Source organism: Podarcis liolepis, assembly GCF_965112155.1.
Source record: "Podarcis liolepis genome assembly, chromosome: 9".
NCBI lineage: Eukaryota > Metazoa > Chordata > Lepidosauria > Squamata > Lacertidae > Podarcis > Podarcis liolepis.
Genome location: NC_139564.1, coordinates 66,713,384 through 66,785,472, shown reverse-complemented (window position 1 = coordinate 66,785,472; position 72,089 = coordinate 66,713,384). Strand labels below are relative to the sequence as shown.

At 44.2% G+C, this 72,089-nt stretch overlaps 1 protein-coding gene across 1 annotated transcript; it reads right to left on the bottom strand.

Moving 5' to 3' along the window:
* Positions 1-21,393: 21,393 nt before the first annotated feature.
* On the bottom strand, positions 21,394-48,712 carry CCKAR (cholecystokinin A receptor). The gene is made up of 5 exons (XM_083460055.1): positions 48,361-48,712; positions 44,917-45,162; positions 30,658-30,919; positions 26,389-26,516; positions 21,394-22,038 (listed from the first exon to the last, which is right to left on the bottom strand). The coding sequence occupies exons 1-5, from the start codon at positions 48,467-48,469 to the stop codon at positions 21,512-21,514; spliced, it is 1,272 nt and encodes a 423-aa protein (XP_083316181.1). The 5' UTR covers positions 48,470-48,712; the 3' UTR covers positions 21,394-21,511.
* Positions 48,713-72,089: the final 23,377 nt, after the last annotated feature.

The window sequence follows — 72,089 nt, the reverse complement described above, 5'->3', positions numbered from 1 at the left end:
GATTTTCTGTGACCATTGGGCCACTCTGCTGTTTTTTTTAAAAAAATCTGGATTTGAATTTCTGTGTGGTGGGTGGCTGGGGGAACAGTTGAGGAGGGGTTTGCAAGAATCTGGGAGCTTGTGTGTTTTTCCCCCCCTTCATTTTTATGATTTTCTGTGACCATTGGGCCACTCTGCTGTTTTTTTAAAAAAAATCTGGATTTGAATTTCTATGTGGTGGGTGGTTGGGGGAACAGTTGAGGAGGGGTTTGCAAGAATCTGGGAGCTTGTGTGGTTTTTTTCTGCATTTTTATGATTTTCTGTGACCATTGGGCCACTCTGCTGTTTTTTAAAAAAAATTCTGGATTTGAATTTCTGTGTGGTGGGTGGCTGGGGGAACAGTTGTGGAGGGGGTTCTTCAGCAAGAAGCAAAGAGTGGAAGAGGAACCTTCTTCAAGTTGTCCCCCAGAGTCTTAGAAAATGTACTGTACACTTTGTTGATTTTTAAATGTTTTTCTGTCATGTTTAGAAACTTAATTTATTGTTCCTTCAATTTTTGAAATGCTCTTCACAGTATGTGTGACTTTAATAAACTCTTGTTGTACCAAATTTGGCTTTGTTTGGACTTTTTTTGACCATAGGAACGCATTAATTGAATTTCAATGCATTCCTATGGGATTTCGTGCTTCGCAAGACGAAAAATTCGCTAGACGAAAAAACTCGCAGAACGAATTAATTTCGTCTTGCGAGGCACCACTGTAAAAGCTTACTGGGAAATGATGTATAATGAAATGAAAAGTATGTTTAAAATAACCTTTGTAGAAAAAGAAAACCCAGAAGCGTTTCTTTTGGAAATTACAGGACAGAACTACCTAAACTGTATAGAAACTTATTCATGTATGCGACTACAGAGGCAAGAATGTTACTCGCCCCAAAATGGAAAGAAGCAGAAGTCCCAGCAAAGGAAGAATGGATACAAAAACTTACAGAATATCCAGAAATAGCGAAACGTACTGGAAGAATAAGAGATCAAGATAACAATTTTTTTAAAAAAATAAAAGAATGCAAATGGTTTATTGAATATTTACAGGTAAATTAATTATAAACAAATAAGAACAGTGGCAGGATTATTGTAATAACCTGCAGTTTTATAAGAGTATATATTTAAAGAAGATGAATAAACGAGCAAATTAAATTAATTTGGACATGTAGAAGATATTAAAAACAAATTTAAGGAATCACAGAAAGAGGGAGAAGGAAATCAAGTTTTGGGTTATCCAAATGATTGTAAAATTAGTGAAATGTTTAAAATTAGTAAAATGTACAAACTTGAAAAGTATAAATCAATAAATGGAATGAATGAATGAATAAATAAATAAATAAATAAATGCATATAAGTCACAGTGGAGCACCCTGCCTGCCATCTTTCATACAGCAGCTGTTGTGAATAATTTGAAATATTAATAATATATATGAAAATCGTGTGCGTGTTTTAATATAGTTCGTCATATAATCAAAATAGTACCATTTTTTCTTTTAAGTTGGTACCGGACTGGTGCTGCTGTTGTTGCTGTCAGAGCTTTTTTCCAGCCAGAACTTGCTGGAACCTCAGGTGGGCGCCATTGCCATTCTGACTGAACAAGAGAGGTATTCATGGTGAGTCCTGGCACCTCTTTTTCTGCAAAAACAGCACTGGTTGTTGTTGTTATATATTTCTTTATACCCTGGATTATTATTTTTCCCTGACAGGGAATCACAGTTGGAAGGTATGTTAGAATTAAGTAAATGCTTATATTCCTAGCCGGTGACTTAAGAAAGAACAGGATGGAGATGATAATTAGTGTGAATGATGGGATGATAGCTCCTCTGAGGAAAACATGCTCTAGAAATGTAATAAATAATAATGTATGAGTTTGAGCCTAATAATAATAATAATAATAAATTTTATTTATACCCCGCCCTCCCCAGCCAAGACCGGGCTCAGGGCGGCTAACACCAAATATAAAAACAATTGATTGAAATACAGCTTTAAAACAGCTTAATGGGGGGTGATCCAGGGTAAAGTTGGAAACATCCGGAAGCTTTGATCTGTTTGCAAGGCATGGTAAAGCGCTTGGAGAGAAAGAGTAGAAATGGGGTTCACCACGTGACTTGAAAACAAATGTTACCACAGAGAAGATGAAGAAAGGCATCGTCTCGACCAACCTGCTACCTCCTTCAAAGTATTCGCCGCTATCAAAGATAAAAGGTGCACACAGGTGTGGAGGATCTCACAGCTACTGGAGGGGCTTTGAAAAAGTACCGAAATGCATATGCTGTTGTGCCAGATGCCAAGGTCGGAAAAAAGCAAACAGGGCGGATTTCTGGCTCGAAATCAGATGCTGAAAGGAAACCGACAGAAGCCTTTGGCCAAAGAAGCTGTGGAAATGCAACATTTTATCCATGGTGTGTATTAATACCGCTTTTCCTTTATGGAAAGAGCTTAGACAAAACGAATGCAAGCATGCGGAGTATGGGTTCTGGTGGTGATTATTATTATTATTATTATTATTATTATTATTATTATTATTATTACAGTGATACCTCGGGTCACATACGATTCAGGTTACAGATGCTTGAGGTTACAGACTCCACTAACCCAGAAATATTACCTCAGGTTAAGAACTTTGCTTCAGGATGAGAACAGAAATCGGGCTCCGGTGGCGCAGCGGCAGTGGGAGGCCCCATTAGCTAAAGTGGTGCTTCAGGTTAAGAACAGTTTCAGGTTAGGAACAGACCTCCAGAACGAATTAAGTTCTTAATCTGAGGTACCACTGTATTATTAATTGAATTTATATACTGCCCTACACCCGAAGGTCTCAGGGCGGTTCACAGAACAAAATCAAAATATAAAACCACAATATATACAGTGGAACCTTGGTTTTCGAACGCCTTGGTACTTGAATATTTCGGCTCCCAAATGCTGAAAAAGTAAGTGTTCCAGTTTTTGAATTGTGCTTTTCAGAAGCTGAACATCCGATACGGTTGTTGACTATTGTTTCCAGGGCACCTGCGCCAATTGGAAGCCACGCCTTGGTTTTTGAACGTTTCGGAAGTCAAATGGATTACGTTTGAGAACCAAGGTACCACTGTATGATCAAAATAAAAACAAAAACCCAATAACACCCCTCCCTCCCAAAAGAACCACATTTTAAAAGGGCATAGGATGTCAATCAAATCAACCAAAAGTCTGGTTAAAAAGGAACACTGGGGGGGGGTCGCATAACTAGTTAGCATGCCAGAGTCTCGTTCGTTATCGGAATTAACCAGACAAGTCGCTCCACCTGCTAAGAACGGCCACCCACAGAATCAAGAAAGCTCTGTCAATCTGTCAATCCTTTCTGTGCCGGGCCCGGCTGGGTGAGCTTTCCAGTGTTATTCCAAGAGCAGAGTTAATTTGCCACTACCATTAGGCTAAAACTGTATTGGTTAGGAAAAATGGTGAGATTGCAACGCAGTCCTGACAGCTGCATGCATGTGAAATGATTATCGATAGGATCTGGAGGGTGTTAGTACCAGGTGAAATGAAACTCTGTAGTAAATGTCAATAAAACTGCTAGGCACCTTGTTCACTTATCTTGTTGAACTTGCAGGGTATATCAGTGTTATAAAGTTATCACCTATATATATATATATCAGTTCAGCTATTGCAACTTCCCCCAACTTTATCCTGGGAACTGGTAGCTCAGTGAATGTTCCGGGGCTTCTTTTAAAACTCTAGCTGCTCCCACGAAACAGGTGGGGTGTCTTTGAGGAAAGTGACCCCCTGTTCAGGGGCACATTCAATTACACAGTTAGGGACTTGTTTATTTCAGGTAAACCTGATATACGGAACCCACATCCTTTAAAATATAGCAAGGTGGTGTCTTTGAATTGTGCTTTCTGCTCCCAATGTGTTTTGGAAGCAGAAGGAAATTGTTGACGAAGTAAATGAACTCTGGAGACAAAAGATCGAGAAAAAGAGCTCATCCCAGCAGGAATTTGCTTTACCAACAGGTCAGCCTCATTCAGCGGTTATCTTTGCTAGACCAGAAAAAAAACCCCTCTTCTGTTCTGTTTTTCTGCTGGAAGCCCAGTGTGCAGCAGCAAACAATCAAATGTGAAACATAACAAGCGTCATCTCAGAGGCGTTTTTGTCCGATTTCCAAACCTTTTGCGGGATTGCACAAGCTAAGAATGGAATTAGCAAATCATTGTCTTGGAATACAAGCTCTTGCATGGATTCCATCCTGCTGCTAAGGCATGCCTGATGCCCGCACCATTTTTCATTCAGCTTTTAAAAGAACAATCCTGAGCTGCAATTTTTCTTGGTTAGAATCAGCAAATGAGTTTCTTTTATTTGGGATGTAGGATTATCTGTCTCCTGGAGCAGGCAGTTTTCTTTTCTTTTTTTCTGAAAAATTTATTGGTTTTTTTACCATTTCCTTTTAAATCCATACAAAAAAATATAATCAAAGCATAAAGAATTCTCCAAATTCTCAGAGTTCCTTCCCTCCCTCCATTGACAGTCCTTTTTCACTGCGTATCATAACGTTCTCTGTTTGTCCATAAAACTCTAATTATCTACATAGTTCATTTCACATTGCGAGTGTTATTGTATTCCTGCCAATGTGCTTATCTACTTACAGTCTTCTCCCAAGTAAGTTACAAATTTTCTCCATCCTTTTTGAAGATGTCCTCATCCGGGTTCCTGATTTTCCCAGTCAATTTGGCCATCTCAGCATAGTCAATCAATTTTATTGTCCACTCTTCTCTTGTAGGAATCTTGTCTTCCTTCCATCTCAGGCTGCCGTTGTCGCATACATGAAAAGTCTTTTCTGTTCCCTTGGTATCACTGCACCTATAAAGGTAAAGGTAAAGGGACCCCTGACCATTAGGTCCAGTCGTGGCCGACTTTGGGGTTGCGGTGATCATCTCGCTTTATTGGCCGAGGGAGCTGGCGTACAGCTTCCGGGTCATGTGGCCAGCATGACTAAGCCGCTTCTGGCAAACCAGAGCAGCACACCAAGACGCTGTTTACCTTCCTGCCAGAGCAGTACCTGTTTATCTACTTGCACTTTTGACGTGCTTTCGAACTGCTAGGTTGGCAGGAGCAGGGACCAAGTAATGGGAACTCACCCTGTCGCGGGGATTCGAACTGCTGACCTTCTGATCGGCAAATCATAGGCTCTGTGGTTTAACCCACAGCACCACCCGCGTCCCTCTCTGCACCTATAATTCCTAATAAAAAGGCTTCTGGTTTTTTAACAAAAGTTATTTTAAACATTTTTTAAAAACTCATTATAAATCATTTCTCAGTAAGGTTTTTTCCTGAAGCAGGCAGTTCTCAGTGGTCCCGTCACAGGTATAATCATCAGGCCATCTCGGGGCAGGCCCAACCATAAGGCAAGGGGAGATGCTTGCCTCAGGCAGCAGGATCCACGAGCAGCAGATCCCAATGTCAGTCTTTATCGCCCCCTTGTTCCTGATGTACATCTCCACTCACCCTTTATTCCCTGATAGGGAGGCTCTGGGCAATCTTGATGCCTTATGAGGAACGGCTAAGGGAGCTGGGCATGTTTAGCCTGGAGAAGAGGAGGTTAAGGGGTGATATGATAGCCATGTTCAAATATATAAAAGGATGTCACATAGAGGAGGGAGAAAGGTTGTTTTCTGCTGCTCCAGAGAAGCGGACACAGAGCAATGGATCCAAACTACAAGAAAGACGATTCCACCTAAACATTAGGAAGAACTTCCTGACAGTAAGAGCTGTTTGACAGTGGAATTTGCTGCCAAGGAGTGTGGTGGAGTCTCCTACTTTGGGGGTCTTTAAGCAGAGGCTTGACAACCATATGTCAGGAGTGCTCTGATGGTGTTTCCTGCTTGGCAGGGGGTTGGACTCGATGGCCCTTGTGGTCTCTTCCAACTCTATGATTCTATGATTCTATGAATCTCTTGCTATCCTACAGGGCAGCACTGCAAGTAAAATCTCTTACACAAACAAGACTACCTCCTCTTTCATGCAATGTGTTGTTTCATGTTTTGCAGGGCCCGTGGACCCATTTGCAAACTGAGATAAGCTGTGGTAGGCACCATGCATGCACCACAACCACACATGCATGCTTATAAACACTTACTTTCTTCCTCTGCTAGCAATAAGGCTTGGGGGGGGGTGGAAATATTTGCTTCCCTCCAGTTTGGGGAAGGGGTTGATTTTCTGGTAAACACAGCTGGGAAGGCAGGAGTTAACTTTCTTTCCCCTGCTGCAGTCTCCAGAATAGGTTAAAAAGAAGAAGAGTAAAGGTAAAGGAATCCTGGAAGGTGAAGTCCAGTCAAAGACAACTATGGGGTTGTGGCACTCATCTCGCTTTCGGGCCAAGGGAGCCGACGTTTGTCCACAGACAGCTTTCCAGGTCATGTGGCCAGCATGACTAAACCGCTTCAGGCGCAAGGGAACATCGTGATGGAAACCACAGCCAGTGCCGGATTTACGTATAAGCTGAACAAGCTATAGCTTGGGGCCTCACTCTCTTGGGGGGCCCCCAAAAAATTTAAAGGGAAAAAACCTGGATGTACATTTCCAAAATATAAGATAAAAAACAAATAAAACCTGCATACAGTTAGAGCTTAATAATTATTTCACTAGTAATATGCTTCTTAATTGTATTTCAGTTCAACAATTACTTTGATAAAATACATATTTTGTTAAGCGCAAATGGCTTTAGATACCTATTAGGTCCATAAATCACCATATAGCATACAAAAAGGTAAAGGTAAAGGGACCCCTGACCATTAGGTCCAGTCGTGGCCGACTCTGGGGTTGCGGCGCTCATCTCGCTTTATTGGCCGAGGGAGCCGGCGTACAACTTCTGGGTCATGTGGCCAGCATGACTAAGCCGCTTCTGGCGAACCAGAGCAGCACATGGAAACGCCGTTTACCTTCCCGCCGGAGCGGTCCCTATTTATCTACTTGCACTTTGGCGTGCTTTCGAACTGCTAGGTGGCCAGGAGCAGGGACCGAACAACAGGAGCTCACCCCGTCACGGGGATTCGAACCGCGGACCTTCTGATTGGCAACAGCAACAATTTGTTGTTGACAAAGGACAGCTGGACCTATAAAGGGTCCCATTACCTCCAGGAGCTTAGGGCCTCATCAAACCTAAATCCGGCCCTGACCAGAGCACATAGAAACGCTGTTTACTTTTCCGCTGCTGAGGTAACTATTTATCTACTTGCGCTGGCATGCTTTCGAACTGCCAGGCTGGCAGGAGCTGGGACAGAGCTTGGGAAAAGTCTCCTGTTGGAGGCAATAGGTTTTTTATTTTCCAAGTCTCTGAGCATTTTGCGAATAGCCACAACTACGTACTCTGCACCTCACATTAAAGGGACAGATTATCCCCAAGACAGAGATGGATGCAGTGTATAAATTTAATAAATTTAATAAATCTATCTTCATCATTATCATTCTTGGCAGGAGCAGGTGAATCCAATTTTCAGGATAATTACGTGGTGTTTGTCAGTGCAACCCTCTGCTGCTTCCCTTTCTCATCCTTCTGCAGTAACTTCCTCTTCTCCTTTTTTAATATTTAAAAAGCATGTTTGTTGCTGATACAGTTTAAGGTGAACATGAACTTCTCTTTTGTCTGTGAAATGGAAGCTTATTTTGTTTTCCTTCCCTCCATTCTGCTGCTACAGACCCCAAAGCGTGTTCTCACTAAAAGAGAGCACGTGTTGCGGATGGGGCCGAACAAAACTCCTCTTGGTTGCCAGGCAGTATTAGATTCAAGGGGCCTGGAGCAGATTGGAGGATGGTGTTACTGGGGTAAATTTGATGTTGCCAATTTAGGGGTGGGATCAGTGGTTATTTAAGCAAGGTCCACAGCTTTCTCTTTCTCTTTCGCTGTGGACATCGGATCACATGGAGCACTTGGACTGTCTGGAGGACAGTGATGCAAACTTCTCATTGTCTGGTTACATTTCTTTATTTCCCCCTTCTTTTAATCCTCTTTAGTCCCTTAAATAATTTAATTCCCCTTTTTCCTGTTCAATTTCCCACCCCACCCCTTACCCTGCCCTGTGGGAAGATTCTCCCTGTATCTGTGGCTTGCCTTTCTTTCGCAAAAAGGTTTCCCCCATTTCTCCTGTTGTAAATTGTAGGGCTAGTCAGGGCTGTTCCCAGCTTAGCTGGAATCACTTTCGTTTATAGCACCCCGAAGGTTGGCTTTATTTGAGTGTGTGCAGCGCTGTTGGCCAATTTTAATCTAGCCTTGGGCGGGAGCACTATTTTGAGTTCCTTTAATATTGCTATGAGACTAAGATTCTCAAGAGCAGAGGCATGGTGCCCTATTCGGCCTGGGCATAACTTCCGAGCCTAAGTAAGCTACAGGTAGCAGTTAATTGTTAAGTCTCTGACCTCTCTATAAGAATGTACCTGCTTGCAGGCTCAGTTGCTGCTAATGTATATCTGAGGCAGACAGAGGGTGGCAGAGGCTCTCTGTGCCTCCAATGACTATGAGCACTCTGTATATGCTCTTGAACTATGCTGTTTCTGAACAAGTTTATTTTCTTTAAGTTTGTTTTGCCCTGATAGTGGCGACTGCCATTTTAGAGGCGAGCCATTGTGGTTTAGTGGCTAAAGTGTAGGACTAGGACCTGGGAGACAGGGTTCATATCCCCCTCTTAGCCATTGTTATAACAAAACAAAACAAACTGCTCCTTTTGGGCTATTCTGTTGCTGGGTAGTTCGGCCCATTTGTGATAAAAGAACTTTGGGTTTCTTGAAGGGGTGCTTCCCTCTAAAAGGGCAAGCAGGGGTGCCTGGACAAGCTGTGGGCTGCCTCAACTCTGCTATTTCACTGGAAACATTTATGCCTGGCCTGGCAGGTGATCCTAGGGCTTTGCCCTAGAATTCGATGGCCTGGAAGCGTTTCCGGCCCGTATAGTGTCCCCATGTGGTCCATGAAACATTGGTTTCACCAGTTCCTTACATTGTTTAGTTTTTGCGGACTATGACTGGGCTTTTGCAAATGCCTCAAGAGCTTGCCTCTCCTGCAGGGGATGACTTGTGGACGCCCCAGGTGTCTTCTTCCAGAAGGAAGCATCTTCGAAGGCTGCAATCCAGGAGGAGGGCAAAGAGGAGCAGGGATCATGATTCAGACATCACCTTGGACCTCTACAGGGGTCAGGGTGAGGCTGTCCCGGGTCTTTAGGGATCATCCTGGATAGCTCAGCTGGTCAGCGCATAGTGCCGGTAATGCCTAGGTTGCAGGATTGGTCCCTATATGGGACAGCTGCATGCTCCCCCATTGCTCTACCTGGACACTTAGGTCCAGTGTCGAGGGCCTTTTGGTGGTTCCCTCACTGCGAGGGATGTAACAGGCGCCACGTTTGCAATATGCAAGCGGGAGAAAGCACCTTTGTGTGCCCGCACTGCAGTTTGCTCTGTGCGTTGCAGGGCACAGTGCTGCACGGGCTGCATTTGCATTGCATTGCGTGAGAGATTTGCATTTGCATTGCACAGAGGTTGTGCGCATTGCACAGAGGGTGTGAGTGCATTGCACAGAGGGTGTGTGTGCATTGCACAGAGGGTGTGTGCATTGCACGGAGGGTGTAGTGGCATTTGCACAGAGTGTGTGTGGTTTGGTTTTTGTTTTTTGTTTTGCATTGCACAGAGAGTGCATTGCACGGAGTGTGTAGTTGCATTGAACAGAGGGTGTGTGCAGTGCACGGAGTGTGTAGTTGCATTGCATGGAGGGTAGTTGCATTGCACGGAGTGCGTTTTTGCATTGCACGGAGTGTGTAGTTGCATTGAACGGAGTGTGTAGTTGCATTGCATGAAGTGTGTAGTTGCATTGCATGGAGTGTGTAGTTGCATTGCACAGAGTGGGTAGTTGCATTGCATGAAGGGTAGTTGCATTGCATGGAGTGCGTTTTTGCATTGCACGGAGTGCGTTTTTGCACTGAGTGTGTAGTTGCATTGAACGGAGTGTGTAGCTGCATCGCACGGAGTATAGTTGCATTGCATGGATTGTGTGAGCACTGCACGGAGTGTGTTTTTGCATTGCACAGTGTGTGTCTGAAAAGGAAGCTGGCTCGGCGGCAGTTTTGTCGGGACTTTTTTAGCGGTTCTGGCCAGCGTCGGCCCTGTAAATTTACGTATTATGATGGCAGCACAAGATGCCCCCTGCCCAAGCGGGGCTGGAAGCTGGCAAGCAATACCTCAATACTTTTTGCCCATATTCCCATTTTATTTAGGGATCCAGTTGGATATCGTTGCTAAAACATACCACTTGCCTATGGAGAAGCTGTCTGCCTTGAAGGAAGTTATTTTGTAATACTTCCTCTGTAGCAAGTGATGCTTCATCAGATCCGATCTTGCTGGGTCACTTAATTAATCTTGCATGCAGAGTGGTTGCCCCAGGCCGCCCCTTCCCTTCCCACTAGGCCAGGCTGCCTGCGGCCTGAGGTCCCCTTACCTTTCTCATGCAATGGGATCTCATGCAATGGTTGCAATTCCTATATGTATGCAATAGTAGTTGGCCATGGCAGGATACTTGCACAGGGATTTTTCAGGTTCATGCTGATGCTGCTGGATCTTTGCCCTTTGGTTTTTTATTTCAGGGGCTGCTGGTGTGCAAAGCCATGGCCTCAAGCCCGGTATGGTGAGGCAATCATGTGACCTAACTTTTGAGTTTTCCCCATTGTAGTAGCAGTTCACATGTGGCCCGAGGAGTTCAGTGACCATCGGATCTGCTTTGGTCTGATAACCAGGTAGTGGTGAGCGTCTTGGCTAAACAGTTCTCACGCTCCAGCAGAGTCTCCGCCCCTCCGCTCATGCTTTTGAGCTGCACCGCTTAAGGTTTAATATTGTGCTTTCTGCTCTCCTGATTACGGGATCCTCTAATGATGTCTCTGACAATCTATCCCATTTTCAGATGGAGCGCTTCAGATCCTGGGCTCCAGACTCAGCTATTGCCAGACTTTTCCAGACCACCTGTGGCATTTTGACAACAATTAGTAATTACAGAGAGCAGCAGCTTCCATTTCCCCTTCTGCTTTTAGCTCTTATGGGAAGGCCTGGATGGATTTCTTAGCCTTAAGCTGGCAGTCCTCGGCCATTCAGATGAACTGGCCCCCATCCTCTGAGCAGATCCTGCAGTATTTGGTCCACCTGCCACAGATTGGGCGTCCTGTTATAACTATAAGAATTCAGTCCGCTGCAATGTCTGTTATACTGAAGCTTTATTTTTCAGAGACCCTTGCATAAAGTTTGTAATGTGCAGGGCCTTGGAAGGTTGGAATAGGCTCCAACCTCATAGGACAGTGGGCAGGAAGTCGGTCAATTTTACCTATGCAGGATCTGCAACAAGTTAAAACTTGTCTGCTGGTAAAAGATCAAGGCGAGACTCCTTTCAGTATTCCATTGCATTTTGGGCACTGAGGGTTGGGAAAATGGTTGTTGGAGCCAGCACAGGGCTGAGAGTCTGGAGGCTTATTGCTTCAGGACTTTTCCTTATCTGCTTTGGAGCTTGTCATTAGAGTTGGGAACTCTAAAACAGACTTAGTGGGCAGGAGTGCCACAATCAGGCTTCCCATTACGGATGAGGAGGGCCCTTGCACGGTTATGGATACCAGAAAAAATTGGCTTTTCATTCCCCTGGGGGCTGGCCCACTCCTAGTGCATGAAAATGGGTTCCCGTTAGCCAGGCATTAATGTGCTTACGCCGTGCACCAGTTATTACAGCCTGCGGCTTGCCTACCACTGAACACGCCTCATTCCTTCCGAATAGGGCTGCTGCAACGGCTGCACACTGGGGGCCTGTCTGTAGACAGGATTGTGAATACGGGTCATTGGAAGTCTGATGCTGACAAGGGTTATATCAGGAAGTGTCACAATGATGTCTGTGCTGATGCTTGTCTGTTATTTCCTTTTCTCATAGGAGCAGCGGTGCACATTTGGGCCACAGCATTGTACACTGGGCTGGCAAGCACGCTGACAAGTCTGGACTGGGGCGCCATCTCAGTCTTCCGTTAAAGGAATTCTGGGGCTTACCATCCCTTCGTCCAAACCCTTGGAGCAGGGTGCGGGCCGTGTAAGTTCCCAAGGAACAAGCAGGGAATAGCTGAGGGTCTGTGTCGCAGTCCCAGCTGTCCCTGGTCTTGTTCCTCCACACGCTGACTCACGGGAGTCAGCGCTGTCCCCAAGGCGGGGGGGACAGATAGTCATAACCAATGCCTAAGCAACCACTCTCAATTTGTATGAAAATAAAGTTGTGGCCAAAAGTATGCCAAAAACCTTAAACAAAAATTATGTGTGATGTGTGAGTTATTGGGGTAGGGGTTTTGGGGGACCTCAGCACGCAAAGCGTGTTCTCACTAAAAGAGAGCACGTGTTGCGGATGGGGCCGAACAAAACTCCTCTTGGTTGCCAGGCAGTATTAGATTCAAGGGGCCTGGAGCAGATTGGAGGATGGTGTTACTGGGGTAAATTTGATGTTGCCAATTTAGGGGTGGGATCAGTGGTTATTTAAGCAAGGTCCACAGCTTTCTCTTTCTCTTTCGCTGTGGACATCGGATCTCCCGCCCGCCCTCCCTTGCTTGGGCTTGCGCCTTGACCTTGCTCTGCCTGTCATGGGGTCGTTCGCCTTGGTGCGGGGGCCCAGTAGGAATTTTTCCAATTGGCTGATTAGTGTGTGCCTTTTGGGTTTTGCCTACTGCTTAGCAAATCGTCACAACTTGTAAGGTTGGCGGTTAGGCATTGGTTAAATTGGTTGGTGGAGGGGTATGGATTGGCTGTGCCTGCCCCTCCAATGCTGCTGCTGATGGGTATTCCGTTAAAGGAATTCTGGGGCTTACCATCCCTTCGTCCAAACCCTTGGAGCAGGGTGCGGGCCGTGTAAGTTCCCAAGGAACAAGCAGGGAATAGCTGAGGGTCTGTGTCGCAGTCCCAGCTGTCCCTGGTCTTGTTCCTCCACACGCTGACTCACGGGAGTCAGCGCTGTCCCCAAGGCGGGGGGGACAGATAGTCATAACCAATGCCTAAGCAACCACTCTCAATTTGTATGAAAATAAAGTTGTGGCCAAAAGTATGCCAAAAACCTTAAACAAAAATTATGTGTGATGTGTGAGTTATTGGGGTAGGGGTTTTGGGGGACCTCAGCACGCAAGTGTACTAGCAGAACAATATTTTTCTTAGTATGTCTAGCATTGAATCTGGTGTTTTTCATATGTGCCCCTCCTACAACAAATACCATGGCAAATACACAGTATCACATCGACCACACGAGTGCACAGGCGACTATATTGATTATTATGTTCCATGTTGTTGTTGTTTAGTTGTTTAGTCGTGTCTGACTCTTCGTGACCCCATGGACCAGAGCACGCCAGGCACTCCTGTCTTCCTCTGCCTCCCGCAGTTTGGTCAAACTCATGCTGGTAGCTTCGAGAACACTGTCCAACCATCTCATCCTCAGTTGTCCCCTTCTCCTTGTGCCCTCCATCTTTCCCAACATCAGGGTCTTTTCCAGGGAGTCTTCTCTTCTCATGAGGTGGCCAAAGTATTGGAGCCTCAGCTTCGTGATCTGTCCTTCCAGTGAGCACTCAGGGCTGATTTCCTTCAGAATGGATAGGTTTGATCTTGTTGCAGTCCATGGGACTCTCAAGAGTCTCCTCCAGCACCATAATTCAAAAGCATCAATTCTTCGACGATCAGCCTTCTTTATGTTCCATAGATGTTTACAAATGACCATATATTTTGCTGCTAAAATTATGCAGGTCCCAAAATATTTATCAACGTTAACGGATTTTAGGAAAACAAAGTGCTTTAAAAAGGCTCCCATCATGATGTTGTATGGCGTGTGCACACATCTATTTTGTTGCCTTGCCACCTTTGGTCAAGCAGGTTTTGCAGGTTTTTAAACAATACAGAAACCTGGAAAATCTGTTTACTTGAGGGCAAGTGTGATGAACAAACTGCTTCCATCAAAAAGCCTAGTTTTAAAGGTGATACCAATATTCCACCTGCGGTAATATTACTTTTTCATTTTGTCATGTGGGGTGCCTAAGTACAAATGTATAATAATAATAATAATAATAATAATAATAATAATAATAATAATAATAGATTATTTATATGCCTCCCATCTGGCTGGGTTTCCCCAGCCACTTCTGGGCGGCTTCCAACAGAGTATTAAAAACAAGATAAAACATCAAACATTAAAAACTTCCCTAAACAGTGCTGCCGTCAGATGTCTTCTAAAAGTCAGGTAGTTGTTTATTTCTTGACATCTGATGGGAGGGTGTTCCACAGGGCGGGTGCCATTACCGAGAAGGTCCTCTGCCTGGTTCCCTGTAAACTCACTTGTCGCAGTGAGGGAACCACCAGAAGGCCCTCGTAGCTGGACCTCAGTGTCTGGGCAGAACGATGGGGGTGGAGATGCTCCTTCAGGTATACTGGGCCGAGGCCATTTAGGGCTTTAAAGGTCAGCACCAACACTTCGAATTGTGCTTGGAAACGTACTGGGAGTGAATGCAGGTCTTTCAGGACTGTTGTTATATGGTCTTGGCAGCCACTCTCAGTCACCAGTTTGGCTGCCGCATTCTGGATTAGTTGCAGTTTCTGGGTCACCTTCAAAGGTAGCCCCACGTAGAGCGCATTGCAGTAGTCCAAGCAGGAGATAACCAGAGCATGCACCACTCTGGCAAGACAGTCTGCGGGCAGGTAGGGTCTCAGCCTGTGTACCAGATGGAGCTGGTAGACAGTTGCCCTGGACACAGAATTGACCTGCGCCTCCATGGACAGCTGTGAGTCCAAAATGACTCCCAGGCTGCGCACCTGGTCCTTCAGGGGCACAGTTACCCCATTCAGGACCAGGGAGTCTCCCTCACTTGCCACTCTCCTTCCCCCAGAAACAGTACTTCTGTCTTGTCCGGATCCAGCCTCAATCCATTAGCCGCCATCCATCCTCCAACCGCCTCCTAAACTGCATTTAGGCAACGCTTTGCAGACATATTGAAAAATTCTTAAGCATCTTACCAACACTTCTTTTTTAAACAGATGCATAGTGTGAAAGCCAGCGTGTTAAAATTACTATGTGGATGTTCAGAATGAGCTTTCACAAAAGAAAATTTATACTGCGTATAAATCGTGTAATGCCCGTTTTTGTCTCTTGTTCTGGAGAGTGAAGAATTTGGCCTGTAGCTAACCAGCACATCCAAACAGTATAATCAAGACAGATTAAAATAAGCACTTAGGAAAACACAAAGAGAAGTTACATGATTTGGCTGTAAAATTACTTACACAGATATACAAACATCAATCATCTACGCAGTAAAATAGAACAGGAAACATTTTTATAGCCTGTATGTATATTCAGGGCATTCCAAACCTCTCATAGAAATGGCTTATGACTTCTATTGCATTTTGCCTTTCCGTGTAGTTGAAGTTCTGTGTACTCCAAACTTTAAAAAAAAAAACAAATTCTAAATGTAGTCAACTTTGTAACAAAATGATGAATTTTGGAGCATATATATATAAATTAAGGTCACTGGCATATTGCATTTTTGCATGATTTTCCATTCTGAGTGCTGTACCTGGGATTTCTGCTGGGCTGCAGGCAAGGAACTCAACAGGCCACCAAAACCCTTCAGTTACTTTAAAACTCTTATTCATCCAATTTCCTACTACCTCGCCCCCCCCCCCCACCGCTAAAATCTCAGCAGACATTGCCCATAAATTAGGGTTGCCATATTTTGAAGAATGAAAAAGAGGACACATTTGCTGACATCTCCTTTTAACTATGGATCACTGTGACGACCCATGAAAAAAGAGGACATGTTCTGGAAAAAGAGGACGTATGGCAATCCTACCATAAAACAATTTCAAGTGTACCTTTGCATCTAAATGAAGCCCGGGCTACATGTGTTATCCAGGAAGTTATGCTGCACAGAAATCACCCTGAAAGTAATGGACAAATCTATAGTAAATCAAGTATCACACAAATGAAATTGGTGGGATGTAGAGGCACACTGGATTGGCATGCCTGGATGGAATTATTCTATCCTGAATATTTCCTTTACGGAAGCGAATCCAACCAAATTACTTTAATTTAATACAATATCTTAAAATCAGGTTTCCTGCTCTTGTTGCAACCATATGCTGATCATTTCCTCCCATAGCTGCATCAATTCTTATGTAGTGTTCAGTTGTCATCCGTAAATCTTTGTTACATCATTCTTGCAAACAGCGCCTCCTTACAACCAGAGCCTCTGTTACATCTTATAAGTATACAGTGGTACCTCAGGTTAAGTACTGAATTAGTTCCGGAGGTCTGTTCTTAACCTGAAACTGTTCTTAACCTGAAGCACCACTTTAGCTAATGGGGCCTCCCGCTGTTGCCACGCCGCCGGAGCACAATTTCTGTACTTATCCTGAAGCAAAGTTCTTAACATGAAGCACTATTTCTGGGTTGGCGGAGTATGTAACCTGAAGCGTATGTAACCTGAAGCATATGTAACCTGAAGCGTATGTAACCTGAAGCATATGTAACCTGAAGCGTATGTAACCCGAGGTACCACTGTAAAATCCATTACACATGTGTAGTCCTTCATAAGCATTGTTGCTTCAGACCTGGTGTGCTGGGAGAATTAATTACTGTCTTCCATTGTTCAGTGGAAGGCAGTGGAAGTTGGAAGGGGCCCAAGGGTCATCTAGTCCAACCCCTTATAACGCAGGAATCTTTCACCCAATGTAGGGCTCGAACTCACAACCCTGGGATTAAGAGTCTCATGCTCTACCTGTCTTCCACTGCGTGGCGTGCTCTGGTCCAGGGGGTCACAAAGAGTCGGACACGACTAAACGACTGAACAACAAAACAACACACCCTCCACACCCGCCTGCCTCCTGTCCCCCAAAAACAGTACTTCTGTCTTGTCAGGATTCAACCTCAATCTGTTAGCTGCCATCCATCCTCCAACCGCCTCCAGACACTCACACAGGACCTTCACCGCCTTCACTGGTTCTGATTTAAAAGAGAGGTAGAGCTGGGTATCATCCGCATACTGATGAACACCCAGCCCAAACCCCCTGATGATCTGTCCCAGCGGCTGCATGTAAATGTTGAAAAGCATGGGGGAGAGGACAGAACCCTGAGGCACCCCAGGTTCAGTTCTTTGAAGTGTTTATCTGGATGGGACTAGGTCACATTCCATTCCTTCTGCTGTTTACTGATGAGCGTATGGACTGCAGCCATAAATAACTCACAGAGTACATGTCCAGTCTGTGCCATTAAAATTCCTCTCTGGAGTTCTTCCTTGGCACACAGTTAAAAACAAAATCTTTTCTCAAGTTCGGCTTCTTACCAGATCTATTTGGCAGCTGTTCAATCTTCTTGCTCTGCATTGCTCCATCACACACCTGGTCCGATCCAAAAATAATTTTAAATAAAATCTATTTAACCTTGGTCAGGTCAGGGGAGGGAATAATAAAGAAGAAGAAGAAGAGTTTGGACTTGATACCCTGCCTTTCACTCCCTTTAAGGTGTCTCAAAGCAGCTAACAATCTCCTTTCCCTTCCTCCCCCACAACAAACACTCTGTAAGGTGAGTGAGGCTGAGAGACTTCAGAAAAGTGTGACTGGCCCAAGGTCACCCAGCAGCTGCATGTGGAGGAGCGGGGAAGCGAACCCGGTTCACCAGATTACGAGTCCACTGCTCTTAACCACTACACCACGCTGGCTGTTAAATTCCTTGTTAAATTCCTTGTTGAGCATAAATCAAAAGCTGGACAGCTCAGTATGCAGAGCATGAGAGACTGAATCCCAGGGTTGTGAGTTTGAGCACTACATTGGGTGAAAGATTTCTGCATTGCAAGGGGTTGGACTAGATGCCCCTTGGGTGCCTTCCAACTCTATGATTCTATTATGTACATCACCTCTACACTTGCATACATTTGCTTGCATAGTTCTTATTCCTCAGACCACAAAGCATTGGTATGTATACTTGGGGTGTGTGTTACCTGATACTATGGCTTGCAGGGGTTGAAGAAATGAATGTCAGCATCAAAGATACCTGAGTTCTGGTGAGTTCTGACTGAAAAAAGCCCTGAGTGTAAGCTACTCTGTCCGTTTCAGCCCAACGCCTTACCTGCAAGAGGAGTAAAACACTCAGAGCCTAATTGGCAGTATACAGAATGAACTACACTCCTACCTGGACAGTTATCTTTCCACAAGGGCCGACATTGATGCCAAAATCCAGCATTGCCTGAGCTCTGTGAGTGCGGCCTTCTCCCGATTGAAGTGCAGAGTGTTTGAGGACTGGGACATTCACAGAGAAACCAAAATGCTTCTTTACAAAGCTATTGTACTACCAACCTTACTATATGCTTGTGAAACATGGACCACTTATAAACACCTTCTCCAACTCCTAGAAAGATTCCATCAACAGTATCTCTGAAAATTTTTACACATCACTTGGAAAGACACTTGGAAAGAATTAATGCCAGTGTACTGAAAAGATCACCTGTGTCGAAGCAATGATTCTTCAACATCAGCTTCATTGGACTGGTCATGTTGTGTGGATGCCTGATTATCGTCTTCCAAAGTAACTGCTCTATTCCGAACTTAAAAATGGAAAGCGTAATGTTGGTGGTCAACAAAAGAGGTTCAAAGACTCTCTCAAAGCAAATCTTTAAAAAATGTAGTATAAACACCGACAATTGGGAAACCAGTGGCCTGCGAGCGCTCCAATTGGAGAATAGCCTTTACCAAAGGTGTCATGACCTTTGAAGACACTCAGGACAAAAGGGAGGAACCCGCTAAGCGGAAGGCATGCTTGGCAAATCCACACCATGATCAACTCCTGCCCAGAAATCCATGTCCCCACTGTGGAAGGACATGCGGATCCAGAACTGGCCCCCACAATCACTTATGCACTCACTGATAAGACCGTGTTCATGGTAGACAATCTTACTCGGCTGAAGAAGAAGGCACCTCATAGAGCTCTGCTGTTCCAGCCACAGCTCCTTTCAAGAGCAATGAACTGAATTTTGCTCTGGAACTTTAATTAGCAAATTAAATTAATTAATTAGCAAATTAAATTAAAATTTAACTTTAAAAACAAAGTAGGAAACAGCATGGAGCTGTCCTCTTTGCTGCTATTTTTTTGAATCAAGCAAGGATTGGAGTATCACCGATGGCTAATTCCAGCTCCCATACCTTGGATTTCTCTACTGATTTTTATGGGCAGCCCACAGTTGCATCCCAGGGATATTAAAAGAAAAAAAGATTATCAGTGTGACCAGGAAATGACCTATCTAAACAGTGAGTTCTTAGTACCATTTTTATATTTTACTTTATTTATTTATAACATTTGTATACCATTTAATATAACAAAAATCTCTAAGCACTCTACGTAAGAACAGTGAAAACACAACGTTCAATCATTTTGCCATAAAAGCTAGATTAAAATTAGATAAAAACGAAACACAACTGTATCATCACAAGTAAAACTGAGCAATGTACAAAGCAAAAAACATGAAGAGTTGGAGTCCAGGAAAGGTAAGCATATACATGATTTAAAGAGGTGTTTGAAGGTTATTTCTCTCTCTGCCTCACAAATCACCTGAGGAATGGCATGGCTGCTATCGCCGAAAAGGCCTCCACCCACCTTGTCAGCAAATGACAATCCTCTGGTTGTGGAAGGACCAACAGGGTATCCTTGGAAGATCTTAAAAATCAGGGTTTTAAAGCAGGGTTCTCCAATCACAATATTTTGGGAAAGCAATGTTGCAGGAACATAATGCCTTGTTCTTAGCTGTCCTCTGCTCCTTGCTAGATCTGCTAGTGGTACTTGCTTGGAAAAAATGCTGGACATTTAAGTCCTTCTCCCTCTGTGCCATTGTTGAACGAGCTTTGCACTTAGCTTATGTGATTTGCAATCGTTGGTGCCAGTTGGGAAGAAATCTGAAGCCCTCCCCCCCCCCATTCATCATAACTCCCTCTCCTGGTGTAGGGAACTTCTGACCTGTCTATTTGGCCCACCAGGCCATTTCTCACCCCAATCCATGCTACCTGCCTCACACCTGATGCCACACCTGATGTCAGGTGTGAGGCAAGTAGAGACTTGGCTGGGTCAAAGTGCTCATTACTGGATTAGCCTAGCTACAACACTCTGAAATGATACAAGTCAGAGGAACTTTACAGTGTATGCCATTTTAATAATGAAACAATTCCTCACAAAACTTCTGGTGGTTCCCTCACTGCGAGAAGCCAAGTTATAGGGAACCAGGCAGAGGGCCTTCTCGGTAGTGGTGCCCGCCCTGTGGAATGCCCTCCCACCAGATGTCAAAAAGAAGAACAAATACCAGATTTTTAGAAGACATCTGAAGGCAGCCCTCTTTAGGGAAGCTTTTAATGTTTAACAGACTACTGTATTTTAATGCTTTGTTGGAAGCTGCCCAGAGTGGCTGGGGAAACCCAGCCAGATGGGTGGAGTATAAATAATAAATAATAAATTCTATTCTATTCTATTCTATTCTATTCTATTCTATTCTATTCTATTCTATTCTATTCTATCCATTTCTATCAAAAGAAAAAATGGCTAGCAACCCTCCCCCCCTCCATTTCCCTATAATCTAAACGGGGAATGACCATAGCTTTATTTTTCTAAATTGGGATTCAATCCAAATCAAGTTGTTTTCTGAAGTAATGGATTGGCGTCTGAACCAAACCTTGAGGTCAGGGCAACCCTCTAATAGCTGCAGTTCAAAACATTGACAGATCAAGTGATTGCTGATTGCTTTTATGGTTATTCCCACTAATTAGGAACATAATAAGCACTCTGCTAGATCAGATCAAGGCTTCATTTAGTTGGTTTGGGATTCTTCCAGATCTGATGCGTACCTCTAGCTATTGTGTGAAATTGTCACAGATAAAATAACGGTGATTCTTTGTGGAAGTGCCTGGAGTAAAAATGTGATGTCAAAGCCTATTGGCAAAGTGTGTTGCTTTTGTGGATGGGTGACAATTGCTACCCTTCCCCCCCCCCTTGTGGGTGGACATTTCACTGCACAGCACCCATTTTCCATCTCTGAAATGGAATCTCTTCTTGTCCTTGATGGGGGCAAATAGGTGGTTTAGTGTTTGGCCTCAAACCCAACTTCTGTCTTGTCCTCTGTTGCTTGGGAATATTATTAATCATTTCTGACAAGGCAGATCCCCACTGACAGCCATTCTTTTTGGCCTGAGAGTTGTTTTATGGCGGTGCCCATGACAGTTTCTCAGCCTCTCCAATGTGCCCCATGGGCTATCGTCACTGACCTTTTCTACCTGAGGTAACTTCTATCTATTTTTGAGACCCAAAGCTGAAAAGTGTTGCCGACTGATGGGAGACTTTTCGCAAATTATTTTTCTCCTACACTTTACTGAAGCATGTTCGTACAAAGGCATGGCAGATGGTTTAAACACAAGTCAAGACCACAGAAGGAGATAAAGTAACCGATTTCCCCGCCTTGGGCATGTTCAGGGAGGAGCAGATGCATTCATGTGGGTGTAAGAATACCTGGAAAGCGTTGCTCCTGTGGTTCTGCCTTCCTCCTCCTCTGCCATCTCTGCTCTGGCCACTGGAAGCTTTTGCTTTGCACAGCAGGTAAACGTCGCAAGAAAACCCATGCGGAAGCGTTTGTTCATGAAGCAGTAGATAATGGGATTCACACAAGCGGAGGTGTAAGAGAGCAAGTGTATGAAGGAGATGGGGGCTCCCGTGAGAAGCAGTTGCGCCGACACCCTGTCGAACGCACGCCAGGTGTTGACGCTGAACACCGGCGTCCAGCAAACGAAAAACAAGATCACTATCACTATCAGCATTCGGATGACCAGCTTCTTGGCCATCAAGTTAGCAGTGGAGCAATTGCTTCGAGGCCGCTCAATTTTGGAGATGCTCCTATTGGATGGAAACTGTTGAAGGGGCATCTTTTTCTTCTTCTTGCTTTTCTGCAGATAGCACCCATCGCTATCTTCAAATTTGCTGCTGGTGCTGGTTTTCCTTTCTGTACGGGAAGAGCAAATGCGATCCCGTTATCAAGAGCACACAACGTGCGAGGGCACAAAACCCGCCGCACGGCTGGCGAAAGATACACATCAAAATGTGCAAATAAATATCTTTTGAAGGCCAGTGTGTGAGATCAGGTGTGTGTGAGTGTAGGGGGGGGGGATGTTTTTCAACTTCTGAAAGCCAAGGCACACACTTTGGGCCACTGAAATTAGAGGCATGCTTCAGTCTTTGCATCTAGAAAGGGTTCTGTAAGAATGAGAATTACCCACCTTCATATGACAGGCCCCCGCCTTCTGGTGTACTGCTTGAGCCCTATCTGGACTGAGGTAATTTCCTCTGTGACTTGATATGGACCAGTGCTATATGGATGGTGCTATATTTATTTATACCCCACTTTTTCCCCTGAGAGGGACTCAGGGTGATTCAGAAACAGTGTGGCAGCTGAAATATCTGAGGACGGGGTGTGTGTGGTGCACAACTTAATCTACAGGGGGCAACCATTTTGCACACGTCCAATTGACACGTAACCATTGAAAAGGTTGGACTCAGAAGAAGGCAGAATAGAGGATGGAATGGAAGTGGAATAGGGGGCAGAATGATGGCAGGGTGGAACAGGGTGTAACAGGCTTATGCACACTTTGTTGGGGCCAGGAACAGAGCCCCCACATATAATGGTCACCACCTGTATACCTTTTCTCCTTCCTGGTAATTATTACCTATTGATCATATCTTACACAACCTGAAGGAGCACCTCCACCCCCATTGTTCAACCTGGACACTGAGATCCAGCTCCGAGGGCCTTCTGGCAGTTCCCTCACTGCAAGAAGTGAGGTTACAGGGAACCAGGCAGAGGGCCTTCTTGGTAGTGGTTCCCGCCCTATGGAATGCCCTCCCATCAGATGTCAAGGAAATAAACAACTATCCGAATTTTAGAAGCCATCTGTCTTCTAAAGTCAACCCCGTATCAGAAAAATTTTAATGTCCAATGTTTTGCAATTTTTAATGTGCTGTAAGCTGTAAGCCACCCAGAGTGGCGGGGTATAAAATTATTATTATTATTATTATTATTATTATTATTATTATTATTAAAAGGTAAAGGGACCCCTGACCATTAGGTCCAGTCGTGGCCGACTCTGGGGTTGCGGCGCTCATCTTGCTTTATTGGCCGAGGGAGCCGGCGTACAGCTTCCGGGTCATGTGGCCAGCATGACTAAGCCGCTTCTGGTGAACCAGAGCAGCGCACGCAAATGCCGTTTACCTTCCTGCCGGAGCAGTACCTATTTAGCTACTTGCACTTTGACGTGCTTTCGAACTGCTAGGTTGGCAGGAGCAGGGACTGAGCAATGGGAGCTCACCCCGTTGCAGGGATTTGAACCGCTGACCTTCTGATCGGCAAGTCCTAGGCTCTGTGGTTTAACCCACAGCACCACCCATGTCCCTGCCTCAATAGCTTAATGTTTAATTGGTTAGTTGTTAGGGTAGAAATATTCAAAACCAAATAATCAATCAATCAATCAGTCAGTCAGTCAAAGTGAGCTGAAAAGTCTTCAAAGTACATACAATATTGTTACAGGTCGCCTCAATCTCTGCCCGAGCGGTGCATGAGTTTCCAGGGGTCTTGTGTTTCCTTCAGAAAATTAAGGCACAATGGAGGCTAATGGTGTCTCCATGAAATATGATTTATTTGCACATATTTACAACCTGAATCTTTCAGTGGAGGGCATGCGTAACACCTCAAGAGTGTCTCTTGCCGTTTCCCTTCAGCAAGCTTGGGTCTGGAGCAACAGCTGCCTGGTCTCTGGGTACAGCCTCTTCTCCTTCTCCCCCTAAATCCTTTCCAAACACAACTCCCCTTTCCTGTTAACATTGCCCACTGTAACCCTGGCAACCCTCTCTGTCCTGCAGAGTCTTCAGTCTTGCCATGGCTCCCATTGTTGGGCTAACGACTGGCCATTTCAAGCCTTTGTCCGCTAATGGCTTCTCCCTAGCAAGCCATGTCAAGCTGGCACAGTTTGTTATCCTAAACTCAATCCAGCAATGTTTGGCCCAATTTTAGCCTATAACCTTTATTAATTCTAACTTTCGCTAATTTCAGGAATTATGGGTGCCTGGAGACATATTTATTTTGATCCCAGGGTATTGCCTGGTAGGCTCGTGCTATTTTGGTGCAATTAATGGCATAATAGCAGTTGATCATTCTCTGAAAGTGACTTTTTTTGTACAAAATGTTCTGTTAACAGAGGCCTCCATTTCCATCAGGATTAATTGCATAATAACACCATCTAGCCTCAGAAAAAACACACTCAATGATTATAGTACACTACTAGGCTTATTGACCAGCTGGCACCGTTGGACCCGATGTCAGTGCAATTTTGAGTTACCTAGACATATGTAGCTTACTAGTAAATATTTCGTCTCCAAAAGGCCTGTTTTGTAATAGACTACGTTAAAAACAAGGCACTTTCCCCTCTGCGCAATCGAAAATCTTTTTTGCCAGAGCCTCTGGGATTCTGGTGAGATTAATTAGTCAGGAGACAATTTCACCTGAAGCTGGAGAGATGTGGTTCTTGTGAAGCTTTGATATCACAAGTTATCAAATAGCTCTGTACCCCCCAACCAACCCCCCCCCCAGATTTGTGGTTGTAGCCAGGGGGTGCTCTTTCTATTTAATCCTTGCTACTGATAGTTAATGTCTGATTAGAGTGGAACTGAGTCCCAACACGGCACTTTTTATTTTTATTTTTTAGTAGAAGCAGTGGCAAATAATCATTTTAGTTTTCAAAACTGGAAATGTCAATCTCTTGGAGATACACAGATTCAACTGAGTGGTCTCAATCTCTTTGGGTGGGACCAGATGCTATGAACGAACAACAACAACAACAACAACAACAACAACAACAACAACAACAACAACAACAACAACAACATAATAATAATAATAATAATAATAATAATAATAATAAATACAGGTGTCAGTCCTGTATTTCCATGGTTGTAGCCAGGATTGATGTTAGGGGGCAGGCTTTATGTCAGTGCAGGGCAGAACTTCAGCTAGTTACATATTTTTGCTTATTTTTATTGATTTTTATTGATGGGGGGCAACTGTCCCTCTCTGCCCCCCCGGCTACGCCCATGTGTGTATTTCTCTTATTTATTACATTAATGTGTGGGTGCTATTGATTCTAAAGGTGGGGAAATCAGTAGACAGACAGAATTTCTTAACCCTCCCCCCCCCCCCCCGTATGAGCTCTGCAGATGTTTCTCAGTGACTTCCCGCATTGCCCGATCCAGCTAGAACAAGGCAAACTTGGCCTTCCAGATGTTTTGGGACTACAACTCCCATCATCCCTGACCACTGGTCCTGTTAGCTCAGGATGATGGGATTTGTAGTCCCAAAACATCTGGAGAGCCTAGTTTGCCTATGCCTGAACTAGAGGGATCCTAAAACTGGAAGAAGCCTTGGCTGAGGGGGAAATACGCTGAAGAGGACAGGAGGGCATGGGAGATTTAGGCACCTCCCCAGAAATAGATCCTTTATTGTAAGTGCCCCCCTGGGTGCATTCTCATTATTCCTGAAGTAAACTAGGATAACTCTGGTCTCTGTTATTAGGATGTTTTGAAACATAATACCTTACAACAATTACTTATAATTGTTGCCTCTGGTTTTCCAGATGGGAATACTATTTGTGTATGGATTGTAGATTTATTGTAAAGAGGCAGGAGAGTGTTGTTGCCGGGAGATCCCTGCCTGAAGTCTGGAAAGCTGCTGTCAATCAATGTCAGCAATATCAGGCTTTCGGAATGCAGAGTTAAACTAAATTATCAAATCATCAATTCTAGCACACAAGGGGAGGGGGCAACAAAATAATATAATTTGGCATCTGAACAATTGGCATTATTAATTGTATTATAATTTGGAATTGTGACAATTGGGTTATTGTAATTGAAAACTAATAAAAATTATTACACAAACAATACTAGGCTAGATGGAGCAATGGGCTAACTTGGTACAAGGCAGTTTTCTATGTAACTTTTTTATGGTTAGTTCTATATTGCTTGTCTTGGAATACCGTTGTATCTATTCTTGTTAAAAGTGAATGAAAATACCAGAGGGGAAGGAACGCAATTGCACACATACACAAATACACACATTCACACACACACACACACACACACACGGAATAATTAATGCTTTTTAAAAAATCCTGGCTATGATTCGTAACTCAGAGACATTTGCAAGACTGCTCTGTTGCAGTTTTTTTTTACCAGGAAAAAAAATATGTCTGCTCATCACATTTTCACATCTGAGTGAAAGAAGGCGAATGGGACTGGTCATGAAGATTACCTCGTGAATACTTCCTCTGACTGACATCAAATTTGATCCCTTGGTAGAGCTCCAAGGAGATTAAGCCATACGCAATGATCATTATGATCCCTGGGATAAGGAAAAGGATGAGGAGCTGGAAGATGTACCTGCAGAAACAAGAAGAGAGGCTTAGACCAGCAGAGAAAAAGTTAAAATATTCTTACCATCTTCTTTCTCATCTCTGAAATGGGCTAAAGCTGATTCTGGGTGCCCTGCCTCCTCTTGTTTTAAAACCGAGTGTAATTATTATAGCTCACAATTGAAAAGGATGTAATGTTAGTAGTATGACTTGTCAGAGTTGACAAAAGATATCCCACAGTATTTGTTCTGAAACATGGAAAGGTTTATGGGGGGGGGGTTGCACCCCTTTTAGTTGCTCAGCTCACTTTGCAGATCAGTAATTCCTAATAATATTGTTAAGTTGTGGGTGAACATATCAGACAACACAGCGATTCTTCAAACAGCTCTTGTTTATTCACAGGCCAGAACAGAACTGAACTGAAGGGTTCAGCCAGCCTGCTTATAGAGAGTTCCAGTACAACGTAACTGTAACAACTTTCTGTAACTATCCAATCACTGAACGTCACTTTCGATCCCTTATTTGCATATGTGGACCTGAACTATCTACAGTATCCCCCTGCTGGCCCAGGGTGAGAACTTTGGTACATAACAAATATAATAATAATTTTTTACTTATACCCCGCCCAACTGGCTGGGTTTCCCCAGCCACTCTGGGCGGCTCCCAACAGAATATTAAAAATATGATAAAACATCAAACATTAAAAACTTCCCCAAACTCAGTGACGCGGGAGACAAGTGATAGTTTTGTAAAAAAAAAGTAGAATGGTCCTACATTCGCTCCCTCTCCCCCGCAGACAGTTTGCATCTTGGATGTGCCACTGAAAATGTAATATGTCACATGCCCTGAGTACTACTTTGTGTTTGAAAATAAAAAGGTAAAGGGACCCCTGACCATTAGGTCCAGTGGTGACTGACTCTGGGGTTGCGGCGCTCATCTCACTTTATTGGCCGAGGGAGTCAGCATACAGCTTCCGGGTCATGTGGCCAGCATGACTAAGCCACTTCTGGCAAACCAGAGCAGCGCACGGAAACGCCGTTTACCTTCCCACTGGGGTGGTACCTATTTATCTACTTGCACTTTGACGTGCTTTCGAACTGCTAGGTTGGCAGGAGCAGGGACCGAGCAATGGGAGCTCACCCCGTAGCAGGGATTCGAACCGCTGACCTTCTGATCTAATCAGCAAGTCCTAGGCTCTGTGGTTTAACCCACAGCACCACCCGCGTCCCTTATGTTCGAAAATAGGTGTAGGCATAATCGCCGATCATGCTTGGCAATTTGGCTAGAAACGGCTGCGGTGCCTGGCTTCAGACAAGGTGTGACAGCATTTAAGGAAGCAAAGCCTACTCAAATGAGTCCTGGATCCCACTCCAAGGTTCCATGATCCTAGGAAGTCCAGGTACATAGGGGTTGACATATGTAGGCTTCCCTACATGAGACATCTCTGAAACTTTGTGGATGTTTGGGGTAAGGGATAAAGGGTGTAGAAGTACAGCCCACAGCCCCTTTCTGCTTATATTCCCCCTTTTAAGTGAGTTGAAAAAATACGTGCTCCACTCCTTGAATGCTCAAGCCACAATGTTATTCCTTGAAGGACCACTACCTGAAAATGATTTACAGATTGTATCTAACTCCAAGTAGACTTGCTAAGATATATAATACTGAATCAGATAAGTGTTAGAAGATGCAATGAGACTGAGGGGACGTTCTTTCATATGTGGTGGACCTGTAAAAGGGTATTGGGAAATAATCCATAATGAATTGAAAAAAATGTTTAAAAGTACTTTTAAACCCAGAGTCCTTTTTGTTGAGGATAATTCAGACAGAAATTCCCAGGTGTCAAAAGAGGTTATTTATGTATGCTAGTCCTGCGGCCCGTGGTTTTTTAGCCCAAAAATGGAAAACGAGTGAGGTCCCAACTAAAGAAGAATGGCAACTCAAGTTGATAGAATATGCACAACTCACAGACTTAACATATAGAGTAAGAGAACAAGAAGAACATGCGTTTAAAGAAGATTGGAAAATGTTTGTTGAATATATGGAGGAAAATGGTGTTTATTTGAAAACGTGGGCAGCATGAAGATAAATTCAACAGTGTGAATAAGTTTTGATGGATGTAATGATGGAATACTGAATGGTTTAGTTTATATGCAGGGATTTATGTTTTGCAAAATGAACCATGGACAGAGAAGAAGGGAAGTCATTGATATTTTAAGGTTGTTTGAATTAATGTAAAACAGAAAATCTAATAAAAAATGTAAAACAGATACTCTAATCAAAAATTATGGTGGTGGGGGGGGGGGAGAGAATGCTCAAGCCACAATGCCTTTGCCTTTGCCTTTGAGTTGTCACTTTCCTCTGTCTTTCCTGAAACAAATGAGCACAGCTGCCTCTGTGGAATTTATTATCACTCTGATTGTCTGAATTCTGCAGAACCCGAAGTGAACAGAGAAGGGCTGTAGCAGCAATTACACATGACTGGCTTGTTTTTCAGCACTGCGTCTCATAACCAGGACATGGTTTGGAGAGGCTGTGCGATGAAACTCCTGCCCCCTCCTGGCCTTTGAAACGTGCTCTGAATTTTGCATCGCTCCATGGGAACTTGAGGCGGCACCCCTGTTAATAGGTGCAAAACAACTATGGGCATGAGATCCACACCCCCAATTAACTCCTTTAAGAGGTGATGTGGAAGGGGACTGCCATGCAATTTACCATCTACCTCCATCCTCACCCACAGCCCTTGCACAGCCACTTATCTGCCACAGAAGGTCTGTGCACATCTCCTATACGTGCTTCTGGGGGCCTGCTCCTTCACAGAGCTGCGCATGGAGGCAACATGCAGCTAGACCATTAGTCTGCTCACTTGGTCCTGGGGAGGAAAGGATCAATTGGGAGGGATGTAATGGCTGGTGTGTTGCAGTGTGCATGCGCCAGTCCAGTGGGAAGAGGCAGGGAGGGAGAAGAGCTCAGTTGACCCCTGTATGGATTCTCTCCTACATGTGCAACTTTTGAGACCTGGACTGGATGGTGTTTATAGTAAACTGCCTAGAATCCACTGGAGGAAGGTTTGAAAATATTTCAACTAATAAAATGCCCCAGATAGTGGAATTAATTGAACATGGCCAATGGTTGGTGGAAGTTGGTTGCTGGCCTCCATCTATCTCACAAGACAATGGAGTGTGCCTCTGGGGGGAAGCAAACCACTGGAGCTCATAACTGCTGCCTCCCACGTTGTTTCTGCTGCATTAGCAGCACTGAAGTGACCTCTCCAGTGTGGTGTAGTGGTTAAGAGCGGTGGACTCGTAATCTGGTGAACCGGGTTCGCTTCCCCGCTCCTCCACATGCAGCTGCTGAGTGACCTTGGGCTAGTCACACTTCTCTGAAGTCTCTCAGCCTCACTCACCTCACAGAGTGTTTGTTGTGGGGGAGGAAGGGAAAAAGGAGATTGCTAGCTGCTTTGAGACTCCTTAGGGTAGCGATAAAGTGGGATATCAAATCCAAACTCTTCTCTCTGGAGAGCGAGCCTGGGCAGTGCATAGGGAGGTCTTGGGCTGTCCAGATGGCAAGACCCCCCCCCCACTAGGCCTCGCTGATGAAATATAGAAAGCAGAGCAATACATTTGGCACCAGCTTGGCTGTTGGAGTTGCCGGAGGGAGGCGTACAAGATGCTATCTTGGGGACTCCACTCTGGATTTGTGTGGGGTTTAATCTCGAGCCTTTTCTTCTCCTGAAGCAAGGCAGCGGGCAAACTGAATGATGCAATCACCATGTTTATAATACGATGAAGCAAACCCTTCAACATTGCACTTATTTTACCCCACTGACAGGCTGAAGGACTGGCTGTCCATAATCTGGCATATTAAATTGTACCAACAATAATGCCATCTAATACCATCTCCCAAGAAATGCCACATCTATATCTATCATCTATCTATCTATCTACCGTATTTTTCGCTCTATAACACGCACCAGACCATAACACGCACGTAGTTTTTAGAGGAGGAAAATCCGTAGGCATGCCACCCATAGGCATTTCCTCCATAACACGCACAGACATATCCCCTTACTTTCTAAGAGGAAAAAAGTGAGTGTTATGGTGCAAAAAATACGGTATCTATCTATCTATCTATCTATCTATCTATGGATATATATTTAAATCTGTTCTTACCAAGATTGCTCTACTACTGGGCTTGGCCAGCCCAGGCGACACATGTTCGCTGTGCTGTTGTCGATTCTTTCAAACGGATTCAGCTTGCTGTAAATCGGATACGGCGTCATGATGGCAAAGGACAGGCCCCAGGTTGCAGCGATCACCTTCAAAGCGTGAGATTTTGTCTGCCAAACCCGAGACTGCAACGGCTTGCAAATAGCGCCATATCTCTCCAAGGATATTGCAACCAGGCTGAAGGTCGAAACGCTGACTGAGACACCTAAGCGCATGAGGGGAAGGGGGAGGAAAAGGAGAGTAGAGAGAGTAAATGGTTGTCTCTTGTTTCGTTTGGCAAGCGGTGGGAATCAGACCAGTAATAACCAGAAGCATAGCAATAACCTATTTGCCAGCAGCCAGCAGAACCATTCAATCTCCAGGCCTCTGTGGCTGGACTCAGCGGTTCCCAAAAGACCTGGCTTCTGTGGATAATGTTCCATTTGGATCAATAAAACCAACCTGCTCTATTATGGGGCATTTCAGATATATGAGGATTTTTAAAAACAATAAAAAAGTATTGATTGATCAGTTATTTGAAATATTGCTACCGTTTGTTAACTGTAATCATTTACAAGTTATACTGAAACAGCATGTCGGGGCATTTCCCAGTCAATTGAGTTTTCATTTCCTTCTGCAACAGAGTTCTTTTTACAGAAATTTTTCCTGCATCTTTTACTTCCTTACAGCAGCAGCAGCATTCCAGCTATCTCTTAGTGAAATTCCAATTACAGGAATAAAGAGTCTTTATTATTAACAAAACTTTACACCTGGTCATTAATAAAGAAAAACAACAACAAAGAAACATAATCATTTTCTCTTTTTAGCCATCCTGCCAGTGACGTAATGTTTACTCATTCACATACTCATTTAGACTGACCCCAACTTAGTTGATCACATGCCCTGATAAGGACACCTGTTGCTGGGGAAGTTTTCCGTTGCCTAGCAACTTGCTCAAGGCCATTTACAAGTTTCTTCTAGAATATTCCAACGTCTTCTATTTACAAAAGAGGTCTAAAACAATTATGTGTGGTGCAGAGAAAATGGAGAGACGCTTTTCACCATCTCTCTTAATACCAGAGGTCACCCAGTGAAATTCAAGACAGACAAAAGAAATCAGGCAAAAGAAAACATTCTTTCACAAAATGCATCTCCTCTGAACTTTTTAAATAATACCACCTCAGAGGATTAACTGTGGCCAACATTACAGAGCACAAAAGCAGATAGATGACTGTTTGCCTTGATTAGAAAACTCCATACGGACCCAATAATTAAATGCGGAACTGAAGGCCACTTCTTTCTATTTAACAACTCGGTTCCAGAATTACAAAACGCTACTTATCTTCCCATATGAGTTTGGCCTTACAAAGCAAATACACCATTTTTTTTTCTGTGCAAAGTAAACACGCAATTCTACGCTGACGATACTGTTCTGCTACCCTCTAATAGTTTTCCAACGGCTACAGAGAAGTTATGGGACGGTACTGCAAATCAGAGAACTTCTACAAGTCAACTTTGCTGAAACTAAACTGGGGAACTGCTCCATTTACAATGAGAAGTGGCCATTTGGTGAGCAGGTTACTGAACAAGTTGTGTGGCAAGCGAATTGTGGTTTCCCCTGCCCCCCTTTCTAGATAGAGGATAAATAACGCTCAAGACCCAGCTGTGGGTGAAAACAGAGAAGTTTTTATTGCCTATATGCTGAAGATCATGGCCACTGGTCCCATCACCTCCTGGCAAATAGAAGGGAAAGAAATGGAGTGAGAGGCAGTGAGAGATTTTACTTTCTTGGGCTCCATGATCACTGCAGATGGTGACAGCAGCCACAAAATTAAAAGACGCCTGCTTCTTGGGAGAAAAGCAATGACAAACCTAGACAGCATCTTAAAAAGCAGAGACATCACCTTGCCAACAAAGGTCCATATAGTTAAAGCTATGGTTTTCCCAGTACAGTGGTGCCTCGCAAGACGAAATTAATTCATTCTGCGAGTTTTTTCGTCTAGCAAATTTTTCATCTTGCGAAGCACGGTGTCGGGAAAGTTTTGGAAAAGCTTCAAAAATCACCAAAGTCTTCAAAAACCTCAAAAAAGGCTACCACACCACATTCTATGAGTTGCTCCTCGAAGTCAAGTCGCAACTGTATTAACGGTGTAAAGAAAAAGGAAACAAACTTGCAAGATGTTTTCGTCTTGCGAAGCAAGCCCATAGGGAAATTCGTCTTGCGAAGCAGCTCAAAAAACGCAAAACCCTTTCATCTAGCGAGTTTTTCATCTTGCGAGGCATTCGTCTTGCGGGGCACCACTGCAGTGATGTATGGAAGTGAGAGCTGGACCATAAAGAAGGCTGATCGCCAAAGACTTGATGCTTTTGAACTATGGTGCTGGAGGAGACTCTTGAGAGTCCCGTGGACTGCAAGAAGATCAAACCTATCCATTCTTACGGAAATCAGCCCTGAGTGCTCACTGGAAGGACAGATCCTGAAGCTGAGATTCCAATACTTTGGCCACCTCATGAGAAGAGAAGACTCCCTGGAAAAGACCCTGATGCTTGGAAAGATTGAGGGCACAAGGAGAAGGGGACGACAGAGGACGAGATGGTTGGACAGTGTTCTCGAAGCTACCAGCATGAATTTGAATAAACTGCGGGAGGCAGTGGAAGACAGGAGTGCCTGGCGTGCTCTGGTCCATGGGGTCACGAAGAGTCGGACACGACTAAACGACTAAGCAACAACAACAAATGCTGAAGTAAGCAGGGTTGGCATGGTATTGGGTCAGGAGCCATAAACACATAAGACTTCTGATCTGAAGCCTGATACAGCAACCTGGCATGCCTGTCGCAGAATCCCAGTGTATAAAATCTCCGTGTGGTGAACACTGAGATTGGCATCCTTCCAGTAACCTGAGGTGAGAGGTGTCCATCTCAGCACATCCTGAGCTGGGGTGCCTCCTCAGCACCCCTTAGGAGGGTCCCCCTTATTTTTATTTTTTTTAAAAAAAATTAATTATTTTATAACACAAATAAAAAACACAGACAGAAAAGACAAACAATACGAGCAAATTCTTGTCATATTCTAAGTTTTCTAAACATTGTTAAGTGGGCTTCCCCAAGTCCCACCTATCTGATTTTCATTTTCCTTCATGTTTAGCAGTTTACATATATCATAATTTCTAACCATCTTTTTAAAAAAATCATACTAAAATAACTGCACATTTTATCGCTTACAAATAATACTATTTTAAAATACCCTATCTTCTAATCCTACAGTCTATATCTACTTCCAAAGCTATTCTAAGGTTTAAATATTAACATATTTTTTCAAATATTCCTTAAACTTCTTCCAGTCTTCTTCCACCGTCTCTTCTCTCTGGTCTCGGAGTCTCTCGGTCAGTTTGGCAAGTTCCATATAGTCCATCATCTTCGTCTGCCATTCTTCGATAGCTGGTAAATCTTGTTTCTTCCAATTCTTCGCTAACAATGTTCTCGCAGCTGTTGTGGCATACAGAAAAAAAGTAACATCCTTTTGGGGGATTTCACCCCTCACTATACCAAGTAAAAAGGCTTCTGTTTTTTTAGTAGGTCCCCCTTATTTTTAAATCCTACGGGTTTCAGCGAAGAGTCCTTCCCAGTCTTACCTGAATATGGCAGGTACTGTTTGCCTCGGACCCTTTACATGCAGTGCTCGGGATGCGGGTGGCCCTGTGGTCTAAACCACTGAGCCTCTTGGGCTTGCCGATCGGAAGGTCAGCAGTTTGAATCCCCTCGACGGAGTGAGCTCCTGTCGCTCTGTCCCAGCTTCTGCCAATTTGAAAGCACACCAGTGCAAGTAGATAAATAGGTACCACTGTGGCGGGAAGGTAAACAGCGTTTCCGTGTGCTCTGGTTTCCATCATGGTGTCCTGTTGCGCCAGAAGCAGTTGAGTCATGCTGACCACATGACCCACAAAACTGTCTGTGGACAAACGCCGGCTCCCTCAGCCTGAAAATGAGATGAGTGCCGCAACCCCATAGTCAGTGGCGTAGCGTGGGGGGTGCAGGGGGGGCCGGCCGCACCGGGCGCAACATCTGGGGGTTAGGGTTAGGGGGCGCAAATCCACGGGTTAGGGGGCGCAAATCCACGGGTTAGGGGGCGCAAATTACTTGCCTTGCCCCGTGTGCTGACAAACCACGCTACGCCACTGCCCATAGTCGCCCTTTGACTGGACATCACTGCCCAGGCATCCTTTACCTTTTTACAATTGCAGTGCTCTACCACTGAGCTATGCCCCTTCCCGAACAATATAATATTCATTTTATCAAAGCCACCAATGCAGGATTGGGGAGCAGGATTGGGGAACCGGATCAAGCAAGAGAAGCAGATCCAGAAGTAGCCAACCCTTCATGGGCCATCTTGACTCATGGATGCTTAGACCAGATTCAGTTCTATTTACCTGAAAAGCTATAGGATGGTTATAGATCTGCCTCAAAAGGAGGAGGGCAGAACCCTACTGCATCCAAGACCCCCTTCAAGTACTGTGTGACACGACGTACTTCAATGTATAATATAAGCTGAATTAAAGAAATAAACATATAGAGAAACTGTGGGTCTAGCCAATGCAGACAGCTGGACCGTTATTTATCTGCAGCCCAATTGGGAGAAATATATTATGGACAGACTGGCAAAATTTGCGGTGGCTGCTCAGAAACCGAGAACCAATGTTTGTTGAAACCAATGTAGCAAATAGCAAAGATGCCCATCTGTATAGCATTTGCCATTTAGACCTTTTTAATATTACATTTGGAACTAGTAACTCGTTCCTGTAGTTTTATGAGTATCTAATTAATTAAGGAAGGATAATTTCTTGTTCCTGATTCTCGGAACGGATAACCCTTTGACACTCTGCACATTAACACTCAGGAAATGGCCTTCAACATGAAACAAAGTTTTCCATTTCATTTATAGGAAAGGAGTCAATATAGTTCTGACAGCTGGCCTGATTTAAAACCGTAACTCTTGACGCGTGGCTGTATAATTCAGCTACAATCTGTATCTAACAGAGCAGAAAATTAGATTATCGGTCAAAGATGCAACCTTGCACTCTTCCCTGTTGCTCCAGGTCTGCAGTGAGGAAGGTCACTTATGCTGAACTCAGTGCATTTCTTCAGAAGGCCCAGTGGTTTGCAAAATAGTGTCGGGGGAAACACTCTACCAGGGAGCATCTATGGGCCCTCTTCTTGCATTTCTCCTGCGAAACAGGTCCATGCATTGCATAGACACCTCTCTTCTTCTTCTTCTTCTTCTTCTTCTTCGATCCCTCATAGCCGAATAAGATTTGTCTTCCATGACACGGTCTTAACAGTGAATCTGTAAGTGACTGTGGAGGCCAATTTTGGATCCACACGTCCTTCCAAAGTGGGGACATAGGTTTACAGGCGGGAGTTGATCATGGTGAGGGTTTGCCAAGCGTGCCTTCCTCTTAGCACATTTGTCCCTTTCATCCTGAGTCTGAGCGTCTTCAAAGTCCATGGCGCCTTTGGTAAAGGCTGTTCTCCAGTTGGAGCACTAACAGGCCATTGTTTCCTAGTTGTTGGTATTTATACTACATTTTTTAAAGATTTGCCTTGGGAGAGTCTTTAAACCTCTTCTGTTGACCACCAGCATTGCACGTTCCATTTTTAAGTTCGGAGTAGAGTAGTTGCTTTGGAAAACGATCATCAGGCATCCGCACAACATAACCAGTCCAACGATGTTGATGTTGAAGAATCACTGCTTTGACACTGGTGATCTTTGCTTCTTCCAGTACACTGGCATTAGTTTGCCTGTCTTCCCAAGGGATGTGTCAAATTTATTGGAGACACTGTTGATGGAATCTTTCGAGGCGTTGGAGATGGCGTTTATAAGTGGTCCATGTTTCACAAGCATATAGTAAGGTTGGTAGTACAATAGCTTTGTAAACAAGCATTTTGGTTTCTCTGCGAATGTCCCTCAAATGCTCTGCATTTCAATCGGGAGAAAGCTGCACTTGCAGAGCTCAGGCGATGCTGGATTTTTACCTGCATAGACACCATCAGGAAAGTGATGTGATGTTGCGGACAGAGCCAGCGGTGCAATCCTGCTGCCTTTTCAATGCATGCCCTCACCCTGTTCACACAAAGGGGGCTAGGGTTAGCCATGGAATTGCTGCATAGAATAATATAATGGTAGAGATGGAAAGGATCCCAGTGATCACCTAGTCCAGGCATGACCAAACTCGGTGGTCCAGCTGTTTTGGGACTACAATTCTCATCATCCCTGACCACTGGTCCTGTTAGCTGGGGATGATGGGAGTTGTAGTCCCAAAACAGCTGGACCGCCGAGTTTGGCCATGCCTGATCTAGTCCAAGGCCCTGCAATGCTCAATGGAAAATAAGTCCGCTCACCTTTTATCTGGTGGGTGGAATTGCGGCCAGTCAGCTAAGCCTCAACAGCTTTCCAGCGTGGGGGTGGAGGTACGCTGCCTCCTCCCCACACATCACGACCGACCGTTCATCTGTGCTGGGGGCAGTCCCAGCCAATCTGCTGCCAGGGTGAGTGTGGCCGCAGGCAATTTAATCACGGCACGGCTGGCTGGCCCCCTCTTCTTACCTCTCCGTCGTATCACCCAACCCACCCAGCCTCTTTTCATGCTTTGCTCTGATATGACCTTGCTATGGACAATTGTCGGCTGCCATATTGTTGGGGCTGGGTAGGAATTTCTCCACTTGGCAAACTAGCACTGGCCATTTGGTTTCTGCCTACTTAGTAGCAATCGTCACAACTTTTGTGAGGTTAGGCATTGGGTAAGCCTTTGTTTGGTTGGAGGGGAGGTTGTTGCTTTCGCCTTCCCCTCCTCAGTAAGGGTATCCTGTTAAAGGGGTTCAGGGGTGTGGAATCTATCCGAAGTCCAGACATGGGCTAGGGCCATGTCACAGCCCTTATGGGGACCCCTTGGGTGCCACTATCCAATGTAAGTCATAGGGCATCCTCTATTGGTGGTTTACCCTTCCATGGACTCCCTGCAGATAGGGAGATATAGACTGGCTTCACCCCAATGCCTAAGCCAAACCGCTCACATCTGTAACCAATAAAGTTGTGGCCTATTTGAACCCACAAACCAAAATATTCTGTGTCTGTGTGTGTTTTTTTGTTCTCCTGGGAACTTTGTGGCTCGGGTGCCTTGGCACGCAACTTAGGGGGCTCCCACAGCCAGGTGGGTCTCAATGTCCAGTGGACGCTCAAGTTGCGAACATGATCCATGCAGGATGCACGTTCGCAACCTGCAGCGTTGCATCTGCACATACATGGGTTGCGATCCGGCACTTCTGCTCATGCGCAAACTGTGATTCAGCGCTTCTGCACATGCGCAACCACCGAAACCTGGAAGTAACCCGTTCTGGTACTTCTGGGTTTCAGCAGGTCCGTAACCTGAAAAAACACAACCTGAAGCGTCTGTAACCCGAGGTATGACTGTACAATGGTACCTCGGGTTAAGTACTTAATTCGTTCCGGAGGTCTGTACTTAACCTGAAACTGTTCTTAACCTGAGGTACCACTTTAGCTAATGGGGCCTCCCGCTGCCGCCACCGCACGATTTCTGTTCTCATCCTGAGGTAAAGTTCTTAACCCGAGGTACTATTTCTGGGTTAGCGGAGTCTGTAACCTGAAGCGTATGTAACCAGAGGTACCACTGTATCTCCACATAACTGAGAGTCCGCCCGGGAAAACACCCAATAGCCTCCTATGGCTACGCATTTTAAGTAATAGTGGCAACCGGTCTTTTAGGGGAGATGGTCTACTGTTATTGATTTTCCTCTCCTGGTAAGTTTCAAAGAACACAAGCTGGAAACCACTACCACTGCTTTGACTTGAAGAATGACCACTCCCCACATCAAACGGGAGGCGCCTTTTGCGCGGTTGCGTGCCACCCCCCACATCCCATGCGGCTTCCGGCAGTACAGCCTGGATATGCCCCCCCCCCGACTGGACACCTAGAGGTATCTGCCTACCTTTGCCAGTTACCCAATCCCAGCTGGGGAGCAGGGTTGCCAGGAGAGAGCTGGCCAGGTAAGGGGAGGGATCGACCAGCCCACACAACAGTGGGCAGAACTGACCTGGGAGTTCTCAGTCGGCTCCAGAGCTTCTCCCACCCTGCCCTCTCTCAGTTAAGCCTTCTTTTGCAGGTTAACCTCTTCTCCATAGGTACGCGGGCTCTGCTATGTTATGGTCGCTGTTGAAGAGCCAGAAAGGAATTTTCCTGCATTGGCAGGGTTTACCTTCCCCGTAGCAAAGTGTCACAACTTTGGTGGCTTCAGCCCTTGGGTGGAATTCTTTAGTCTATCTTCCCTAAAATGGGGGGGGGGAATGAAGCGGTGATCCCCTCCCCATGGTGGTGACCCCAGGGTTCCCCGTTAAAGGGGTTGTTTTGAGGGGAGGCATTGGCCATACGCCAATTGCTCTCCCCTGTGACGGTGGCGATATAGGGGGCGGGCTCTCTGCTTCAACAAACGTTCTCCAGAGTCAGCCCAATCCCCACATATTCTGGATAACCCTGATGTTCCCCAGATCCCTGGCCGGGGTCTGGGAGGGATAAACGCCCAATGCCTAAGCCAAGGTCTCCCTACATCTGAAGTTTTAATAATAATAATAATAATTTATTATTTATACCCTGCCCATCTGGCTGGGCTTCCCCAGCCACTCTGGGCGGCTTCCAAAAAAATATTAAAATACTGTAATACATCAAACATTAAAAGCTTCCCTAAACAGGGCTGCCTTCAGATGTCTTCTAAAAGTCTGGTAGTTGTTGTTCTCTTTGACATCTGGTGGGAGGGCGTTCCACAGGGAGGGCGCCACTACTGAGAAGGCCCTCTGCCTGGTTCCCTGTAACTTGGCTTCTCGCAGTGAGGGAACTGCCAGAAGGCCCTCGGAGCTGGACCTCAGTATCTGGGTAGAACAATGGGGGTGGAGACGCTCCTTCAGATATACTGGGCCAAGGCCGTTTAGGGCTTTAAAGGTCAGCACCAACACTTTGAATTGTGCCCAGAAACGTACTGGGAGCCAATGCAGATCTCTCAGAACCGGTGTTATGTGGACCTGGCGGCCGCTCCCAGTCCCCAGTCTAGCTGCCGCGTTCTGGATTAGAGCTCATTGCAGTAGTCCAAGCGGGAGATAACCAGAGCATGCACCACTCTGACGAGACAGTCTGTGGGCAGGTAGGGGTCTCAGCCTGCGTATCAGATGGAGCTGGTAAACAGCTGCCCTGGACACAGAATTGACCTGTGCCTCCATGGACAGCTGTGAGTCCAAAATGACTCCCAGGCTGTGCCCCTGGTCCTTCAGGGGCACAGTTACCCCATTCAGGACCAGGGACTCCTCCACACCTGTGGCCAAATTTTAATCCCATAACACATTGTCTTGAGCCATTATTACACGCGGTTGTTGCCCAGGGTTGGGGGGTCTCCGCCTGTCAGCGCAAAAACATCTCCCACTTATTCCACAACACTGATGAATGAGCAAAAGCATGGCTCTTGATTTTAACGTTGCAATACCTGTGATTTTTTAAAAAATCGCAATTTCACTAATGTAAAGGTTTGGGTGCCAAATGTAAAGCTTATCTGAGAAAAGGCATCCTATATCTTAAGACATAAAATGTATCTATAATAAGCGAAGTGTTGAAGTCAAAATATATACTGTGTGTGACTATAGCTTTTAGCAAGTGTAAGGTATCTCTTACATAATAAATCCCCAGAGGGCTATATATTGATACTATTGTAAATGTCGTGGTGATGTATTCCCCTGAAATGTCTTTATGGCGGTAATTACCAAGAAAAAGGGCAAGCTTCCATGCCTCAGATTTTATATCGGCAATTAACTCTAACTTGTTGACTGCCATTTTTTTTATGTTTCACTGTTTTATTGATCGTCTAATCAAAAGTGTTTCCCAGTTTCTTAAAAATGAACTTTGTCTCTTATTTTTATTATAGGTTTTTATTTATTTTATTTTGTGGGGTTTTTTTGCGGAGGTTTTTTGGACGTAGGCTGCCCAAGACAACAGATTCTCTTATCAGAGGAACAATTTGTTTTGACTTCACAATCCTTCACCTTCTTACTCAGAAATAAATCCCACTGAGTTCATCAGGCTTTCTCGCAGGTAAATATATATAATATTGCAGCTTGAGACAATTTTTTCCCCTATGCTAACAACTGGAAACCAAAACAATTAGCAATCCTACTAGAGAAGGTCACCCATGTCCCGTTTCTCATTACATGATTGTGTTTATGAATAATAGTAAAAAATGAGTTAATCCTTTTTGACAGTCCTAGAAATGCCATCATCAAGCTTGGTGATCTTTACAAAATACACAGTTTTGTGTCAAATCCGTATCCTGATCAGAAACACATTAATTAGAAATAGAAAGTCCTACTGATTTCAGAGTCACTTCCATTTCAAAGTCCAACCAGACTATTCTTTCCTTAAAAACACACACGTATACACGGTAACTATTTGGGCATAGATAGGGAATTTTTTAATATTTGATGTTTTATTACGCTTCTGTATATGCTAAAAGCTGCCCAGAGTGGCTGGGGTATAAATAATAAAATTATTACAACAACAACAACAACATGACAAAGCTGGCATTTACAAGAAAGAAAGGGGTCAGCTATATCATATGAAAGCAAGTATCTAAAACCTAGATAATAGGCTACAATAATATTTTCCTGCCTTTTCTCTAGGGAAAAATGACAGAAAATTAAACCTTTATTTTAAGATGTCTCCACTCAACTCTGACCCCAGAGAGTGTTCAGTTGCCTCCCTCAGGCAAGTTCTCATTGAAGTTTCAGTAATTCTGGTCTCAACTTTATACTGTCTGACATGATGAAATGCTTTATTTCTTTCGGAAAAGAAAAACAGTGGGCAGCATTCAACTAACTTTTACTTAGAGTGGACCCATTGAAATGGATAGACATGGCCATTCACTTCGATGGGTCTACTCTTGAGTAGAAATTAGTTGAATTACATCCATTATTCCTACACACATAGGATATAGTTCTCTACCAAGGAAGAGGGATGACAGCACAATCCTAACCCTGTCTACTCAGAAGTAAATCCTGTTGAATTCAATGGGGCTTACTTCCGAGTAAGTGGGGTTAGGTTTATAGCCCTACTTATTCAGCTGTAATCCTTAGCATATTTAGTTAGAAGTTACGTAGCAATATAAAAATTGATGAAAATTATATTTTGTTCATTTAAGGCAAAACCGGAGGAGACACTAAAATGAACCACTTGTTAGGTTTGCTTGAGACTTAAGTCTGGAATAACAGAATCATAGAACTGCTGAGTTGGAATGCACCCCAAGGGCATGTAGTCTAACCCCCTGCAAAGCAGTCTGTTGACTTTGGTCAGTAATTGAGAAAATTGCAGAATCCGTTCTACCTGGGCTGAACACAGCTTGTTGCTACTATTTCTAACTAAGCAATTTCCCAAATCTGCAAGGCTTTTCAGTCAGCCTTGATTGTTGGCAGGCAGGTATCAAAGCAAATTATATCCCTTAAGGCTCATTTGTCTCTCAAGCACCTAACGGCATGCCCACCCAGTGTTTATTTTGTTACATTTGTATTGTGCCTTTCCTCTGAGTTCTGAATACCATCCCAGCCTTGGCACAACTCTGAGAGTTGGGCTAGAGCGAGAGAGAGAATAAGTGACTTGCTTTCACCCCTTCCCCTCCAGCCACTGCACCAAACTGCCTCTGCTCTAGACATTTGTGCCAGTTGTACCACAAACCAGGCACAGGGCCTTCTTGGTAGTGGCACCCGCCCTCCCATCAGATGTCAAGGAAAAAGACAACTATCTGACTTTTAGAAGGCATCTGAAGGCAGCCCTGTTTAGGGAAGTTTCTAATGTTTGATGTTTTATTGTGTTTTTAATATTCTGTTGGGGCCTGCCCAGAGTGGCTGGGGTAAGGTAAAGGGACCCCTGACCATTAGGTCCAGTCGTGGCCGGCTCTGGGGTTGCGGTGCTCATCTTGCTTTATTGGCCGAGGGAGCCGGTGTACAGCTTCCGGGTCATGTGGCCAGCATGACTAAGCCGCTTCTGGCGAACCAGAGCAACACACAGAAACGCCATTTACCTTCCCACCGGAGTGGTACCTATTTATCTACTTGCACTTGGACGTGCTTTCGAACTGCTAGGTGGGCAAGAGCAGGGACCGAGCAACGGGAGCTCACCCCATCGCGGGGGTTTGAACCACCAACCTTCTGATCGGCAAGTCCTAGGCTCTGTGGTTTAACCCACAGCGCCACCTACATCCCTGGGGTATAAATAAATAAATAAATATTATTATTATTCCTATTTCACTGCTGTGCTATGTATCCCAGGAGTGTAACAACGCCCTTCCAGCACCACAGCCCAGGAGCCCAAAGCGAGACTGGTACCCGCACCCCCACCCCCCAACTGTCCAGAGGATGCATGAGTCAAAAACTTGGAATTGTGTCTTGGTGGGTAAGGCTAAAAACTTCTCTAGTCCAATATTCTGTCACTGTTGTGGCTTTTCACCGACATTTTGGGTACTTAATAATTCCAGCTCTTAAAAACAAACAAACACACAAAGTACCATTTGACCAATGGTGCCTTGACCATTCTTGAACCTCTCACTCAAAGTAGAACTGATGGGTCACAAAAGAGAAGATTTTAATTAGAACCTTTGCTGAAGAAACAGGGGTAAATAAAAATATGGTTTTATACGATAGGCGGAGATGGGGGTCTCGTCTCCTGGGCAGCCCAGGACCTCCACGCACACTGCCCTGGCTTAGACCCCGCAGAGGTTACTTTGGTGTTGCTAACACAGCAAAAACAACACAGGAGGCAGCAGTTATGAGTTAGCGGTCTCTGCAGCCACAGCAGGCGCTGTGATTCCCCAGCAGTTTGGCTTCACCCACAGAGACTCACTCTATTGTGTCTCGGGACAAGCAGATGGCAACAATAACAGTGGCCCCTGGGGAGCATGAAGGCAATGCCCCTCCCCACAACCTAATCTCTCATATGTAACAAAAAAGGTAAAGGACCCCTGGATGGTGAAGTTGTGGCGCTCATCTTGCTTTCAGGCCAAGGGAGCCGACGTTTGTCCACAGACAGCTTTCCAGGTCATGTGGCCAGCGTGATTAAACCACTTCTGGTACAACATAACACTGTGACGGAAACCAGAGTGCACAGAAACGCGGTTTACCTTCCCGCTGCAGTGGTACCTATTTATCTACTTGCACTGGTGTGCTTTTGAACTGCTAGGTTGGCAGGAGCTGGGACAGAGCGACAGGAGCTCACTCCATTGCGAGGATTCGAACCGCCGACCTTCTGATCAGCAAGCCAAAGAGGCTCCGTGGTTTAGACCACAGTGGCAGTTGCACACACTGGGCATAGTCATGATTTTTGTTAGGGGGGCAGACCTTTTGTTGGGGGGACAAAACCTCAGTTAGCTATATATTTTTATTTATTTTTATTTATTGGGGCGCAGCTGCCTTTGCTACATCCATGCATCAGTGGTCAAAGTGTGAAACTTTATTGAGAATAAATAGGTGGGTGAGGAGTAGGGAGCAGGCAACAGGTCTGAAATGAACCAGAAATCCATGGCTCTAAAACTGGACTGATCCCAGCCTATGCAGCAACAATTCAAAGTGTTGGTGCTGACCTTTAAAGCCCTAAACGGCCTCGGTCCAGTATATCTGAAGGAGCGTCTCCACCCCCATCGTTCCGCCCGGACACTGAGGTCCAGCACTGAGGGCCTACTGGTGGTTCCCTCACTGCAAGAAGCCAAGTTACAGGGAACCAGGCAGGGGGCCTTCTCGGTGGTGGCACCTTCCCTGTGGAACGCCCTCCCACCAGATGTCAAAGAGAACAACAACTACCAGACTTTTAGAAGACATCTGAAGGCAGCCCTGTTTAGGGAAGCTTTTAATGTTTGATGTATCACAGTATTTTAATATTTTTTTGGAAGCTGCCCAGAGTGGCTGGGGAAGCCCAGCCAGATGGGTGGGGTATAAATATATTATTATTATTATTATTATTATTATTATTATTATTATTATTATTATTATTTAACAATATAGTATTTCTAGTCTGTTAAATAGCTGTGAAGGTGGTCAACCTCCCAATGGTATGGAAGATGTGGTCTCTGAAAGCGGAGAGTTTGAAAACGACTTGGCATATGTAGTCAAAATGTGGATGTTCATCGACTCACCCATGAAGTAGCTGGTAAGCTTGCAGAAAGCAATGCCGAAAATGAAATCTTCCAGGAGGTTGGGAATGAGCGTGAAGGGCATGCAGAAGAAGCACAGCATGAGATCGCTGATGGCCAACGACAGCAGGAATATGTTGGTCACCGTTCTCATCCTCTTGTTCCGGATCAGCACGACGATCACCAGCGTGTTGCCCAAGACACTGAGCAGAAATATCAGAGAATAGAGAAGAATCCGAACTGCTTGGTCTAAAGCAAAAAGCAAAAAGCAAAAAACACACTGTCGTCATAAATGGAAGATGCTGCGCAGCCACACTAAGTTGTACAGAATTTATTTTCTGTCTGCATTATACAGATAGTCACTCAACTGACAGATTTGCCTATCCCTCCATTGAGCTTGGAAATTAAAGCCCCTTTGTTGTTCTTGTTGTTGTTATCTGCCCTAAACATTTAAAGCAGTCTTTTTAAAAAACTTATTTATTTGGTTTTTCAACTTAAAATTTTACAATCACATATCCAATGTACAACATAAAAACAAGATTCCATGGAATCTCCTGGATTTCCATCCTCCCCTTTGTGGCTCCTATTATTAATCAATTCCTCCCACATCTTTTATGATAATCCAAACTCTTTACCTCTTCCATTCTGTCCAGAATTCAACCTTAAACTGCAAGTGATATTCCAATCCCACTAACGATTTTAACTGTTTGCAATGGTCTTTAAGATAAGTTTCAAATTTTCCCCATTCCTTATTAAAATTTCTGACTCTTCCGGTCATTTTAGCCAAGTTAACGGACTATGCAGAAATGGCTAAAATGACATTTAAAGCAGTCTTGTGCCACTTTGAACAGTCCTGGCTTCCCCCAAAGAACCCTGGGAAATGTAGTTCTCTGAGGGGAGCAGGGGGGACTCCTAACTACCCTCAGCACTCTTAAGAGACTACAGTTCCCAAGATTCTTTGGGGGAAGCCCTGGAATGATGTTGCTTTCAATGCACAGTGCAGATGGGACTGTAAGATGGACTGGGATTCTGTACCCTTCCTAGTTGCAGGAAAGAGGTTATTTCAGCAGGCGACAGCTCTCTCATCCTTGTCACACGAAGCCTGCCAGACCCCTAGGGGGTGACTTGGAGGGCTGGCATTTTTCAGACCTTGCTAAGGAACGGCTAAGGGAGCTGGGCATGTTTAGCCTGGAGAAGAGGAGGATAAGGGGTGATATGATAGCCATGTTCAAATATATAAAAGGATGTCACATAGAGGAGGGAGAAAGGTTGTTTTCTGCTGCTCCAGAGAAGCGGACACGGAGCAATGGATCCAAACTACAAGAAAGAAGATTCCACCTAAACATTAGGAAGAACTTCCTGACAGTAAGAGCTGTTCGACAGTGGAATTTGCTGCCAAGGAGTGTGGTGGAGTCTCCTCCTTTGGAGGTCTTTAAGCAGAGGCTTGACAACCATATGTCAGGAGTGCTCTGATGGTGTTTCCTGCTTGGCAGGGGGTTGGACTCGATAGCCCTTGTGGTCTCTTCCAACTCTATGATTCTATGATTCTTTCTGCTGCCATCTCAGCACACTTCCCAAATGCCTTCTTCTTAACAACGGTTGCAGGCCCAAGAGCCCTGTCCTTCTTTGCAGCTGTTCACCCAGATATGCAAAGGGGTGTGTGTGTGGTGTGTAGTAGGCGTTTGCAAGGGACAAGTGTCAGGCAGTAGGGAGGATAGGGTGCAAGGGGTCTATGCCTCCCTTGTTGTTGTTGTTTAGTCGTTTAGTCGTGTCCGACTCTTTGTGACCCCATGGACCAGAGCACGCCAGGCACTCCTGTCTTCCACTGCCTCCCACAGTTTGGTCAAACTCATGTTCATAGCTTCAAGAACACTGTCCAACCATCTCGTCTTCTGTCATCCCCTTCTCCTTGTGCCCTCCATCTTTCCCAACATCAGGGTCTTTTCCAGGGAGTCTTCTCTTCTCATGAGGTGGCCAAAGTATTGGAGTCTCAGCTTCAGGATCTGTCCTTCCAGTGAGCACTCAGGGCTGATTTCCTTCAGAATGGGTAGGTTTGATCTTCTTGCAGTCCATGGGACTCTCAAGAGTCTCCTCCAGCACCATAATTCAAAAGCATCAATTCTTCGGTGATCAGCTTTCTTTATGGTCCAGCTCTCACTTCCATACATCACTACTGGGAAAACCCTGGCTTTTACTATACGGACCTGCCTCCCTAGCAAGCCCTAATCTCTGGTTGCTCTCCTCCCAGCTGGAGTCCTGAGACCATGTTTGCCTGTCAACGCAGCGAGAGCAGGGCAGGTACATATAGGAAAGTTACAGGGTGAAAGCAACTGTGTGGAGACAGTTGCTGCCTGTTGCTTCTCCCCTGCAAATACCTCCCCTGCCTCCGATTTGCACGTCAGAGACGGAGATGGGGCTGGGATTCTGTATCAGCTGCCGAAGGACATGTAGTTCTGCCCTAAAATGTGAAGGAAGCTATAAATAAAAATGTGAGGCATATGTGCTATATTGACTGCTGTGAAAAGGGTGGCAACCAGCCCTTCTAGATAGGCTGGTGTAAACCAGAGATCTGCTTGTGTTTGGTCTCATTCCTTCTGCTGCGCTCTCAGGTGTAAACCAGAGATCTGCTTGTGTTTGGTCTCATTCCTTCTGCTGCGCTCTCAAGCTTAGCTCTAAGCAGCTCACTTCTGGTCTATCCGGAACACATCTCATGCCTTTTCTCAAAGGCGTAGCACATTCGGCATCTGGTCCTTCTTACAATATATCCCTTCTAAATTATGCAGCTTGCAAATCCCTATTTCTATCCACTTAGGAATATATCAGACAACAGGTAGTGTAATATATGACTCTGTGTTTTGACACCTTTGATATAAAACACACACACACACACACACACACACATTCTAAGTCCTTCTATATGTAGTTCATAATAACTACAGAGGTGTGTGTGTGTGTGCTTTATTAAAAAAAACTTTTAAAATTGCACCAGTGTTTCAGCTTGCTCTTTGCATTATTTTCTGCCCTGTGTTGCAATTGTTCAATTTTTCAGCAAACATATATGTTGCTTTGTAGGCGGCGTTAACCAAGTAAAACCATTTATTTTGACTTTCCACTCTCATTAAAAAAAAAAAAAAATCCCTGGCCATTATTAGCAGCTTTTAGAGGTTCTGGGCGATGTATTTGATACTGACGCTTTATTCTCGTTTCGTGGACATGGTTTTAATTGTTGTATTTTGCTGTTGTCTTGCTGCCTAGTGAGCCACCTTGGTATTCATTTGGAAGAGAAATGTGGTATATAAATGACTAATTATTATCAGCAAATGTTTTCACAGAGCTTTGCTTTAAAACCCTTTATCAACTGCTTACCCTAAACTAGTTGCAGGTGAAGCTGACGGTGTTAAAAATGCATATGTATTGCTACAGATATATAAATAAACTGTACCCTACCTTTAGGCTGAGAGTGATTCGGGCAGAAAATGGTGTAATTTTCCAAGCCAAGCTCGCACAGGAAAGCAGGAATATTGCTGTCAAGTAGGCTGTCATTACTTAGATCCATCCTTCACTCTTCAGAGTTTAGTTTCTAAAGCAGCAAGCATAGTTTGGGGACTATCAGTCCATTATTTCAGGCCTTAAAAAAACCTGCAGCGACGGGCTTTGACGAGAGTCGCTGTCCAGAGTTATTCTTCTTCAGCCACCCATCGGGAGTGCTTAGTCCGTGCAATTCAAAGAAGATTGGGGACGCTTGCTTCGAGGACGGCGTGAGGCAGCTTAAATGCCGCAGAGAGAAATGCAGGCATGCACACAAACGCTCTCGATTCCTCTCTTCTGGATCCACCCCTTTCTTTTACGGACGGAGGTGGCTTTGGGATATAACCATGCCGTGGAATGATTGCAAAATTAACCCCTTGCCCAACTGCTCTCAGCCAGCAGATGCTCAAGACTTCTCCGGTCACAGTTATTTATAAACTTGAGTCAATAAATGAGATTTGCGCAGCCTTATCTTATGCACTTTTGCTCAGGCATAGATCCACTCAGTTCAACGGGACCTGCTCCAAACTGTGCACGGGAAGGCAGTCTAAGGCCACAGGTAGTTGAAAAAAGTACAGTCCCAAGTGTTGGAAATGTAAAGAGAAAGGAGATTCTTTGTGTGGATGCCTGATTATCATCTTCCAAAGCAACTACTCCATTCCGAACTTAAAAATGGAAAGCATAATGCTGGTGGTCAACAAAGGAGGTTTAAAGACTGCCTCAAGGCAAATCTAAAAAAATGTAGTATAAAGATAAAGGGACCCCTGACCATTAGGTCCAGTCGTGTCCGACTCTGGGGTTGCGGCACTCATCTCACTTTACTGGCCGAGGGAGCCGGCATACAGCTTCCAGGTCATGTGGCCAGCATGACTAAGCCGCTTCTGGCGAACCAGAGCAGCGCATGGGAACGCCGTTTACCTTCCTGCCGGAGCGGTACCTATTTATCTACTTGCACTTGGACGTGCTTTCGAACTGCTAGGTTGGCAGGAGCAGGGACCGAGCAATGGGAGCTCACCCCGTCGCAGGGATTCGAACCGCCAACCTTCTAATTGACATGTCTTAGGCTCTGTGGTTTAACCCGCAGCGCCACCCGCATAGTATAAACACTAACATGTAGTATAATGTTAAAATGTAGTATAAACACTAACAATTGGGAAACACTGGCCTGCGAGCTCTCCAACTGGAGAACAGCCTTTACCAAAGGTGTCATGGGCTTTGAAGACACTCAAACTTAGGACGCAAGGGAGAAACGTGCTAGGAGGAAGGCATGCTTGGTGAATCCACACCGTGATTAAATCCCACCAATGTCCCCACTGTGGAGGGATGTGTGGATCCAGAATTGACCCCACAGTCACTTACGGACTCACTGTTAAAACCGTGTTTATGGAAGACAATCTTACTTGGCTACGAGTGATCACCAAAGAAGAAGAAGAAGAAGAAGAAGAAGAAGAAGAAGAAGAAGAAGAAGAAGAAGAAGAAGAAGAAGAAGGTCTTGTAGTAAGGTTAAAGCTTACTGGGAAACGATATATACTGAAATGAAAAGGATATTTAAAACATCCTTTGTAAAAAAAAACAACCCAAAACCCCCAGAATCTTTTCTTTTGGGAATTATAGGGATAGAACTACCTAAACTATATAGAAACTTATTTATGTATGCGACTACAGTGGCAAGAATGTTACTCGCCGCAAAATAGAAAGAAGCAGAAGTCCCAGCCAAGGAAGAATGGATAACAAAAAATATAGAATATGCAGAAATGGCAAAACTTACTGCAAGAATAAGAAATCAAGATAACAAACTTTTTATAAAAGAATGGAAATGGTTTATTGAATATTTACAGATAAACTGAAAACAGATAAAAACATTGGCAGGATTATTGTATTACCCTGCAGTTTCATAAAAGTATATATTTAAAGAAGATGAATAAATGAGCAAATTAAGTTAATTTGGATATGCAGAAGATATTAAAAATAAATTTAAGGAACAGCAGAAAGAGGGGGAGGGAAGTCAAGTTTCGAAATATCAAAATGAATGTAAAATAAGTGAAATGCATAATAGTGAAACGGGTAAACTTGAAAAGTATAATTTTTTTAAAGTATAGTCCCTTACTAAATCACATATAACTTCTGTATTTCTCTTAGATAGGAGGTTAGGAAAAGGGCTACGGAGGCAGTTTAAATCCAGAATTTTAAAACACAGAGCCTAGGAACACCTAATACTCTGTTGGAATCTGGCTGAGAGTGCTAGGTACATTAAGTCTAGCATTTTTCATCCTCAGGATTCCCTCTGATCCCATGGAGACGTAGCACCAAAGTAAATGTTATGGATCATACGCATTAACAAGCTCCCATCGTATTTTTTTCCTTTTAAACAAAAGCAAATGGGTGAAGCTTCAGTTGGAGGTAAAAGGACACGGGTGCAGGGAGAGTTGTGTGATTATCTCCTTTCCTGTCGTTTTCGGCTCAAAATCACCACCCAGAAGCCACTTCCTCACCTGTAAGGGGAAATATATCATTTGTCTCGGGACACGGGTGGCGCTGTGGGTTAAACCACAGAGCCTAGGGCTTGCCGATCAGAAGGTCGGCGATTCGAATCCCTGCGATGGGGTGAGCTCCCGTTGCTCAGTCCCTGCTCCTGCCAACCTAGCAGTTCGAAAGCACACCAGTGCAAGTAGATAAATAGGTACCACTCTGGCAGGAAGGTAAACGGCGTTTTTGTGCGCTGCTCTTTTTCGCCAGAAGCGGCTTAGTCATGCTGGCCCCTTGACCCGGAAGCTGTACGCCGGCTCCCTCGGCCAATAAAGCGAGATGAGCGCCACAACCCCAGAGTCGGTCACTACTGGACCTAATGGTCAGGGGTCCCTTTACCTTTATCATTTGTCTGCTGCAGAAAGCAAATGAACATTTGAATTTGGTGAAATAGGATGAAGTGGTCCCTCCTCACCTGCTGAAGTTATCTCACCTTTTTACCTGCTTTTCAGAGGGGGGGGGGAGAGGGAGACTGTTGCTGCATTACATCCAAGTTGACCCTTTGAACTGCTCTTCACATTAAACACAGAATTGGACTACATCACTTCAGATTACTGGTGGGGGTTGATCATATGCAGTGCTTTGAAGGCTGATGGCCGAAGAATTGATGCTTTTGAATTCTGGTGCTGGAGGAGACTCTTGAGAGTCCCATGGACTGCAAGAAGATCAAACCTACCCATTCTTAAGGAAATCAGCCCTGAGTGCTCACTGGAAGGACAGATCCTGAAGCTGAGGCTCCAATACTTTGGCCACCTCATGAGAAGAGAAGACTCCCTGGAAAAGACCCTGATGGTGGGAAAGATGGAGGGCACAAGGAGAAGGGGACGACAGAGGATGAGATGGTTGGACAGTGTTCTCGAAGATACAAACATGAGTTTGACCAAACTGCGGGAGGCAGTGAAAGACAGGAGTGCCTGGCGTGCTCTGGTCCATGGGGTCACGAAGAGTCAGGCACGACTAAACGACTAAACAACAACAAACTCTCATTTTGACTCAAGACAATCACCATTTTATAGTTCAAATCGGGGGAAATAAATACAGTAAAGTACAAAGATTCACAAAATATTTAGGGGGATGCGTACCTCGCCTACCCCCAGAAAGAAAGCACTGATCATATGTCTGTATGTTGTCACATGTTGATTATATGTTTGTATGTTGTCACATGTAGAATGTTACCTTTATGAGATACTGAACTGCACTGTGTCGCATACAGTCTTTCTGCTGGGTGTATTAATTTACCACATACGGTATATGTCAGTCCCACTATCCTAACACTTTTGGCATACGAAATATTCACTTATCCAAACATGAGGAATTATTATCCAAACATTGTTATACCCACCACCAATTCAGATATCCAGACTGCAATACCTGTGTGTAGTACTGAGAGAGACTGGATAAATAAGAGTCGTTTTCCTTTCCTCATTTGCCTTTTGTAAGGTTTTAGTAGGTCTTCTTGCTTCTTCCGTGTGTGTGTGTGTGTGTGTGTGTGTGCGCGCATGTCATTTTGGGGTCAAAATTTCATGATCAGGAATGCATTGGAACAGGGGTCAGCAAACTTTTTCAGCAGGGGGCCGGTCCACTGTCCCTCAGACCTTGTGGCGGGCCAAACTATATTTTGAAAAAAATATATGAACGAATTCCTATGCCCCACAAATAACCCAGAGATGCATTTTAAATAAAAGCACACATTCTACTCATGTGAAAACACTGATTCCTGGACCATCCGCGGGCCGAATATAGAAGGCGATTGGGCCGGATCCGGCCCCTGGGCCTTAGTTTGCCTATCCATGCATTAGAATCTCACTATAGGAATCTATGAAATTCGTCAAACTCATTATGCAGCGGGCTCCCCTAATAAATGATTCCCTGAGAACGCATTGTGTTCAGATAGTGGGAGCTATGTGTATAAGGATTTTTATTCTTTTGTAATAATAACCCAAAAACTATTAATCTAAAATCACCTGATTGTAAGGCAGGTGTTTAAGTCAGTGAGTGGCTTCTCCATCTCCATCTGAGCAGAAAACTGTAAAGTCTGTACCGGATCAAAGCTGCAAATGCTTTAATCAATTTAATTGGTGGATTAAGCTTGTAAAACTTTCGTGGAGGCAAATTGCAATTAGGGTGGCTGAGACTGGAGGAAAAACCTAGGTGGTTCATTTTGCTCTAAATGAAAATGCTAGACAGTGTTTGTGTCTGACAAGGAGATACAGATCTTTGTTTGTCATGTCAAATGTTAATTTTGCTTTAACAGAAAATACCAGACAGTGTTTGCTTCTAACAAGGAGATACAGGTCTTTGTTCGTGATGCAAAATGTTATCACCCATATTCTTCAGTGTCCATAAAAAGCGCTTGTATCAAAGATTTGGCAACATGCAAGGACATTTGAATTCAATTCATTCAGATGACTAATCAACTAAAAGACTTTGGGACAGCCTTAGAAATGTATTAACTGGCGCTTAGGGTGGTCACTTATGCATTGTCAAGAAAGAGGAAACATGCCTGCCAGAAAACAGGACAAATGAGGACACAAATTTACATGACAATGGCAATGTATAGATAGTTTTAAGACCCCTTCTTGTCTGTTTTGTGGTTTCATCCAGAATTCTATTAAATGCCTCCAAATACAAGACTCAGCCTTTCAAAACACAGTTCTGTCTTCTGTAATAGATGTCACCAAGAAGTTCTTTTTTATATTTTTTCTGATTTACATTTCAAGATATTCATTTAGACAACCTTAAATCAGTGACTTCCCTTCTTCTCTTTCTGTGGTTCATTTTGCATACCGTACATCCCTGCGTATTTTACATGAACTAAACCATTCAGCATTCCATTATTACATCCATCAAAACTTACTTACACTCTTGAATTTATCTTCATGCTACCAGCGTTTTAAAATCTACACAATTTTCACCCAAATAATCCGTAAACATTTTCCGGTCTTCTTTAAATATATATTCTTCCCGTTCTCTTATTCTATATGTTAAACCTGCAAGCTGCGCGTATTCCATCAGTTTAAGTTGCCATTCTTCTTTGGTTGGGACCTCGCTCGTTTTCCATTGTTGGGCTAACAAAATACGAGCCACAGTAGTGTCATACGTAAATAATCTTTTCTGACACCAGAGAATTTCCCTCTGAATTATCCCCAACAAAAAGGACTGGGGGGGGGGGTTTGGAAACATTTTTTTCAGTTCATTATATATCATTCCCCTATACTCTTTTACCCTTTTACCACATATGATAAAACATTAAACCACAGAGCCTAGGACTTGCCGATCAGAAGGTCAGCGCTTCGAATCCCCACGACAGGGTGAGCTACCATTGCTCGGTCCCTGCTCCTGCCCACCTAGCAGTTCGAAAGCACATCAAAGTGCAAGTAGATAAATAGGTACTGCTCCGGTGGGAAGGTAAATGGCATTTCCGTGCACTGCTCTGGTTTGCCAGAAGTGGCTTAGTCATGCTGGCCACATGACCCAGAACCTGTATGCCGGCTCCCTCGGCCAATAAAGTGAGATGAGCGCCACAACCCCAGAGTTGGACACGACTGGACCTAACGGTCAGGGGTCTCTTTATTTAATAATGATAATTTTATTATTTATACCCTTATCTGATTGGGTTGCCCCAGTCACTCTGGGCAGTTTCCAACATTCATAAAAACCGAGTTAAAAATTTAAAAACGTCTGTTGACTATTTACAGATAAATTGTAGGCAGATAAAAACGTTGGCAGGATTATTGTAACAACCTGCAGTTTTATAAGAGTATATATTTAAAGAAGATGGATAAATGAGTAAATTAAGTTAACTAGGATATGCAGAAGATCTTTTTTAAAAATTAAGGAGCCACAGAAAGAGGGGGAAGTCAAGTTTTGAAATATCAAAATGATTGTAAAATCAGTGAAATGTATAAATCTGAAAAGTATAAATAAAAATGTAAAATTAAAATTAAAAACTTCCCTATCAAGGGCTGCCTTCAGATGTCTTCTGAAGGTTGTATAGTTACTTATCTCCTTGGCCCGTGGGTCACATAACTCCATATTCTCCAACATTTCTCTGATGAAAATAGGGACATCCTAAGGCAGGGGTCTGCAACCTTTAAGACAAAAAGAGCCACTTGGACCCGTTTCCGAAGAAAAAACAACAACTGGGAGCCGCAAAACCATTGCGACATTTAAAACAAATATATCTCCGGAGCCACGATCTGACAGCGGGTGGGAAGGTGACGTCGGGACGGTGCGTGACTAACGCACGCACCGCCCCCATGCGACGTCACAGCCAGTACAGCGCCCGCCACAGTGGGGAGTGTCGGGGCGCACAATGCGCCTCCTCCCCTCGCTAGTATCTGCCCCGGAGCCGCAGCAAAGATGTAAAAGAGCCACATGCGGCTCCGGAGCCGCAGGTTGCAGACCCCTGTCCTAAGGAAAAGTGGGACATTCCAGGATCAAATCAGACACCAGGACAGCTTCTGTAAATCTGGGACTGTCCCTGGGAAATAGGGACACTTGGAGGGTCTGTATCTCCACATTATTCTGGATAGATCATATAGGCCATTTAGTGGCCCTGCAAGTTCCCAGGCGCCATTGTGTGGGACACCTGGTTTCATGAACTGCCTCATTCTCTCTCTCTCTCTCTCTCTCTCTCTCTCTCTCTCTCTCTCTCTCTTTGATTTTACAAGTATAGAGTTACGATACAAAATACATATCCATATTTGGAGATCTCTCCGAATCTCTAGACTTCCCACCACCTTCCCCTCCTTGGGTCCTATTATAAACCTTTTCAACTGCATATTATTATTTCGTCATCCAAATTTTATGTCTCTCCATTTTGTCCATGATATCTTCTCCATTACAACTGTTATTGCAATCCTGCTAATGTTTTCATCTGCTTACAGTGGTCTCTCAAGTAAATTATAACTTTTCCCCATTCTTTACTGAAGCTTTGATACTCTTGGTTCCTGAGCTTTTTGGACAGTTTTGCCATTTTGGCAGAACTGTCTCATTCTCTTCTCCTGCTCTGTTATCTCCTCTCTCTCCCTAAGTCATGGGTTGCTAACTTGCCATTTGACCTTCTCCTTGACCTCTAGATAGACCTTGTTACCAGGCTGCTTTGCTGCCAACATCCCTGGAAGGTCTCTACCATGGCTAGCTTTCCAAACAAAGACCGAGATACTTCTGGCAAGTCAATAAAGAGTCAAATCTTGCAAGACTAATTAATGGAAGATCCGTTTATAACAATCCTTTGGGTTGTCCCCTGCAGAATGTCTGCTTTGTTCTTAAGCCCTGCTTTTCTCTTGTCACTGACCGATGTCCATCTCACTTTGGCTGCTATTTAAAAAATGCCGAAACGTAAATGAAGGCTTGCTAATGGGAACAAATATAACATTTACATCCTCCCGGTCCTACTTATTGCCTGCACAATATAATACTGTATAAACACAGAACACAGTCCAGATTACCTAGGGCTGCATTTTCTTAAGAATAATATAGACAAAAGCATTACTGTGGAGGCCGATAGTGTAATCTACAAAATTAATCCATAGCGAGACTCTGGAAACTTTTGTTCTTGACAGCTGGTGGATCAAATTCTATTATGATGTTACGTGGAAATAATTTAGCCTGATTTATTTTATTTCTCTCCCCCCACCCCCAATCCATGGGAACATGCACTGAGGTGGCCTGGAAATAGTGAAAAATTCCATCCTGAATATCTAGCCGTGAAGGTAAGACTGAAGCTGAGGGGGTAGGTAAACATTTGCCCCAACCTCAACTATCTTTACCAAACATCCCTCCCTCCATAGCCCCTATTACCTCCCATTTTCTTCTCACTCTCTCCTTCCACTGCCCCATCGCCATGGCGGGTTCATTAAGAACTCGGTAATGATGTAATGAGGTAGAGGGTAAAAGGTAAAGGTAACCCCTGACCATTAGGTCCAGTCGTGGCCGACTCTGGGGTTGCGGCACTCATCTCGCTTTATTGGCCGAGGGAGCCGGCGTACAGCTTCCGGGTCATGTGGCCAGCATGGCCACAGCACCACCCACGTTCCATTATTAAATAGGACGTCCCTATTTTCATCAGAGAAATGTTGGATGGTATGGAGGTATTTAGCACACTGGTGCCTCCAGGTAGAGTGGCATGCCGCTGCTGCATTTTGTAGACTCATGATAGTTTAAAAAACCGTTGCTGATACACTGAAGATGACACTGATGATGATGATGAGGACTGTTTGATGTCGACATGCAGAGGGCCAGGAGGCCAGCTGGCAAGCCCCAGCTGTGCCGTCTCCATCCATCGGCCCGTGCTCCGACGTAAATCAGTGACCTGGACTTCAAAAGCCAGGGCACACTATTAGCAGAGTGTACTGTGCACACAAAATAGGCGTGAGGCTTGTGAAGTCATGCTACAGCTACAGATTTATTAAACATAAATCAGAACAAAGAAACATGTCGTATCTCAGAGAGAACAGCAAAAACAAAAGCTATACACAACGGAAGTTCCCAGCAAGCTGTGCTGGAATGTAAACAGACATGTGACACGCAACAATTCCACATGTCTGCTCCTTAAGGTGGACTGGAAATGTCAACACTCTTATTTGTCCTTTCCAGCTAAGTCAGGTGAAGCAGAAGAAGTGTGGAAATGGTCCTGGAGAGTCCTAATGGACTTGAGCAATCAGCTTCAGAAATCACTGCACTTCCCTAAAGGACTGGGTCTGCATTCTGAGACTGCATTTCGGTTAATCACTATGAATTAAAACTCAAGTAGTCTTGGTAGCACAAAGGACCTTCAGTCTGTCAACACTTACATGCTGACTGCAACCCTGACCTGGGCAGAGCTAGTCTGGCCACAGTTATCTATGCCCTGGTGTTTCCAAGTTGCGTGTTGAGTCCCACAACGCCACCCCCCGCCAAAAAGTCACACATCACACATCAATTTTTGTTTAAGGTTTTTGGCATAATTTTGGCCACAACTTTATTCAAAATACAAAAAATGTGAGTGGTTGCTTAGGCATTGGTTATGACTATCTGTCCATGCCCAGGGACAGAGCTGACTTCCGGATTCCAGCGGAAGCCAGCGTGGGAAACAAGTATTGGGTGAGAAAATGAAGCTGGGCATCAGTCCCTCACTTCTCACCCTCATGTTCCGGTGGGGCTTGCACGGCCCAAGTCTGATTCCAGGGACAAGGACGAAAAGAATGGCAAGCCCCTGGATTCCTTTAACGGAATTCCCTTTTCCGCACCACCATTGGAGGGGTAGGCACTTACCCCTCCACCAACCAATTTTAACCAATGCCTAACCGCCAACCTTACAAGTTGTGACGATTTGCTACGCAGTAGGCAAAAACCAAATGGCACCAGCCAATCAGCCAAATGGCAAAATTCCTACCAGGCCCCCGCTCCAAGGCGGACGACCCCATGACAGGCATAGCAAGGTCAAGCGATCAAGAAACAACCCCCCCCCCCTATTAAAGGGAGGGTGGGCGGGTGATCCGGTGCAAAAAAGCCAAGAGGACGACCAGGGTTGGGCGTCATGTATTTATGGCCTCTGGCCCCTCCTCCGAACTGGCAACATTCAAAACTCCCCAGTAACCCAAATTAACCATTAAGGTCCTGGGTTTAGCCAAAACTGCCCAGAACAACAGGGTGGCTTGTATTCCCCAACCACAACACGTGCTCTCATTTATGGAGAACACGCTTTGCAGATCTGCAAAGAAGTTGATGTGGATCTGCCATTGAAGGCAATCCAGAAACGCCAGCTCATCCCAGAGCACTGCAGCTAAAGGCTGGTTATTCATTTATTCACTTATTCCATTTATCTTCCAAGGATCTCAAGGAGATGTACTTGGTTCTCTTCCTCCCCATTGATATTGATCCAGAGCAGATTCCAATGTATAGTTAGCATAGTAAAAACTTAAACACGTTGCAGGATTCCCAAAAAAATAGACCAGAGGCAATTGCATTTCATCCAGCAGAGCTTTATTGCTACTGAAGGCAAATGAGCATAATGGTCACAAATCCAATACATTCAGGATTGACACTGTCCAGTGATTTTTTTCCCCTTAAAAAATGTTTAGGAGTACAGTGGTACCTCGGGTTAAGTACTTAATTCGTTCCGGAGGTCCATACTTAACCTGAAACTGTTCTTAACCTAAAGCACGTGCCGCCGGAGCACAATTTCTGTTCTCATCCTGAAGCAAAGTTCTTCTGGGTTAGCGCCATCAGCAATGGCGGAGTTCCTCTGACCGAGAGGAACCCGCTCCGCGAAAATCGGTCTTGCCGCGGCGGCGAAGGCAGAGACCCTTCAAAAATCCCAGGCGGAGGAAGCCTGGGAACGTGGGATTCAGCTGACACCAAGAGCGCCTCCCCTACTCGTGGGGAAACCCTTTTTCAGGGTCCCGAAGCGAAGTGGGGTGAGTGGCGCGGTGTTTTGAATCAACCGCTACTTTTACGGAGTGAAGCCGCACAGCCGTTGCCGGAGAGCGCTGACTTTTTCCTGTGGACAATTGGATTCTAAACAATTACCCATGAGTAGAACGGAAAATTGGATTACGAAATATTTTAATTTGGTACCGAAGCGGGAAGGTTCTAAACAGGAAGTCCGCCTTCCGCTTTTGTAAATAGATTGAAGCAAAGACATTGCAAGCTAAAGTCTGGAAAGTCGTTTGTAAAGGACTAAATTTCCTTCAGTTAAAACTACCAAAACCCCTCTTGGAAGCAGGAGAAGAGGAGGGGGAATTTTAGATTGTTTAAGCCTGCAGGAGAGAGAGCAAAGAAAGATAAATTTCCACCGTCTCAAACCTGGGAACGGGGTGTCAGAGACAGACGTTTTGGGGAAGTTCATTAACTGTGAATGAAACGTCTTTTGACAGATAGTTAAAAAAGAGTAACATATTGATTCCAATGTTGCCTTTTGCATTTAAAAGAAACAAAATATTTGAAAAACGAAAGTAACTTTCTTTTGTTGGACCTGCTTTTAAAAGATGGATACAAATAGAAATTGTCTCCTCTAGAGGGAGCTTGTTAAACTGTTGCTGGAGTTGATCTGGGGCAGGGGTCTGCAACCCGCGGCTCCGGAGCCGCATGTGGCTCTTTTACACCTTTGCCGCGGCTCCGGGGCGGATACTAGTGAGGGGAGGAGACGCACTGTGCGCCCCAACACTCCCCACTGTGGCGGGCACTGTACTGGCTGTGACGTCGCATGGGGGCAGTGCGTGCGTTAGTCACGCACCGTCCCGACGTCACCTTCCCACCCGCTGTCAGATCGCGGCTCCGGAGATATATTTGTTTTAAATGCCGCAATGGTTTTGCGGCTCCCAGTTTTGTTTTTCTTCGGAAACGGGTCCAAGTGGCTCTTTTTGTCTTAAAGGTTGCAGACCCCTGATCTGGGGAATTCCACAGCTGTGGAGATTAAGGATCGTGAGACCAGACTTTGACCTTGGACAAGAATGTGCCTAGAAGAAGTTTTGGTGCTTGCTTTTTGCAAGACAAGCGCTTTGTTGGAGCAGCTGCATGAGAAGATGGATTTGATGACTGTTGCAGTCAGTAATTTTGGACAAACAGTGAATACGCATATAGAAACCATTCAGGAACCAACCCAGGAATCTGCTTTGACAGGGCAAATGCAGAAGCTAATGGAGGAGGCTGTTGTTGAACCTCAACTAACACAAATGGAGAGACCTGAGGCCCTGCAGGAGCATAAGCTGCAGTCTTTGAAGATTGAACCTGGAGAGGGTCAGATTTGGAGAGATGGAGTACTGTTTGGTTTGGAGATGGGAAGTTGGATGGATCCCCCTATGCAGGGCCGTTTTGGCTCTTGGGATTTGGCTTTGGGCCGGGGGGGTCTGGAGTTGTGGGGGCTCTTAACTTTGGAGGGACTTTGAAGCATGCCTTCAAATACTTTTTTTAAAAAAAATATGTATTGCAAATTTTAAACAGAAGAAAGATTAACAAGCATATATAGTACCATCACCATACAGTCCAGCAAAGAAAGAACAGAAAAGATTTAAAAAGTAAAAAGAAAGAGAAAAAAATACATAAAAATCAATTTATCCATAAATCATATTTCCATAAACTTTGGACTTCCTCACATCACCTTTTCCTGCGTTCTCAGTCATACAGTTATAAACAGCAATTTATTACCTTATTTCAAATCATATTAATAGTTCTCGAATATTATGTCCCCAATTATCAATGTTTTTATCATATATTAAGCCAATTAACTTAAGCATAATATTACCTCAAATATCATCATTTTCTTAAACATCGCTTACTCATATCTCTTATAGCTAAATTACTGATGCCATATTATTTTCTGTCATGCATTCTCCTAACACTCATACAGCTTATAATGTTTTTGTAAATAGTCTTTAAACTTCTTCCAGTCCTCTTCCGCCGCCTCTTCTCCCAGGTCTCGGATTCTGCCAGTCATCTCGGCCAACTCCATGTAGTCTATCAGTTGCGTCTGCCATTCTTCCAGTGTGGGCAAATCTTGTGTCTTCCAATATTTTGCGATGAGTATTCTTGCTGCTGTTGTTGCATACATAAAAAAAGTTCGATCCTTCTTTAACACCCTCTGACCAACAATACCCAAAAGGAAGGCCTCTGGTTTCTTAGAGAAGGTATACTTAAATACCTTTTTCAATTCATTATATATCATTTCCCAGAAAGCCTTAACCCTAGGGCAGGTCCACCAGAGGTGAAAGAATGTTCCTTTAGTTTCCTTACATTTCCAACATTTGTTATCAGGCAGGTGATATATTTTTGCAAGCTTGACTGGGGTCATGTACCACCTATATATCATTTTCATAACATTTTCTTTCAAGGCATTACATGCCGTGAACTTCACACCGGTGGTCCTTCAAATACTTTTTGGATTACAGTGCTGACTGTGGAGAGTGGGCTGACCTGTCGAGGGGGGATGGAGATATTGTTGGGCTGGAGTCTCCCCAAGACCTACTCCTCAATGAGAAAGGAAAGAAATTAAGAAAAAGATCAACAAAAGACAAAGTAAAGTGCAGGTATAAACAAGAAGAAGATCTGCAGAAGGGACATGGAAAAGACTTAAGAGCCTCGGACAGAAGATCACCAGGTTGATGGACTAGATGGAATGGATAGAAAGGACTAACATAACCCGAGACCAGGAAGAAGAGACAATGGATGAAGATTGGAAGAAAGTTTTAAAAAATTCATTTTGAGAAATAGTGTAAAATTATTGAGTGTTAGGAAAAATGTTGGAATGAAAATATTTGGTTTTAGTAGAAACGATATGGAGTTATGTATAAAGAAGTATTAAGTTTTAAGTTTAAGTTTTAAGGCTTTTTATGGTAAGATAAGGTTAAAATAAATTAAGGTAATTTAATGACAGAATACAGTGAAAGATGGAAAGGATTTGCTGAGTTAATTAATAGGTTAGACCGTTAAGATAAATTATAGAATAAAAATTGAGAAAGATGGAAAGAATTTGCTGAAACAATTAATTGAATTAGAATACAAAAAGGGAAGTGTGAGGAGGTCGATGAAACAAGTAAATGAAAGATAAAGATATGGAATAAGGATGTGTGTTTTAATGTTATTGTTCTTTTTTGCTGTATTGTTGTATTGTTTTTTATGTTTTCTTTTCTCTATGTATTGTAATGTATGTCCTGTTAACTTTTTTTTTTGTTTTCTTTCTCCCCTCTTTTTTCTGTAATTTTTAAACTTCTAATAAATATCATTTTTTTAAAAAAGTTCTTAACCTGAAGCACTATTTCTGGGTTAGCGGAGTCTGTAACCTGAAGCGTATGTAACCTGAAGCGTATGTAACCCGAGGTACCGCTGTACTTTCATTTTCCTACTCATATTGAAATACTGCCCCTCAGTGAGGCCAAATTTAGATTTACAAAATGTTTAGGGGTATGCGTCCCTCCAGGAAAAAAAACAACAGGCACTGTCCATAAGAAATCCAGTTGCAGTAGACTTAACTTAAACTCACAATAACTTATAATAAGATTAAACCTTAACACTATAGTGTACTATGTACAGAACACCACACCAGAAGGAAAAGAGATAGAAAGAGAAAGTGAAACCCGGGCTCCTTCTGGCCTCTTATTATAGTCAGCATGACCTTGTCAGAAGAGATAAGAGAACCAGTTTAAGCCATCTGTACTCTGCATCTCTGAAGGAACAACCCAAACATCAGGAACCTTCTGCTTGTTTCATTCACACAGAGAAGCTTCCAGAACCCTCTTGAATTAATTAAAATAGGAAAGTTCTCTACACATCAGATCAATACTTTCTGCACTAAGAAATGGAAACGGACAAGGTTAAGAGATGGCGACTGGCCCAAGCTCGCCCAATGAGCTTCATGGCTGAGTGGGGATTCAAAACCTAGTCTCCCAGGTCCCAGTCCAACTCATAATGAAACATCTCCCCTGTCTCCTGGTATGTTTCTGATTTCAGTTCCAAGGGTTGGTCTTAACCTTTAAGCAGCTTAGGGAGCAAATACCTGTTGGACTGCCATCTACCAAACCTCTCTTCACTTAAATAATCATGTGAGGCCTTTCTTTAGGTGCCCTGAAATGAAAAGTGGAGTCCAGGGAGAGAAAGAACCTTCTTGATGGTGGTTCCTTCCTAGGAGGCCTAGCTGGTTGCACCCTCAATGCTGCCAACAAAAGTAGCTCTTTCCCCCAGGCTTTTTAGAGCTGCTAACTTTAGTTTTTTTCATACCTGGTTTTACCCTGTAGCTGAATTGAGTTGCTGTTTTAGTTTTACTTCTTATGCCTTGCACTATCATTTCCTGTTGTTGTTGTTGTTTTTAAATTGTGCTCTTATTTTTCTTAATACAGTGGTACCTCTGGATGCGAACGGGATCCGTTCCAGAGCCCCGTTCCCATCCTGAAGTGAACGTAAGATGCGAGTGCGCGTGTACGGGTCGCATTTCGCCGCTTCCGTGAATGTGCATGACATCATTTTGAACGTCTGCGCATGCGCGAGCGGCAAAACCCGGAAGTAACGCGCTCCGTTACTTCTGGGTTGCCGCGGAGCACAACCCGAAAACATCTAAGCTGAAGCGTATTCATCCCGAGGTACTTAGCAGTGCTGGAAACTTTTTTTAAAAAATATATATATTGATTTTCTTCCCTCATAACAAATATCCAATATCATCACTTAGCATTCGTTTTCCAGTTTTCCCCCTCCCTGTTGACTTCCCCCAACTTCCATTTCTGGTTTGTTACACCAAATGTTACATTCTGCTGTTTATACATAATGTTCTGTTATCACCTGTTATATTTCTTGTTCTCTGTAAATAAAGTTGTAAATGTTTATTTAAATCCTGCCAATGAGTCCAAGGTGGGTTTTTTTGTTTCTGCAAAGCAGTGCTGGAAACCTAAATTGATGTCAAAGGTATGGGAAATAAATTATGTCACTAAATAAAGAAGAGTCGCCACAAAACTATAAATCACGCCAACTGCATGCCTGTTATTATCCCGTGGAGGGCACTGGTTCATACAGTTGGTGCCTCTGCATGATTCTGGCTGTATCTGGGCGCTCCCAGAAGATTACTTCATGGTGCCGCCAGCCGCAATTCCTTTTCTTTTCCTCTATCGAACAGCTAAACACAATAAAACAAAACAACCGTGAGTGTTTGAAAATGAAGACAGGCTGAGAAGAGAACATCCTTTTTAGTTTGAGAGTTAATCACCTGAAAGTTATCAGTCTGGCAGGCCAAATGCTACACAGAATCATAGAATTGTAGAGTCAAAAACAGCCATGAGGGCAGTGGCATAGCGTGGGGGGTGCAGGGGGGGCCGGCCGCACCGGGTGCAACATCTGGGGGTGGCGCTCGCACTTGCAGCTCTCTGCCCGAGTGCTAAAATCCACGGGTTAGGGGGCGCAAATTACTTGCCTTGCCCCGGGTGCTGACAACCCATGCTACGCCACTGCATGAGGGTCATCAGTCTGACCCTCTGCGATTCAGGAATCTTTTTGCCCAATGTGGGGCTCAAACTCATGATGCTGAGATTAAGAGCTTCATGCTCTATTGACTGAGCTACCTTGCTGGAATAAAGGTATCGCAGCATTGAGCCTCCCTTTTCGCTGCGTGCATTGGATCACCCGCCCACCCTCCCTAATCTAGGGCTTGTGCGTTTGACCTTGCTATGCCTGTCATGGGGTCGTCTGCTTTTGGGGCAGGGGCCTGGTAGGAATCTTCCCCACTTGACTGATTGGCTTGCCATTTGGTTTTTGCCTACTGCGTAGCAAATCGTCACAACTTGTAAGGTTGCGGTTAGGCATCGGTTAAAAATTGGTTGGTGGAGGGGTATGGATTGGCTGTGCCTGCCCCTCCAATGCTGCTGCTGCAAGGGTATTTTGTTAAAGGAATCCAGGGGCTCGCCATGCTTTTGTCTGAACCCCTGGCATGGGGCTAGGGCTGTGCAAGTGCCCCTGGGAGCATTCGGGGAGAGGTGAGGCTCTGGCGCCCAGCTCCATTCTCTTCCAGAAATGTTTTCCCTTACTGACTTCCGTAGGTGTGCGGATGTCAGTTCTGTCCCTGGGCGGGGACAGAACCAATGCCTAAGCATCCACTCACATTACCAGTATATATTTTAATAAAGTTGTGGCCAAAATTATGCCAAAAACCTTAAACAAAAATCTTGGTGTGAACTGTGATTTATTTAGGGGGTGGCTTGGAGACCTCAACACGTAAGCGCCGCTGCTGGCGCAGCGCGTCTTTGGTAAATGAGCGCACAAAGTCAAAACTCCTTTAGTGAAACAGTAGATATACATTTCGGTAATACCTAAGTGTTAAGTTGTGGGTGAACATATCAGACGACACAGCGATACTTCAGACAGCTCTTGTTTATTCACAGGCCAGAACAGAACTGGGCTGAAGGGTTCAGCCAACCTGCTTATATAGAGCTCCAGTACAAAGCAACAGTAACAACTTTCTGTAACTATCCAATCACTGAACGTCACTTTCAATTCCTTATTTGCATATGCGGACCTGAGTGAAAGCTATCTACAGTATCCCCCTGCTGGCCCCGGGTGAGAACTTCAGTACATAACACTAGGTATATATTTATTTTGTTTTTCTAGCTTGATCAAAATTATTAATTATTTCATGACAGGTAGATAGTTAAGAGCTTAGGCGGCTTCAGCAGCGGGCGCCCCCCAGAATTCGGCGCCCGGGTGCCCCACATCCCTTGCACTCCCGGGTAAAGACGGCCCTGGGAGGTAGAGCCCATGATAGGCAGAACCAACTAATTTTACTTTTGTTCTCATTTGTGCAGGAGGCAAGCTACAGCAGCCTCCAAAACAAGCCGAACAGCTCACTGGCTTCCCTCAATGATGAGTTACTGCATTTGTTGCCCAGCACTGAAGCATTTTCCCCAATAAGGGAAGGAGAGTGCCTTCATGGAGGACTACTCTATTTAGTTATATATCTGTTTTTAAGTTTTACCTTCAAAGCAGTCCTAATTCCCCTTTAAAAGATCGAGTGTAGCCCTAGATTTACAGCAGAGATTGTCTGGGAAATCTTGACTGCAGGAACAATTATTTTTGTTTTTGTCAGTATTATATGACCTTTCAGACGTTTATGGAAGCTAGTCATTCTCCAAACTGCAGTGTGGAAATTGGAACTACCTAGAGAATCAATCAAGGTTCCTTTCTCGTCCACCAAAGGAGCATTAGAAGTCCAGTGCTTGGCAAATACTTTGGTAGATTTTTTTGAAATATACTCGGAGTCCTGTCGTGATTTCGTACTCTTTATTGCAGCTTGTAAAACAGTGATTGAATTGCCCCCCTCCCAAACCTCAGGCTTTTATATACATTATTTACACAATCTGAAATATACTCAGAGTCGAGTGTGGATTTCATGCTCTTTATTCAGCTCATAGTAGTGAGGAATGAAAGCTCCCTCAAAATATCTGCTTTATAAACATTATTTACACAATGGGCCGCAAACGATTGGCTAATTCCGGGATTCTCCCGTGGGTCAATCAGGTTGCGGATTCACTTCCACCTGGAGCTGGATTGGGTGGCTCCTGCGGACCAATCATACTGCTACATTGTTCTAGGACCAATCAGACTGCTGCATTTTGGATCCTATTGTTCTAGGACCAATCAGACTGCTGCATTTTGGATCCTATTCAACTCAGTACATAACACCATGAGTCCCGTCTGATTGGCTGATTCTCCTTCCCTCCTGGAGTCTGATTGGTCTTTTCCTGCAAGCCAATCGGTTGTTGCATTCTAGGATCCTACTCGCCTATTGTTCTAGGATCCAAGCTTAGTACATAGCATTTTTATTCAGTAAAAATGGAAAGAAGGCTGACCCCTTGTCCCATTGACTCCTGGTGTGACATTCACAGGGCCAAGCTAGACACAACAGTAAATGCATCTTTGTAATTAACGTTACATTAATGTATGTATGTACATTAGTGTATGTTTGTACAGCTGTGTTGTTACAAAAAAATGCAAATAGCTTCAGCTGCAGGAGAGGCAAAGGGATAATTTAACTCTTTCCTCCCCTGCTATTATTGATGTTGTTGTAAACAAAAATTGCCCTTTCCCCTTATGGGGTATCCAAGAGCCCATATAGAGTCCTTACATAGGTTCCCTATTGGTAGGAGAAGATAACAGAGGCCAACCAGAGAATATGGAGAAGCAAAGCAGCTAGTAAGCTTGATCTTTATTGATCTGTTGCAACAGGGTGCTCCCCTTACCCGCAGGAGAGAGGAGGAACCCCGAAAAATGGCGTGCAAGGCCTTATAAAGACTTTTGAAATTTCCACCCTGTAGATCAAGACCACCCCCAGAAACATCATACATACATCACAGAAGAGGTGTAACCTAAGACCACCCCTCAGATACATCACACTTACATCACAGAAAAGGCGGTCTAAACAGAAGTTTGAATGTTGTTTTTCTCCTGTCGTTGTTTGTCTCCTGTCTGGCAGGTTATTTGATTGGATTGCCTGGGTAGCCTGGCCAGTCTTTTGTAATGATAAATACTTAGTTCCTGGGCCATGTCACAGACTCACACCCTATTCATATCTTAAATGCGTCCTTAAGACAGGATTTGTGAGGAAAGAGACAATGGGGAGGTTTCCCACTTTGACCTTGCAGAGAAAACATTTGCTCAGTTTAGCAATCAAAATGGTTCCAGGTTGGTCTTCCTGTGCTGATTTATGTATGTGCTTGGTTGATACATTTATGAACATTTTCATATATCTAAGACCTCAAAATTCCTATCACATTGTCGATGGGGAATTTCTCCCCAAAACAAACAGCAGTTTCAGAGAAGGGATGTTCCTCACAACTGCAGCCAGGAAGGAAAGGATCACCTTTCCCCCTCTCTTCGGATATTAATTTATTAATTATTTACTTTATTAATTACTTATTACCCTGCCTGTGATCGGTTGGGTTGCAAAATGGTAAGATGCATAAAAAAACCGGGAATTACAATGGGGGGGGGGGGAATCCAATAAAAGCAGCCAGTTCAGTCATTCAACATTAGTCCGTCTCTGACCAAAACTGCAGCCAGGGTATACAGCTGGTAACAAATCAATCTGCAGAAAAAGCCTGGGGGAATAATAGTGTTTTTAATTGGCATTGAAAGATGGCCAGCTATGGGGGCAACTGGGTCTCAGGAGGGAGAAAGCTCCATAGCCGAAGTGCAGTATACCAAAAGCCTATGAGCTGATGCTGTTTGGAAATTTAAAAACCTGACAGTTTTTCGCTCTCTGATTCTGTTCTTGTGACAGCACATTTATTTTTGTGCAAAAGATTCTGCTAATCGTCTTAAAAGAAGACCCAACACTTATTCCACTACAGTTTCTACGATATTTTGAAAGCTCTGCTTGGTCAGAGAAGATTTTGGAACTAAAAATCAGTGTTTGTGTGTGATAAACTTGGGGAGCAGGGAGCAGGGTTATTCCTCTTAATTAATGGTTTTCTGAGCTTTCATGGAACCTGCAAATGAAATTCAATTAACTGCCATCACTGCAGGATTTAAACAGGTAGATGGAATTCACCTTATTAAAACCTTAATTATTTTTTATATGTTTTGGAATCAACAATGGTGCTGATTGTGAGGTAACAAGATCGACTGGCTATGAAAATTGATTAAAATTAGAAGGTTGAGAAGGTGATTAAAGAAGAAGAATGAAGCTGTAACATCAGAGATGTAATGGACATATGCTTGTAACTGTTGTGGGAAACCTATTTTTTTAAAAAAAATGTATTCAAATTAAATAATTTGAGTGGATTTGTTAAAATTTGGAAAACTAATACACACACACACACGCCTTGATTCTTTGTCAAACATTCTAGTGACATGTTTACAAAAATGGACTTGGGCTTGGGTGAGACGACCGAAGCTACTGAATTATAATAAAAAGGTCAATTTGAATTCATGTAGGTAAATCCAGTTTATAGGGTGTTAAAAGGACAGAAAAACATTTTTACAAGATATAAATAAGCTGCTTATTTGGCCTGTGATGCTCTATGGCCAGGAGATTCCTCAGCTTTTTGTTGTTGTTTAGTCATTTAGTTGTGTCCGACCCTTCGTCACCCCATGGACCAGAGCACGCCAGGCACTTCTGCCTTCCACGGCCTCCCGCAGTTTGGTCAAACTCATGCTGGTAGCTTCGAGAACACTGTCCAACCATCTCGTCCTCTGTCGTCCCCTTCTCCTTGTGCTCTCCATCTTTCCCAACATCAGGGTCTTTTCCAGGGAGTCTTCTCTTCTCATGAGGTGGCCAAAGTATTGGAGCCTCAGCTTCATGATCTGTCCTTCCAGTGAGCACTCAGGGATGATTTCCTTAAGAATGGTTAAGTTTGTTCTTCTTGCAGTCCATGAGACTCTCAAGAGTCTCCTCCAGCACCATAATTCAAAAGCATCAATTCGTCAGCGATCAGCCTTCTTTATGGTCCAGCTCTCACTTCCATACATCACTACTGGGAAAACCATAGCTTTACCTATATGGACCTTTGTTGGCATTCCTCAGCTTACTTTGTTGCAAAAAAATAAAAATAGTGCTTCCTTCTCACCTGCTTAGCCAACTTTCTTCCAGCCAGAAGGGCTTAAATGTTCCTGCTTGGCTGAAGCACGCACTGTCTTCTTAATGAAATTTTTATTTTGTAATGCCTCTAACTTGCTTGAACATGCAAGCCTTCTACCTGGCACCTGGAGTAGGGCAGGCAAACGTGGGGTCAGAATGGAGGCCTGGCAGCCCAGTCGCAACAGAAGTCAGGGCCTTTTTGCTTGGGGCACCATAACTGAGGAGCACCCTCTCTCTGCCCCATTCATTCAGCACTTCCTTCATAGTCTTTCTGCAACAGTTAAATCCATAGTTTATTTAAGCTTTTAAGGAATCCGAAGTTTTTTAGGCATTCACTTTAGAGGATTTGATGCATCTTAAGGTTTGAAGTATGCAGCTTCTGGTTTTGTTCTGTTATTATTTAGGGTAAATGTTAAGTTGTGGGTGAACATATCAGATGACACAGTGATTCTTCCAAAGCAGCTCTTTATTTGTAAGCTGGAACAGAACTAACTGAGGAGCTCAGTCAGCCTGCTTATATAGAGCTCCAGAACAATAGTAACTGTTGCAACTTTCTAAAACTATCCAATCACAGAACGTCACTTTTCGATCCTTCATTTGCATAACTATCTACAGTATCCCCCTGCTGGCCCAGGGTGAGAACATCAGTACATAACAGTAAAGGTAAAGGACCCCTGACCATTAGGTCCAGTTGTGGCTGACTCTGGAGTTGCGGCACTAATCTCACTTTATTGGCCGAGGGAGCTGGTGTACAACTTCTGGGTCATGTGGCCAGCATGACTAAGCCACTTCTGGCGAACCAGAGCAGCGCACGGAAACCCCGTTTACCTTCCCGTCGGAGCGGTACCTATTGATCTACTTGCACTTTGACGTGCTTTTGAACTGCTAGGTTGGCAGGAGCAGGGACCGAGCAGCGGGAGCTCACCCCGTCGTGGGGATTCGAACCACCAACCTTCTGATCGGCAAGTCCCAGGCTCTGTGGTTTAACCCACAGCGCCACCCGCGTCCCTATTATTTAGGGTAGTTTAGCAATAATAATAAGACCAGTGCTTTCCCCCCCTAAAAGAATGTTTAGGGGTACTCTCATTTGGACTCAAGAAAATCACCATTTTCTCATTCAAATCGGGGAAAATAAGTACAGTAAATGGACCAAAGTACAAAGATTCACAAAATGTTTAGGGGTATGCGTACCCCAGAAAAAAGCATTGATAACAACAACAATGATGATTATTTTATTATTTGTACCCCACCAATATGACTGGGTTTCCCCAGCCACTCTGGGCAGCTACCAGCATATACAGAAACATTCTTTTGTTTTATTGGTTTTACTTATTTTATACATTTTAAAAATTTTATCGAAAGCTACCTTGAAAGTGAAGGTAGAGTGGTTTGATATACATATCATAGAATCATAGAATCATAGAGTTGGAATAGACCACAAGGGCCATCGAGTCCAACCCTCTGCCAAGCAGGAAACACCATCAGAGCACTCCTGACATATGGTTGTCAAGCCTCTGCTTAAAGACCTCCAAAAAAGGAGACTCCACCACACTCCTTGGCAGCAAATTCCACTGTCGAACAGCTCTTACTGTCAGGAAGTTCTTCCTAATGTTTAGGTGGAATCTTCTTTCTTGTAGTTTGGATCCATTGCTCCGTGTCCGCTTCTCTGGAGCAGCAGAAAACAACCTTTCTCCCTCCTCTATATGACATCCTTTTATATATTTGAACATGGCTATCATATCACCCCTTAACCTCCTCTTCTCCAGGCTAAACATGCCCAGCTCCCTTAGCCGCTCCTCATAAGGCATCGTTTCCAGGCCTTTGACCATTTTGGTTGCCCTCCTCTGGACACGTTCCAGTTTGTCAGTGTCCTTCTTGAACTGTGGTGCCCAGAACTGGACAAAGTACTCCAGGTGAGGTCTGACCAGAGCAGAATACAGTGGCACTATTACTTCCCTTGATCTAGATGCTATACTCCTATTGATGCAGCCCAGAATTGCATTGGCTTTTTTAGCTGCCGCGTCACACTGTTGGCTCATGTCAAGTTTGTGGTCAACCAAGACTCCTAGATCCTTTTCACATGTACTGC

Coding starts and splice junctions, on each gene's coding strand:
- CCKAR (XM_083460055.1), bottom strand. CDS start 48,469: ATGGATCTAAGTAATGACAGCCTACTTGACAGCAATATTCCTGCTTTC. Junction 30,920..44,916: donor GCTTACCAGCTACTTCATGG/GTGAGTCGATGA, acceptor TCATGCGCTTAG/GTGTCTCAGTCAGCGTTTCG. Junction 22,039..26,388: donor TCAGAGGAAGTATTCACGAG/GTAATCTTCATG, acceptor CTTCCCGTACAG/AAAGGAAAACCAGCACCAGC.